Source organism: Hakea prostrata, chromosome 8 (assembly GCF_041222555.1).
Source record: "Hakea prostrata isolate BN-2017 chromosome 8, UWA_Hpros_2, whole genome shotgun sequence".
NCBI classification, from domain to species: Eukaryota; Viridiplantae; Streptophyta; class Magnoliopsida; order Proteales; family Proteaceae; genus Hakea; species Hakea prostrata.
The window spans coordinates 54623251-54694367 of record NC_142607.1 but is presented as its reverse complement, the minus strand read 5'-3'; the positions used below and the strand labels follow the sequence as shown (position 1 = coordinate 54694367).

Sequence of the window (71117 nt, the reverse complement as noted above, 5' to 3'; positions counted from 1 at the left end):
CTTGCATGATGATGAGAACATTGTAGATGATTTTGGTTTGAGGTCTACCTCTTTGGAGCAACAACAAGTTCGAGAAGATCTCCCACTTGCTACCAATTTAATTGATGATGATTATGACTAGCTGACTTATACTTTTCTATTGGGAATTTTGGATATGAATTGTGGATTTTTATTGGGAATTTTGGATATGGGTGTGTTGGTATATTTGGGCTTTGGATTTTAGATTTTAGATATAAGTGGGACTGTTTGCTTAAATATTTAAAACTTTCTATTTAGATATAATATGCTTTGTTTCATTTTCTTCTTTTACTTGTGAGGATATTTGGCTACAGCTCAACAATGTAGAAGAGGTGGAGTTGTAGGTGATGGTGAAGTGGAGCCATGGAGTTGTAGGTGGTGCTAGTGTTGGTGACATTTAATGAAGGTATGTTGTCTAGTGTTTATTTGTTTTGTTCATGCATCTTTGTGTTTACTATTTAGTATTTAGTTACATTTTATCGTATCTTAATTCTTGTTAATGATAGTATGATGCTTGAAATTTATTTAGGACCTACTATGTGTTGTTTGTAGTATGTTGGATGACTTAAGGTAGGCTAAATGGTTAATATTAGTTTTTTTATTATATATAAGATATGTTTACAATGAATTAGTGTATGAGATGTACACTAAAACGCCTCGACCGCCTCAAAAGCGCCTCGGAGGGCGCCTCATCGACTCATCGCCCCAACTAGCTAAAAACCCCCCCCCCCCCCCCCCCCCCCCCCCCCCCGACACAAAAAAAAAACAAAAAAAAAGAAATAGATAAAGAGGAAGCCACCATTTTGGGCCCCCCCCCCCCCAAAAAAAAATTTTTTTTTAAACCCGTTTGGGGTTGGCTTTTTTTTTTTCCCCCTTTATGTTTTTTGAAACTATCCCACCCCCCCCCCCCCCCCCGGCCGTAAGTTATTTAGACTGCATTGTGGGTTGTAATTTTTAAATTCAAAATTTCTTCTTGTTATAGATCTCAATCTGTGTTGGGCTTCCTCTTTGAGTTAATGCAATTTTTAGTTTTTCATATTTAGAGAGCTTATAATTCTCATCTTAATCTTGGCATTTTGCTGTACCGTATTTATTAGACTTCTACCAAAGTATGCTGTAAATTCTTGTGTCTGCCGCTCTTGGTCCAATAATAATGGGGATTTGACCTTTTCTTTTTCCTTTTTTTGTCAGATTTTTTTATTTTTCAGAGGGCTCAAAAATATCACTAGAGAGGCTGTGCCAATTCTTGGAAAAGCATGGTATTACTGTGATGCCAACAGGTTCCTCCATGTTGCTTTTCTGGGTTTCCAATTTTGTAGGCTGTCGTCTCATATACTGTTATGTGTACTAGAGGTTTTTTGTCCATTTTTCCTTGGCCTGTTATATACAACTTGCCCCCCAGTTTTGAAGAATTGAAATCAGATGGGTATTGCGAACTTGTGTTGCTGCCACTACTCCGTGTTCTAGCTGCTATCTCGATCGTGTTTCTTCGGATTGAAACATCCCTATGAGTACCCACTAGTGCCCTATCCAACTGCTGATATTGTAATTTAAATCCTTGTGTTGCTGCAGCAACTCATGCTTCAGCATGCATGCATGCATGAATACAAATGCCAATCTATTGAAGATTTCTTATTCTTTTTGCATACATTGAATAGTATTACCGGTAAACAACATGCATCCTAGGCTATGAACTCAAACATATTTACATAATTTATATTTGGTTAAAGAAATAAATATAGGTTTAGAGCTCATTTTTTATGTAATCTAACTGTAAATAAGAAATCATGCCTTACCTCCATTGTTTTCAAACACTAGTCACTTCTGATTGTTAATCTTGAAATTCCAATCCGTAGTAAGTTCCGGTTTTGTTAATTTTATGTTTAGAGCTGATCTTCAATGTTGTGGGATTTTTGTTTTGCTGAAATGGTTCGTGTTTCTTGACTATTTTAGTGGGCGTATGTGGGGAAATCGCTTGTGTATTTATTACATTGAATTCTTACACAATAAAAACAACCCAATGCAGAATTCTGAAGTGAAATTACTTCCTTTAACCGGTTGACAGCATGGAGACCTTACCTAGAATAGGGAAAATCAATGGTTTGCTTCAACCAACCAATGAATTTACCTAGTCCAATTTCATTATTTGAAGCTAGGAAGAGATACCGAGCAAGAAGCGTGGCAGAGGGGAAAACAACAGAAAACAAATGAAGAAGTAGCTGTAGGAGGCACTCTTATATTAGGAGCTGGGTGGTGTACAGATTCTTCTCAGCTCATAAGGGTAACAAATAATCTATATTGGGGGCCTAGTCCAACTGTCCAAATGAGGTCTTCTCAATTAAATACAACCTTGGCTTAGGATCATTTTCCTTGTTCATTACCAGAACATATTAAAGCTGAATTCTTTTGGAATCAAAATCTTAATTCTGCTTTTTAGATTATGGCCTACAATAGGATATGTACATGGAGAATAAAAAATTGGAAAAGAAAACAAATCCTTAATATAATGCAACAAGGAGCATCTACAAACATCTCCCAATACACCTTTAATGATATGACACACAATGCCTTTGCTTGCTACTTATAAGATGCCTGTGAGATGCATAAGTTTAATGTTATCTTTCCTAGTTTGTGAAGTCTCATATTTTTTTTGGTTTCCTTGCAGATGCATTAACTTGAGAACGTGAAGATAAAGAGTTCGAAATTGAAGATTTGGTTGGATAAAATAGTTTGAGAGCAAGGGAGATTTTCTCTATTTGAAACTTTTTGTTTTTTTATGTCTTTTCAATGATGTCATGGAGACTAATAAACTTTGTAGTATTTGAATGTGTGACTTTCAAAATCTTCAATTTCGCTACAGCAATCAATGTGGTCTCAGACTTTGTCTATAGTGAAATATGCGTTTGTTGGTGGTGTAACATGTGTTTTTGTAAGTGAGAATCCTTAGTTCAAATGTGGTCTCAGACTTTGTCTATCCTGATCTTTGGCTTCGAGGACTAGATGGAGACTTTCACCGTCGATGTACATAGAGCAGAAGGAAGGCCATTGAACGTACCCCTGAAATCTCCCTTTACGATTGCCAATTCGAGGATCGACAAAGTGGAGAATGTAGCCATCAGGATCGAATTCAATAATGGGTCTGCGGGTTGGGGCGAGACCCCAGTCCTTCCTTTTCTTACAGCCGAGGATCAGCATACGGCACTTACAAAGGCCGGCGAGGTCTGTGAGTTCCTTGCTCGGAGTCGTTCGATGACTCTGAGTTTGGTACTCTGCGAGATTACTGCTCTTCTTCCTGGACACGAATTTGCTTCTGTGAGTAAACTTATAATTTCATACCGTAAGTGATATTCCAGCACTGTCAGATATTTTTCTAAGTGATCATTAGTTTTCTTTTTCAGATTTTAGCTCATCGTTTTCATGTTCGTCACTTAATTATTGTTGGCTAAGTTGTGGCTTCTTAATTTTTCGTGTTTTAGATGTCAAAGACTCTGTTTTTGAAGCTACTGGTTTTCAACTTCTAACTAATATTCATGTTCTGTTGATTGGTTAACTCCAGTTACTTTTACTCCACCTAGATTCCCTTGTCATTATATTCAATAAATTATACATTTGAGGAAGATTAATTTATCCTACCATGTAGTATCTGTTGTTATGTGGATTCATTCACTCCTCTTACTTTTAGTACCCCTAGCCTTCCCTTTTAATAATATTTGATTCGTCATACATTTGAGGTAGATTACTTGCCCTTACCCTAGTATATCTGTGATTAAAGGTTAGAGCAGGATTTGAGATGGCACTGATTCATGCAACGGTTAATAGCATCGGTGTACCCCTTTGGAGGTTGTTTGCCGGGGCATCAAATACCCTAACTACTGATATAACGGTTCAATTCCAATCTTTCACACTGCTTGTTCACTAAAAATAACTTTTTCTTCAGTGGATCTTCATGGTGTCAGTACTAAATTTGATTGCCTTGTTCCAATATGCAGATTCCAATTGTTTCCCCAACTGAAGCTTCAAGATTGGCTTCAAATTATCAGAAACGAGGTTTCTGCACCTTAAAACTTAAGGTTGGGAAAAACCTTAATGCAGACATTGAAGCTCTTAAAGCAATTCGGTTAGTCCACCCCAATTGCTTGTTTATCCTGGATGCCAATGAGGGTTACACATCCAAGGAAGCTATTGAAGTTCTTGACAAATTACATGGTAAGAATCTCTGTATACCATAGACCTGTTGTAAAACCTAGTCCTTTCTTCTACTCAATACTCCCACCTTAATTATGAAGGAACCAAAAATCTACGTCTTTGAAACCCTAGTTCCAATGGTGATACTCACAAAGAAGGGAAAAGTATTGTCTCTTCAAGCTTTTCAAGCATCTGGAAAGTGTTGACTTTTCAAGCTTTCCAACCATCAAACTCACCTAAAACCCATGCCCCCTGCCCCTCAAAAAAAAAGAAAAGAAAAAAAAAAAGAAAGGAAAAACCAACCCCACACAAAAAACAGAAAAGAGAGAAACACACACGTCTGTTTTAGTATGTTGCGGTATCTATATGTCCATGACAGTGAACAATTCCTTTAACTATTACTTTCTGGCAGAGATGGGGGTGACTCCTGTTCTCTTCGAACAACCAGTTCATAGGGACGATTGGGAAGGTCTTACTCTAGTCAACCGTGTTGCAAAGGAAAAATATGGGATATCCGTAGTTGCGGATGAAAGCTGCCGGAGTTTGTTAGATGCTCAGAAAATTATTGAAGGAAATCTTGCTGATGTCATCAACATTAAACTTGCAAAATTTGGGGTTATGGGAGCCCTTGAAATCGTTGAGGTAGTGAGAAGATCAGGCTTGAGTTTGATGATTGGAGGCATGGTTGAGACTACACTTGCTATGGGTTTTGCTGTTCATCTTGCTGCCTGGCTTGGCTGTTTCAGGTAAGTATCACACTCCCTTTTTAGTCATCCCTTCTATTTATTTTTTATTTTAAAAGGTCAATGCATGTACTGTGTCTCCCTGGAGTGCTGTCTGTGTCTTATGTATTTATTTGCATGCTTGCTATGTCTTTGGTGCATAAATATGTGGTAGTCCCCTGAATTTTTGTGGTAGTTTATTCATCTTATGCTCTTTCTCCCCCCCCCCCCCCCTTTTGAATTGTAGATTCGTTGATCTAGATACACCTTTGCTGTTGTCGGAGGATCCAGTTTTTGGAGGGTACGAAGGTATATTCATCTTCATGCTTTTTGTTGCTTTGTTCTCAAAGTTCATGTTTTTATTCAATCCACACTGCAACTTTTTATTTACTTTACAGATCTCTACACCATGCAGTAGAACTGACAGCACTTTCTAATGATATGGCTTCCTGTTGATATTGTCTTTGCCAGTTTGTGGTGCTGTTTATAACTTCTCAAATGCTAGAGGTCATGGCGGTTTCCTTCATTGGGACAATACTGCATGGTGAGTACTTTATGCTAGTATCTTCCACCGACTAGTACTTAGGGTGTTTAATGTCTAGATGACTGTTAAAATAGCAACATAACAAAATATTGTATGCCAATCAAGATCTTTTCCTCTTCTAGGAAGTAGAAATAACCACTTTATGACTTCAAGTAGCAACCTATCTTTCCAAAATTGAGAATAAAGAAAGAGAAGGAATTGCAAATTTATCTTTTGGTGAAGGATACTGGTGGTCCACATCTTCAGTGCCATTCCAGTAGATTTATGCAATTGGAGTTGGTAGGGAGGTGATGGTGAATGAGAAATGATTGAGTAGGAAGGCAATGCAGGGATCATCAAACTGTGAGGAAAATGACGGGGTATGTGACCTGGGACCAACTGACTACTTTGAAGGGGAGGAAAGGTTCCTGCCATAGGGGGAGAAAACCTTTGACCGGAGAAAGGAGCTAGAGGGTGCAGTCCTGCAGTTTTTTTTTGGTGGGGAGGGGGGGTGTTGACAGGGAGGACCAAATCTATGTGAGACCCGGGGAGAGGGGGAGGGAGGGGACCAAGTAACGTTAGAGATGAACAAAGAGAGCATCCTGGCCTTGGAAATATGGGAACCGTAGAGCTGGCGACAACCTAGGATGTTGTAGAGCACGCCCAAATGGTGCCAAGGATCAAGCAAGAGACAGTTATGTTTGTATCTATTTAACTCACTAGTGTAATAATGGCCTTGGAAATAAGGGAACCATAGAGCTGGCGAGGACCTAGGATGTTGTAGAGCACGCCCAAATGGTGCCAAGGATCAACCAAGAGACTGTTATGTTTGTATCTATTTAACTCACTGGTGTGATTATGGAATTCCAATGAAGAGTTTCTAGAGATCTGATCCTATAACCCTTGTGTCCAGCACTTGAACCGGTAGATGAACAAGAGATAACAGCGGCAATATGTTGGATCAGTGGCATACTGGCATTGACTGTTGGCAATGATACTAAAGGTCCAATAGCCAAACAGGATTTGTTTGTTGATTGTTCGGCTTGGGTTGGTTGCAGGGTAGGCCATTTAAGTACGTGAATAGGTTTCAGGCTAGCATGGGTTGCGGTTTGTTTGGATACTGGGTTGAAGACATATGCGCCAACTCAAAGCCAATATACATATAAATAGGGTTGGTTGAAAGAATCTCTGATTTAGATAATCTTTTTGTATCCCAACTAAAGTTGGTCCTGTGAATCATGTAACATGCTGTGGAATATTTTAGGCAAAGGACTCGAAACTCAGACATACTAGAGAACACCGTCTAGCAGTGCCTAATGTTGATATCATTTACAAGGGCCTTAAGGGGAGACTAGAATTACAGAAGCAAGGGCAATGTTGTGATTCAGGAAAACCATATTCTGTTTCACCATACTTTTTCCTTCTTTTATCACTTGCTTACTATTATGGGTAAATATCACTTACCTTCCCTCTTAACTGGACAAATACCACTTACACCCCCTCTTAGCTGGATAATATCACTTACCTCCCCTCTTACCTAACATTTCACTTAGTTAGAAGCATGGCAGAGGGGAAAAGAACAGAAAACAAATGAAGAAGTAGCTGTAGGAGGCACTCTTATGTTAGGAGCTGGGTGTTGTAAAGATTCTTCTCAGCTCATAAGGGTAACAAATAATCTATATTGGGGGCCTAGTCCAACTGTCCAAATGAGGTCTTCTCAATTAAATACACCCTTGGCTTAGGATCATTTTCCTTGTTCATTACCAGAACATATTAAAGCTGAATTCTTTTGGAATCAAAATCTTAATTATGCTTTTTAGATTATGGCCTACAATAGGATATGTACATGGAGAATACAAAATTGGAAAACAAAACAAATCCTAAATATAATGCGACAAGGAGCATCTACAAACATCTCCCAATACACCTTTAATGATATGACACACAATGCCTTTGCTTGCTACTTATAGATGCCTGTGAGATGCATAAGTTTAATGTTATCTTTCCTAGTTTGTGGAGTCTCCTATTTTTTTTGGTTTCCTTGCAGATGCATTAACTTGAGAACGTGAAGATAAAGAGTTCGAAATTGAAGATTTGGTTGGATAAAATAGTTTGACAGCAAGGGAGATTTTCTATATTTGAAACTTCTTGTTCTTTTATGTCTTTTCAATGATGTCGTGGAGAATAATAAACTTTGTAGTATTTGAATGTGTGACTTTCAAAATCTTCAATTTCGCTACAGCAATCAATGTGGTCTCAGACTTTGTCTATAGTGAAATATGCGTTTGTTGGTGGTGTAACATGTGTTTTTGTAAGTGAGAATCCTTAGTTCAAATGGAAGAGCAGCTAGAAAGTTTCTAGGGTATGATGGTTCAATTCCATCAGGATTCATGCTAATTTTCTTATTGATAAATAATGAAAACCATTTTTTCTATAAATAGATGAAGTCTTTGGTGATTTCTCTTTTGTTTTTTATGTTCTTCAGTAGTATTTGTATTTAGTTTAGTTTTTTGTTCATTGGTGGCAGGCTGAAAGGACAAACCTTCATGTAGAAGGCTGCCTTCTGCATGGTAACAGGTGAACCATTGAAGCCTCATTACATATATGATGCGTTACTGAAAGTTAGCAAACATGTAGTCAGCAAAGGTCATAAGAAAACTTACAACAATGAGGAGACACGATATATTCCTGTTTACCTATCTGTGAAGTAACTCACCAGCTGCTGCTTTGTTTTTTTTCTTTTGGGTTGTTGTCTTTTCTAACTGAGTACATGCTTTTGTTTCCAAACGAGTTTAACCCCTACTGTAAGTCCTATTCTCAGTTATGTTACTCTATTGTTAGGTATTTTCAATTCCTTTCTAGTTTCATATTTTCCTTCCATGAAACTGACATGTGATTTTCTTACTAGCTGAATTGTGTCCCTGCTGGATTGGAAAGTTACAGTGGATGCCTTTATGTTGCTTCACAAACAGCATCCATTATTTATTACATAGGCAATACTGACATCATTTCAGCATCTATACCATAATTTGGATACAGCATATCAGGTTGTCATTTAGCCGACCCCATTTAGTTGGGGCAACGCTTTTTGTTGTATACCAGGTTGTCATTCATAGGCTTTATGCATCTCGTGCATCCATTCCTTGGCTATTACTGATGTGAAGCAAATGGTATGCTGTCAAATGATGGGAAGCATATTGTATCTACTGTTGTGAGTTAAAATCAAAATTTTTGGTCCTTGGTGTTGAGCTTCATCTTCCCTTTTGTTTTCGGTCTTCTTTCATTGTTTTTACTATGGGGCATATTCCTACTAGAAAGAGCATGATAAAGTACATCATGAAATATGTCTCTGGATACAAAAATTAAATAAAATATATAAAAATAAGGGTGGTGGAGGGGTTGGAGGAGTGGAGGAAAACCATAAATTGCAAATGGTTCCAGACTGTTGGTGCCATGCTTTCGCGGATTCGGTTTTAAAACCAACATTGTAGGATTCTTTATTATTGAATAATATCATCATATGAAATTGTAGGGGGGTCCTCTGGAAATTTGGATCTCTTAGCAAACATTGGAGATTCCATTTTAATCCCACATGAGAAACTCTCTTATTTTGAATGAAATTTTTACGTGTAACCTTCAACCACCAAACGTGCATCTCCACTCTACTTGATTTTCTTACCCTTCACTGGACCTCTGGGGATCTTGTTAAGAACTTCTGAGTCAAATTTCTTGTACAATTTTTTCATGTCCTGACTGCTTTTGCTTGCAAGAAAATCCACTTCTTCCTCATAGCGCTCATATAGAGCTGGCAATACCATCATGCAGAGGAAACCTTGATACATGCTCAAAAGGTCAGTTAACAAGAACTGAAGTTGGAGAAATTCAAAGAAAACCTACTATTTGCTTACCGAGATATAGAAGATTCAGAGTGCTGAAACAGGAAGCAATGATTGATAGTATCCAGAGGGAAGCAATGACCTGACAACATTGATAGTTGGAATCATGTAAGTGATAATGGTGATTCAAAATTGGGGGAAAAAAAAGTGAACAGGACAGGAGGTAAATTAAGATACCATAATGAAGAGGCTCAAATCCTTTCCACATGCAATGTCATAGAGAGTTAATATGAATCGATTGAGTTTCTTCTAGAAATTTATAGCTACTTCTTGGAATGCCGAATCTGATGACACAATTTCAGGTAGAGTTGGAGGATTCCTGAAGACAAAACGTGAATTACGAAAGCTAAACTGTGAACCAAACAAGAGGTCTAATTCCAATGGTTTCCATAATCAAAAGCAGCAGATTAAGGGATTAGGATTCCTTTTTATTGTTATAGGAGTCCTTCGGCTAACTGAGAAGTCTCTTGTGAGAATCTTGCTGCACCATGTAGATGTATTGGTACTTGAGTACATATACTTTATGCTGGTGCTTTGTGTCACCATACTCATGGCCAATGTTCTTATTATAGAAGAATCAGAAAGAATGAAACTTGGAAAAGGAGGTCACCGTTTGAAGAATGGGGCGCCGTTGGACCATATGAAGAGGATGAGCATCGCAGTGATGAAGATATGACAGAGAAGTGTCAGAAACTGATACTCAACAACCTCAAAAATAAACCATATCAGTGTGAACCCAATAACAACTGCAGCTGATAAGTTCCTGTTTCTCCATAACAACACATTTGCAAATGCAAAAATACAACCATCATTTTAATAGCAGAACAAAGTAAGGTGTTTGCTTTTATTTATTTCCAGCTCATGCGCTGTGAATTATGGTTCCGTTTATGCTAACGTAAGAACTGATAGATATAGAATTCGAAATTTAAGCATCTTAGGGGGTAGAGTAGTTTTTTGCAAAGGAAGAATACCTGTTCCTCCACCGAAGATTGCATCTAATGATCGTTCTTGACCAAAGAGTGGAGTTCTGGACGAAGAAGGCAATTCATCATCTAAAATGAGAGACATATTGATAGGAATGTCTGAGAACAGTTAAGACTGGAATTTGAAATTCAGGTCTTCTTTTTTGCCTTTTCTGTTTCTATTTTTTGGTAATGGATTGCAGGTCTTAAGATGGTAGACATTATATAAGAAGATGGATTCTAGTCTTAGTAGCAAAGAAAGGAAAGTTACAAAAAGTAGGAAAGAAAGGAATGGCTTTGGCATGGATTCCAAGCTTACTTCAAATGCCCGCCAGTGCATAAGATGGTTTAGAATTTATATCCTCCCATCTGACTCTTCCTCTCTCTCTCTCTCTCTCTCTCTCTCTCTCTCTCTCTCTCTCTCTCTCTCTCTCTCTCTCTCTCTCTCTCTCTCTCTCTCTCTCTCTCTCCCTATATATATATATATATATATATATATATATATATATATATATATACTTTCCTCCTTTTAGTCGCCTTTTTCTTGGAATCCAAATAGCCAATCACCAAATTAGCCGAGGAGAGAGAAACCAAAATCATGGGTTGTAGCCGTTAAAAGTATGGTTGCCTAGTTCATAATCAACACAAATGATTCGTGGTACTTGTTTATGTCAAAATAGCGGTAACAAACGATCTTTGGATAGCTGCGCGGGAGACAAACATTCAGTAAAACGAACTAAGTTCCCAAGTAAAACAAAAAGGATGATAACCCCTCTATTCTCGTCGATTTGAAACTCACAAATCTTCCCAAGATTAGATTTGGGATGAGATCAATGTCTAAGATCGTTACTTAATCCATGAAAAAAATCTTTACTTAAAAATATCCTTCGATAGGGTTTAGATCTTACTTCCAAAATAACCTTAAAAAAAATTTAATAAATAAAAATAAAAAATAACTTCAATAGGACTGATTTGAAGAAAATGATGTAGTTGACCCATTTAGTTGAGATAAAACTGAATTATTAATCAAATCATCTGTTGCATCTTTCTTTTTTTCTTATTTTTGGGGTAGTAATTCATTGTTCTCGAGTCAATGAGAATATCAATTTCTCTTGTATTTTCCATTTTTATAGGTATCTTTTGGGTTTTTGCGGGTGAAACCTCTCATCCTTTGTTTGGGAGGAAAAGAGTGCTTTATTGGATTACGTTTCTCCAAAATCTTTTCGACAATGTAAGTGAACCAACCTGAAAAATCATGCTCGACTAGTTTCATTGAGTAATTATCGACCATCAAGTCAATGAAGCTCACAATTTTAGAATACAAAAAAAAAATTATAGATCTCAATGTTAAACGGAGTAACTCAATAATGCGTACCTGATAATGTTGAAGGTGTGGATATTTATAACATAGGAAGTTACTTGTGTTGTATGGTGATGGAGTTCAACTTAAATTCTATGATGGTTGATAACTTCACAGAGGAGAGAGTATTACTTGGGTTGGTTGTAATCAACCAGTCTCATCTAAACTCTATTATTACCAAAAAAAAAATCTAAACTCTACTACCAATTCAAACTATTTCACTTGATCAGAATCATTATCTCTATCATAAAACCGAAGATTATAATTCATATTGTATATATATTGCTTAGTGCCTTCGTTTCATATATTTATTTATGATGTGATTTGGTCATTCTAGTCCTCATTTGGTCGTTTATTGTGTATAGTGATGGCAAATTCTAACAAATTAAAGAAAATAAGTGACTAATGTCCATAAGATCACCGAAGATAGCTGTTTTAAAATTCTAATACATATGATGAACTGTTAACTTGAGTGAAGTCCATGATCTCATATTTAAACCATATAATTGTATTTATAGTAAGTCAATTACATAATACATATGAAACTATGAGACTATACGCCACCTCATACCCTAAACGCCACCTCATACCCTAACACCACCTCATACCCTAAACGCCACCTCATACCCTCCGGCACCCCAACCCCCCCGCCCGAACCCCAGCCCTAACCCACCTCCCTCGCACCCCAACCCCCCTCGCGGAACCCAATACCCTCCCGCACCCCACCCCGCCGCCGGAACCCAATGCCACCTCCGGCACCCCATACCCTCGGCAAAGACACCCCTACCCAGCCCGGCGGCACCACATACCTTCGGGCGGCACCCCTACCCCGCCGCCGGCACCCCTTAACCGCCGGAACCCCAACACCGCCGGCAGCCGGAAACCCCAAAAACCGAATCCGGACGCCTGAAACCCCAAAAACCAACACCCAAGACCACCTTCAATGCAGTAGAGTAGGTGTTCGCATCCACCGAAACCCATTATCAACATAGCCTTCATTGCAGTTGCTGCCACAACTCCCATTGCAGTTGCTACCAGAACTCTCATTGTTCTCCATAGTAGGTGGAGTCAAGAGACCCATCTTCACCGTATCATCAACAAAATAACTCCGATTGATTGTGCTCGGATTCCGGGTGGAATTAAGAAGTGAGTATCCAACAACGAAGTTTTGGACATGAGGCGAATTCTGATCGGGAACTGGGTTTTGGTATCAGTTACGTCTTGGTTGAGTTGGTCGGATTCATTGCTAGTATTTAGTAGAGAAGGGTAGTATCAGGAAAGTTTTGCAGATCAATGAAATTTGGATGGAACAGGTCAGATTCCTTGCTAAAATTAAAATTAATGGCTCACAAGAAGATGTCCGGCCTGCAGTTTTGGTCCAACAGCCATTGGTCATTATGGTCAGTTTTCAACACATAATCTTATTGTTATTTATAGTTATGTTTGAGCATTGACTAAATCTTTTGTTAATGTTTTCTTCTTGAAATAAGTCCACTGATATAACTGCATTGATACTAGTCCTTATTTTCTACATAACTACTTTGCTTTTTATTATTTTGTTGAATAATTGTTAACCCATGTCCTTCAAGTCAACTGGAAGCGATGCCTTTATTCTTGCAGAAAGTTGTTGGTCGAGAGACAACCTTTGGTAATTGGATCTTTAATAGGTCCTGCTCAATCTGCTTGTCTCAGTATGGAAATTGAAAACCTTCTGCATAAATACCAGTGGCCCATGGACTATTAACATGGTAAGTCACTGAGCACAAAGCTTTCGGAATACTTGGCAACCTCATTATTGGCTTGATTTAAATTTAATGTCACCAAATATCGATGCCTAGTTCTTGAAAAAATTGATCTTAAAATTATATCTGGCCCAATTGATGAGAAGATTATTTGTTATTGAGGTCTAAATAGTTCAGGGCTAATAGTTGAATAACAAATCAACCCAAAAGAAAATGGTAGTAATTGAAAATGAATTAGGAAATTAGAGTTTTGTGAGGTTTGAGATTGTCAAGTTCTCATGTCTCCAAGCTCCTACAATTCTTACAAGAAATTTGTATATGTCTCCCGAAATCACTTCCTCCAGTAGCAATTGACGAAGCCTCTAGCTTTCTACATTGGGCACTACAGAACAAAATAATTGTGTCAACTATAGAAGAGAAAGAATCAAAGTTAAACCAGATAATGATGTATTGAACTATCCCCACCAAACCATAGTTCCATCTTTCTCATTATTAACCCTGCTCTCGTTGTTCCTCAACTTCTGAACCAACCACTCCCTGTTTTGGCTCTTCCAAAGCTTTGTCCTTGGGTTGTCCTCAATCTGATACTGTCATGGTACAAGAAACGGAGTCCGGATCAGCGAACCGACGTGGAGCACAAAGTGCTCCCCTGACGCTTCCTGACCACAAACATTAGTGGGGCCCATGGTGAAAAATACTTTTTGAAGAAAATACAAAAAAAAAAAAAAAATTCACCAGTGTGACCCATTGATTTTTGTGGTCAGGAAACCATGGTCTGTGGTCCCCCGATGGGGAGAAGACCCAAATTCCAAGAAACAGTTCAGTGCTTCATTTCCTTTGATTTTATAAATACTGGCTAGTTCTCTCTAGTACCTGCCAACTGACCATAAAAGAGTGAGCAACTCAATCCTTCAGGGTAAAAACGTATTTTGTATGCTTTATTTCCTTTGGTCTTATAAATACTGTGTTTGAACATGTCTGGAATTCTAAAACATATAAGAATTTCAGAAAGGGAGAAAAGAGAGCAAAGCGGAGGAAATACAAGGGGTTTGGGACGAGAAGTGCCCTGGGACAATGTCGGAGAAGGGCTTTCAGATGATCTGTTCTTCCTTCTAATAATTACAATTACGTTGGCTCGTCTTATTCTATCATTGTGATTCTTAGCATGATTCTCAAATGCCTGAACTCAGCCTCCAATTGCTTGACGTCTCTTTGGTCCACAATATTTAGCGCGTCACAAATCTAAGGGTTCGACGGAACATACTCCTTTACTTTGTAGGTTGCTAATTGATTTACTCTTCTAACACGATCCACATATGTTGGTAGCGGGTATCCTAGCAGTGGGAAATCCCTTACAACCTCCACCTTCCATTCGAACTGATTTTCATTTTATTTTCTTCGTAAGCGTGTGAAGTGATTTTCATTTTCATTTTGTGGTAAGCATGAGAATTGATTTTCACCCACCAAATGAAGACTACTACGTGCTCTACTCTTACCCTGCCACAACCAAACTTCCTCTAATTGATCATGCATGCACTATTAAGACCTCTGTTTTACAAATTATACAAATATAAGATCCATGCCTTCAATTTTTTTTAAGGTTCAACATTAGATCTAATTAATTCCTAATAAAAAGTATCAAACATGCTCAATCATATCGCGATACTCCACAAGTGACAATAAACCGATATTTCCAATGAGCATTTAACTTCATGGAATATTATGCATAAATCATCTTTTATTCTAATGATATTTTACTTTTTTTCTAAAATTGAGGTTCGCATAAGCTAGCTAACAGGCATGCATCCTAAGTACACCCTCCGGAGATAGGTTTTACATCTAATTTAAATATAATATGGGATTGCACCTTGCCCCAAGGGATTTCGGACTCTAATAATCATATTTTTAATATGGATGTGAGTGGAATGATTAACTAATAAATATTGCTTTTGAATTTTACATTCATGGTCAAATATTAGCATATTTGAGATAAGTATGGTATTTTTTTACATTCTCTCCTAAATATGCATATTAGTACATTTGAACTTTCTAAATTATTTAAGTATTTTTTTCACAACAAATGAGAGATAGATAGGTTTTAACCTTAAGATCCAATTCGATCTAACATGAACATCCTGATAAGTTTGCTTGGTCAATTTATATATAATATCAAGATACATCTCCTTAAATAACTTGCATTGTGATGAGGAGTGAATACATACATTCATACAACTTCATGTATTCAACTTAGGATCCTAGTATTTACCAATTTTTTTAATGAAAAAATAAAGGTAATTTTTTCCAAACTCAATTGGCTATAAAAAACTATCATATAAGGACAATGATTGATCAAATTTAATTGACTTAAAGATGACTTTGAATTTGGGGAAAGTTGCAATCACGCATTCTGAAAACCTAACTTGATAATGAAAGAAAACAACAGCCATGGTTCATTTCCCAACCATTAGGATCTCACTGGAAAAGGTTATGAAGTTCATAGTACTTTTGCAAAGGATTTAATGAATAACTAGGTACCAAATCGCCAACCTACACATATAGCTAAGCTTTCTTATATCATTCACCTAACTCTAACAATAATAGTTGAATGCTTTTAGACTTGCTTCAACACAGATTACAAATAAATATTCTATATACCAAATCCTGATGGAATCGAACCATCATCCCCTAGATAATATCTAGGTGCTCTCCCAGTTGAGCTAAGGATCCACCTAAAAAATCAAATATGTGAGAACCTCTTAAGTTTTATAATGGAATTTCAATTTTAACACCGCTGTTCACCCATGTACTCAGAAAATTTACCAAAAGTCTTTACCTCAAATGATGAACTGTGTTAACTTGAGTGAAGTCCATGATCTCAAATTCAAACCATATAATTGTATTTATAGTAAGTCAATTACATAATACATATGAGAACCTCTTTAGTTTTAGAATGGAATTTCAATTTTAACACCACTGTTCACCCACGTACTCAGAAAATTTACCAAAGTCTTTACCTCAAATGATGAACTGTTAACATGAGTGAAGTCCATGATCTCATATTCAAACTATATAATTGTATTTATAGTAAGTCAATTACATAATACATATGAAACTATGAGACCCACGTACTCAGAAAATTTACCAAAAGTCTTTACCTCAAATGATGAACTGTTAACATGAGTGAAGTCCATGATCTCATATTCAAACCATATAATTGTATGTATAGTAAGTCAATTACATAATATGAAACTATGAGACTATAAGCCACCTCATACCCGCCGGCACCCCATACCCTCCGGTGGCACCCCTACCCCGCCGCCGGAACCCCAACACCGCCGGCAGCCGGAAACCCCAAAAACCAAATCCGGCCGCTGGAAACCCAAAAACCAAATCCGGCCGCCTGAAACCCAAAAAACCAACACCCAAGACCACCTTCAACGTAGTAGAGTAGGTGTTTGCATCCACCAGAAACCCATTATCAAGATAGCCTTCATTGCAGTTGCTGCCAGAACTCCCATTGCAGTTGCTACCAGAACTCCCATTGTTCTCCATAGCAGGTGGAGTCAAGAGACCCATCTTCACCGTATCATCAAGAAAGTAACTCTGATTGAGCTCAGATTCCTGGGAGGAATTAAGAAGTGAGGGGGGAGTATCCAACAACGAGTTTTGGACATCAGGCGAATCCTGATCAGGTAACTGGGTTTTGGTATCACTTACGTCTTGGTTGAGTTGGTCGGAATTCATTGCTAGTATTTAGTAGAGAAGGGGTAGTATCAGGAAAGTTTTGCAGATCAATGAAATTTGGATGGAACAGGTCAGATTCCTTGCTAAAATTAAAATGGGAGGGGATTGGGTCAGCCAACTGTGCTTGGGTATCAGTGACTTTGAGCTGATTAGATTCTTGATTAGAATTAAGTAGACAAGGGGCATCATCAGGCGACAGGATTTGGACATAAATGGAAATATCACATTCCTGGAGAAAGTTGAGAATGGAGGAGTTGAGATCTGGATCATTTATATTTTGGTTGAGCTCATGACTTGGTTCCTGGATAGAACTATGTAGTGAGGGAGCAGTATCAGGCGAACAGTTTGGGATATCAGTGGAATTCTGATTGACCTGATAAGTTTCCTGGCTAAAATTGAGAAGGCTGGGGTTAGGAAGAGGCCTCTGGGTTTGAGTATCGGTGAAATTTTGATTGACCTGATTGGGTTCCTGTGTAGAATTAAGTGGCCAAAGGGTATAATCATGAAGCTGGGTTTGGCTATCTGTGAAGTGTTGATTGATCTGATAAGCTTGCTGGCCAGAATGAAGTAGTGAGAGATTAGGAGTGATCTCTTGGGTTATCACTAAAATTTTGGTGAAACTGCTGAGGATTCTCTTGGGGTTGTGGGGCTGGTGAAGGCTGAGGCTGTTCAAACGTTGGCATCGAAGAGCTGCCATGCAAATCAGTTGGGTCAAAAGCAATCGTTTCATTTCCATCTCCAGTTGCCTCGGTCACTTCAGACTCCTTCACACGCTTGGACCTTCAATTTTCTGAAGCAGTTTCTTCACTTTCTGCTTGCATCCATCACAATCTATGTTCACCTTGAAAAATACCCAAACACAAACAAGAAGCAAATTTTCAGTCAGGATAAAACCACCGCCCACCTTTGTGGTCTTAAAAAAACAGAGAGCTTCAAAAGTCAGGCAGAAGAGAGAGAGAAACCTGGATCTTGAGAAGCTTAAAGTCTTCATCTTTAGTCATTTCTCCAAGGCTGCTAATGTAATGCTGGTTAAAGAAGCCAAAACAGTACTAGAACATAAATGAAGCCCAGATTTAAGAGAAAAGCATTTGATCAGGATTGAGCTAATTGAAAGGCCTGAAAAGAAAGTCGAGTTCTAAGTCTCATGGGAAGGAATCTTTGCTGAAAGTTTCAGATCGATTGAATTGGTGGATCTGAGTGTGCCGTCAAATCCCAGGGCTCAACCCTGGACAGGCGGTGGAAACTACCAAGCTGGAGTACGGTAGGGGCAGAGGGAATTGGAGGTGGAGCGGTGAAATGCGTAGCTCTCTTCCGACCATGCCCCTCTTCTCATCCATTTTTAAGCTTCTCAGTTTAAAAGGGTAGTTTAAAATTGTTGAAAATGTGGCTGTCTCACGATCCATTTTTATATATGGTTAAACAATCATCCCACTAAGAACTGAACCTAGTAACACCAACAGAAGAGCACACTAACGGAATCTCAATCATAGATACAATTAAATAGAAGATTCAGGACTCCAGAAACAAACACAAATACAGGGAGGCACAGATGAATACACAAACTAATTATTGAACACTTCAAAGAAATCAACTCGGATAAAAAAGACCATAGAATGCTCTTAGATTCCCCAAAATTTGTTGGCAAACTCAGGGAAACGGAGGTATAGAAAATGGTAGGTACCTTCAATTTTTTGAAGCAAACTTTCTGCTTGCATTGTGATAAAACGTCACTGTGTTCTCTCCCATTTTCTCCCTTCCTGCCCCTAAACCCCAAAACCCATGTTGGCATCAACCCCTCGAAAGTCACCATCACAAAGCTCAAGCTAGACAAGGAGAGATTTAAACCCATGTTGCACAAAGCTCAACCTACACAACGATCGCAAATCTCTCCTTGATCGGTGGATCCATTAACCTTCTCACGGGTGATGCGCTCTACATGGATGACCCATTTGCGACGGTAAACCTGAACTACCTTACCTTCTCTGCCCCTATAAGTTCCTCTCACCACCTGCACTTCGTCGCCCTTCCTCACAGAAATCGACCTCACTTTGTACTTGTTCCTCAAATCTAAAGATAGAGGACGAACACTCGACAGAGAGGTGAAGAATGCTACCCGAGACGATAACGGCAACGTTCTATTCCTCAGAATGGGTTTTGAATCGACCTCACGTTGTACTTGTTCCTCAGATCTGAAGATAGAGGAGCACTCATACACCAAGCTTAGCATTCTCGATACGAGTTAGGCCAACAACCTTTAACAACCTCTGTGTCATCAACAGTACCGCCGAGCTTCTTCACGATCTTGACGTCACGGAGGTTGGGTTTTGCAGGGTCCACGATGGAGAGAACAGCGTGAGCTCCACAGGCACGGCCATGGCAGAAGAGGAGATAGAAGAGTTGTGACAAGCAAATCGCGATCGGTGAGCTCCACAGGCACGGCCATGGCAGTGAGCACATCGACGGCCATGGCAGTGAGCAACAGCGATAACAACACCAGTTGTGCCGTCGCGACAATTATTCAACTAAAACCCTAACCCTATAAATGCAAGTGATGCTGAGGATGTGAAACCCTAAAACCCAACTGACGGTCCAGATTTCACCATATTTATAAAATCAGATCTAACGGTTAGTATAAAAGATGCGTGGTTATGAATGTAAATTTAGCTTTATTTAGAGCTAATCAGATGAAGTTTATAATAAAATAATAATAATAATAATAATAATAATAATAATAATAATAAATAATGAGTAAATATCACTTACCTATTGTCGAATTCGCAAAGTCCAGAAGACATTGATGAAACCAAGTTTTTTCTTAGCTTCAAGTGCCATTATCATGGCTCGATGTCAAGTGGTGGTTCTGTAAAGACAAAATTGAGAGAGTAGTCGGTGAGTTTGATTAATTGAATGGGTGAGATATCCACTTCAATGTGCTGTTTATTGGGTGAATGGTCCTAATCAAAATCCAGAATCTTCAAAAAAAAATTTTATCAATTAATGGAATAGTATTAATAAGGAGTATCACAGAAGACAGCATGGACTAGATTTTGACTCCCAGATCAGAATTAAGCATGTATGTTTATCATCACAAGAGACAATTAACGTATTTGACCCTAAAATCCCTAAACCCTAATGACCAAATTGCCCTTTATGACTAAAAACGCCAAAATACCTTGTAAGACCAAATCGCTTAAAATGTCCTTTATGTCCAAAATACCCTTTATCATACTATACTGTATAAAAAGAAAACCCCAATTCTGTCATTGTATGTTTTTTCATCAGACCCAAATACCCTTTTTATGCCCGTATATATTTCTCTGTACAACATGAGGAGATGCCTATTGCCAACCAATGGTGGCGTCCTTGCCCAAGGAAACTAACCCAACGCTGCAACGCCCAAACGACACCCTTAACAAACGATCCCTCAGTGCTTGACCGATAAAAACAAATGTACGGCTGCCAAACACAAATAGAGGGTTTCTCCATCGTTCCACAATGCAACACGTTTGAGTTTGTGATCCGATGCCTCCTTCTCGGTAGATTGATCTTCGAATTGTTGTTTGTTGTTTTCTAAAACAACTTTGTGTGTTTATCTTCTGCATGCCTGCCAAATGGCTCTAAACCCTAACTACATCGTGACGATGCTCTCAGGAGCCTCTGTGGCTCTGTGTACACCATCAATAACTCAAAAGTACGAGGTTGTTCTTGTTTCCGATCCCAGTAGCCTCAAAGCCCTCGCTCTGGTTTGCTTTCGTCAAGAGGATGCCTATGCCATTCTCTGCCTCCTAAAGGTCTGGTGTTTCCAGTTTCGTCAAGAGGATGCCTATGCCGTTCTCTGCCTCCTAAAGGTCTGGTGTTTTCCACATAGATCTTATAAACACAAAACTCTTATCAATCACGATATATTTTAAGCGGTTTAGATGAATCCCATGTTGATACACAACTTTAAAGAAAAAGTCAATTGAATGATATACAAACTTTAAATATGCACGAGGGATCGAGTTTAAGTAGTGGAATCATTTTTTTTTATATATTTTAAGGTTAATCAAATTCATTTTTCCATCCATCCAACTAGGAAAGAAATTTCGGCGAATTTGTGAAATATCGGCGAAATTGCTTGCGGGATATCGCCGATTTTCGGCGGCGATTTCTAACCGAAACGGCGAGATACCGATTTCTCGACGGAGGATTTAGCCGGGTCGATGATGGGTGGTGGCGATGGTAACGGCGACATCGGGTTCGGCGAGGTGTTGGATGAGACCGTCAAGGTAAGGGCTGTCGCGAGAGGAGATCGGAGGAGGAAGAGCTGCGGCGCACCGATGGCTTATGGGATACGAGGTGTCATCGCCCGGTTCGCTACCACCACTAGCCCATCTTCTTCAACTTCTCTCAACGGGCTCCTTCAAGCGTCACCAAGGAGCGAGCTTCAAAAATCCTCTGAGTCTATCGATTTCGCTGGCCTTCCGTTTACAAGATCATTGGAAGAACAGAAACAGAAGAAGTATGTGATATCTCCAAGGAAGGCTTTGTTGTTCGCATGTCAACCTCTGCCGGAGCGACCGCAGCAACCGACTCTTCCACTTCTACTTCTGCTGGTGTAGTTGCAGAAGAATGGAAGAATGGAAGACGGAAGACTCAAACCAGCTTTGCTTTTAAAATATTAAAAGAAAAAAGAAAAAGGAAAACACAAGACAACCACGTGGTACCTGTGTAAAGATATTAAATGAAGAGAGATGATAAAGCATTAAATGAAGAGAGATAAAGTTTAAATGTAAAGCAAACTGTAGCTTTAGTGCGCAGACCAGACACCAGAGTATTCATTTTTTAAAGAAAATTTTCACCTGAATCGGCGAAATCTCGCCGAGATTTCGCCGATTCGCTGGTTTCGGTAACCAGCGAATCATATGTGCGTCCCATAAAATGACAAGAAATTAAATAAATGAATAAAAATTCTAACAAGTCATATTTACGTCTACTCTGTAAACCCATAATTTTCTAAAATTCACCAATAACTTGAACATGGAACGAAAAAAATTTCCCCAAACAAATACTAGCACATATCCCCTTACTAGAAAAGGCTGCAGCACCAACACTAAGTACCAAAACATCATCATACTCCTCTTTCTCTTCAACCTTCTTATCCTTCCTTGGATCTTTAATAGCAGCTACAACACCAACACAAGCACCACCACCATCACCGCTAGCAGAAAATGAAGTCAACTTCTCATTTCATATGCAATAAGCTCTGTAATGTCTTGTCCCTAAGCTTGAGAGGAAGTGCCCACTTTCTAAGTGAATTCTCCACATGTTGAAGCAGTGAATGAGCAATCTAAATCAGGAGCACAAGGTCTCTACATCTTGTCTCTCTAGTAGTGGAATAAGAAATGTTCAACTTCAAAATTTTATAAAAGAGCCACTAGAGTATGTGTGTTTTAAGAGCCACTACAAAAACAGATGAAAGTGATTTTCATAGGAAAATAAAAAACAAGTTCAACCCTATTTTTAACTTTTGATTTTTTCCCCAATCCATTTTAAATAGAAATGAGCTACATAAACAGTACCAAAAGCTACTGTTTTTATTTATGTAGATAAGACTTAAAAAAAAAAAAAAAGAAGCCAGAGACTGCCTCAAGCATAATTGAATTTCATTAATAATATAAGTTTTACATAAGTTGAAGCGTGACTCACGCTTTACAAGTCAAAATAAGTAGGGAATGAACAAGTGGTGGTTTAAAAGAAAAAAATAACAATCTAAAATCTGATTGTCCCCAGATCATGTATTTTAGATCACTGTTGACCGTTGTGTTTTGGAACTCAGGTGAATTGCAAACTAGAATGGAAATATCCTTCTTGGGATAATATTACATTTGTAAAGTACATGAGAAGAGTATGGGGAAGATTATCCCAACTGATAACACATAATTATCGTTGATATGTTTTAATTAAAAAAAAATGCGCCATTTTCTGTTTAAGTTTACAAACTTAGCCGTATCCCATGAACACAATGAATTTGACATACTGTAGCAAGACTCTGAACTCCAAGATTCTGGTTAGGTTCAAGCTGGTATTACCCAGTTGGGTAAGATGCCTACCAAGCTGTACATGAATTAGGATATTAAGTAGTGGGAAAGGTGAAAACAGATACTAAATCTCCCTATATATGTGTCTAATACATGACCAATGCAGCAAGATGGTGTTATGTTAATCAGAACAATGTAAATGGAGATTCTGACCAACCCACATGCAGCCACATGCCAGCAACAATAGTTTTTTCATGCCCCTTCCCTTTGTACAAAAGAAATCTTCTCACCTGATGAGTCCATTCGATGACCCTGTGATAACCCGATCTTCATCAAGCTGACAAATGAAAAGCACACTACTAGTTAGTTTCTTGCAGCACATTAGTGAGCTTAAAATGCAACAAAAGAAAAGAAGGGACAATCCCAATCACCTTCAGCAGTACATCAACAGAATTTGGACAAAGTTTGGTGAATCAGTCACTACAAATTCACAAATGGAAGAGATTTGAGCATTTATTCAGAAGATAGCTGAATGTGAAAAATGCCTTCTAAACAACCACTTCTATGGAGGTGCAACATATTTTTTGTTAATAAATTTCAGTTAAAGCATATCAACCCAGTTCACAAGTGGCATACCTGCAATCCTTGAAATGGCCCCAAGAATAGAGTAATAAAGATCCAGATTGAGTTCCACATATAACTTTGCGACCATCCTATTCACAGAGACAACCCCCAATCCTCTGAGGCACAGATGACGAATTTGGCAGATGTGGTAGCTTGGGAAATGGGTTTTTATTTTGTAACTCATGGTTTCTTGTACTTCGGACAGCAACAAAAATTTTTACTTCTGTTATTAGTGAACATCTCCTTCGAAAATGCTCATATTCAACCTAATAAACAAAACAGAGCCACAAAGTATACAGCAGCTAAGTCCAGTCTGTCCAGATGGTTTCGCTAACCAGTATGATCTTTACATTTAACAAGGACATGCCAGAATACCCCATTCCAGCAACATATTAAGATTACCTCAACAAGGAACAGGCAGAGAGATATTCAGTAACCCTTTAATTCAGTTCTCCCATCATCAAGGGGAAAACAGTTCTGTTTTTAATTAGTTCTAGGATACTACTTTTATTTTCTCATAAAATACTGTCTTTTCTCAGCAGTTTGACCAACTCATTATTAGCCTTCTAGAGTTCTAGTGTTATTTTTAACACCTCCAATTTAAATGAACCCGACCTCACACCAGAGGGTTGCAATTTCACATGGCCAAACTGTCTTAATGAATTATCCCAAACCTTTGTCATCCTCATCTTGTCACCTATTGGTGCTTTTCTTAAGTTCCACTGCATGCATTTACTTTTGCTAACATTTGCATCTCATATGACCATGAATAAACCAATAACTCTCTAAGCAAAAGTAGGAAATTGCATACTAATCAAACCCCCCCCCCCCTTCAATTCCCAATGAACAGCATGATCTTGACCATACCACTTGCTCAATTTTGCCAACCTGAAACTCAGTTAACTATTTAACTAGCTTATCTTTATGTTCCCTCGAAATAAAATAAAAACCCACAGTAGAAGGAAAATACAGATACGAAATAAAAAGGTACCTTAATACTATATCCACAAGAAAGGAAAATTTGTGATATAATTAACTGCAAGGCACCTTAATACAATCATCATCATCTCCTGAGGCAATAGTAGTCTCCGTCAGGTTGACCAAGCAGTTCACAAAGCAGCATTGTTCATGAGCAAACACATCGAGTCAATTTTCAAGCAGTTGAGAAGACAAAAGACCAAATGGAAAGGCCTGAAGAAAGACGAAATTGATTGGGATTTGGTGGGATATAGAAAAACCATACCCATGGGCATCTTTCAGCGTGCAATGGTGGAACCGGTTTCCACATCCGTGGCCGAGAATGGAACAATCTGGAGATCCGGTCAAAATAGCTGAATGTATATATCCCATCCAAACCAAATTTAAGTTAAGTTACAGATGAAGAAAAAAATTGTTTTAAAATTTGACCGTTGAGTAAAAATGGAAAGACAAATAGCAATACCACAGCCTACATTGATGAATCGAACAGCCCTACCTGATTCACATGAATTTCCAACAACCTGAAAGAAAGGGAATAAGGAGCATAAGAAAAATGAAGATGATGTAGAGATGCAATCGAAACTCACCAAATCCAACGATTCTTGAAGACGATGAATCGCCGAGAACTGCTGACCTTCGAATAGGTGGGAGAATCGTTGGATCGAACTCCGTAAAGGATAAATAAAGATTGTGAAGAACCGAGATTTGACAGACGGGATACCTCGAACTCAAAAAAAACCGAATGAAGTTCTTGGCTTCTTGCAAATATGGCTTCAACGGGCACCGGAGTGCCCTGGTTTCTCGGAATCGTGTTCCCAGCAGCGTCGGTGTGAGAAGAAAAAATAAAAGGGAAAGGGTTTTGGGTATCGGGTGAATGAGGGACTTGATATTGTAAATTAATAAAAGTTAATCCCTTCAAGTGTGAAAAAAAATATCAATATTTACACGCAACCCCTCGTTGTTTAAATCTCCAAGGTTCATTCAAATGTCGATGAGGTGGCGAAATAATGGCCGTCGGCAACAGCAGGCAGCTTCTGCCGCAAATAAAAATCCTGCTTTTTTTGGGTTTTTATTTGCGATTTTGGTTCAGTCTTGCACATTAAATGCGCCACCACAAAATCAGCATGAATGATATTTCCACCACTGTATAATATTTAAGGCTCCAGAGCATAGAATTATGACCAGTTTGCACCTTACTCAACAACCTAAGACTTGTGCAGATATGCATTTAGCCCCATATTCAATACGATCATGGAAAGTAAGCGTTCTGCTCAACAAGATCTTTCTACCCACACCCTCAAATAAGTGTACCGAGAACGAGAAACCTATTAGTAAGCATACCTCCAAAGCTAAAGGTAGCTTCATTACAGGTTACAGCGTGCTTGATAGCGTCCTCTGCCATTTCATCCAAAGACATGAAACCAAACAAGAACTCAATCACTTTCTGCTCTTTATTTTTTCTTTTATGAAAAATGAGTTTTGAGCAAGAGAACTCCGTCTGACATGTTGATCAGAATCGCTGAATATCCATCAGTTGCTTAGTGCTAGTAGATGCATCCACAAGGATTTGTTCGATTAAGCTGCTCCAACACCTATCAAATTAACAGGAAGAAACGAAATCCGACTTAAAACGACAGATCTACGATCTAGCGAGTACACAAATGAAGAGTGAGGCATTAGAAAACATTAGCGGCTTTGGTGAGACGATATCCACTTTCTCACACAAGCTTCTGCAAGTTCATCTCCCCCGTATGGTTGGAGAGCTTCTTCTCTGAGGCCATAGCTTGCGGTAATCGAGTTTGCACAACAAAAAAAAGGTGAAAAGCGGAGGTGGTGGATATTAGAAATAATCCTTCTCTTGCATTAGATCATTAGACGATTTTAACTTGTCCTCTTTGGTGTTTGGTGTATGCTTCTTTCTTTTTTTTTGGGTAAGGTTTGGTATATACTTCCTTGTTGCCTATCATTGTAAATTTCAATCAATTAATTAAATTTAGTTTTACTATAATGTTGGAATTCAAGGAACGTTTCTCTTCCAATGCCCTTTGGTGTTGTTTTATCCATTATTTGATTGACTTTATTGGTTATTATAAATTAATAATAATTTTTAGAATTCCAGTAACGTTTCTTCTTCCACTGTCTTGGGTGTTGTTTTACTCATTACTTGATTGATTTTATTAGTTATTAGGTAATTAATGATTTCTTGAAAAAAATAAAAAAAAATGAGAGAAATTGAGAATTAAAATTAATTTAAATAATATAAATTTACAATTAAAATAATATGAAATTCAAGGAAACTTTCTATTCCAATGTCCTTGGTTGTTATTTTACCCATTACTTATTGATTTGATTAACTATTAGGTAATTAATGATTTTTTTTGGAATTCAATGAACGTTTCTTCTTCCAATGTCTTGGCTATTGTTTTATCCATTACTTGATTGATTTTATTAGTTATTAGATAATTAATTTTTTTGGTAATTGTTATTAGATAATTAATGATTTCTTGAAAAAAATGAAAAGGTACAAAATTGAGAATTAAAATTAATTCAGTAATATGAATTTACAATTCTGGACATTATTTATTATTGATTCAAAAGTCTAATTGATTAAATACAAAAGGGCATTTGTGAAAAATGAAATGTAACCGTGTCCCTTGAGTTCATACTTTTATAATAGTAGTATGATAGTGATAGTATGATATGATAGTATGATTGTTGAGGAGGTGCACTACGTAGTTTGAGATCTACATAGTAGTAGTTTGCATTCTTAAAACATGATTTAACTGTTGCAATGATTTAATCGTCTTTTCCCCGTCGATTTCCTCTATCGTTTTTCTCCAGATTTTTAGATAGATTGTGATAACATATCTGAGCCACTGCAACTAAAAGGAAAGCTAAAGGGCCTACTGATTAGTGACACCCAACTTGCATGCAACGAGTACATATGGGAAACACCGCAAGCACCTCCTTGAAAAACTGAGGAGCGGGGTGGGATTCATGAATCCAAAAGGCATGAGTTGAAAGATAATATCTCTAGACACTTAAATTGAATCACTGGTTCAACCTGCTTAAATTGGTTCAATTTAAAATGCAAAAGAAAAACCAATTTCGGGGATCTACTGTCCATAGATGTTCCTAATTACTTATTACTTCGAGACTTGGGTGATGACTTTTTGTAGGACTTAAGTTCTGTGTCGCCTCTACCTAGGACCAGTGGGGAGAATAGTCCTTTGACCTAGTAACAAAGAAACTGGTTGAGGGCCAGTTAGGAGAAGGCAAAAGCCTGGAAGAAAATCAGAGTTGCAGGGAAGGAGAATGAGTGGGGGGATTGAGGTTGGGTGAGAAGAGTGCCTATACTCAATTATTCTGTTCTACTCAATCTACTTCGATCATTGGTTACACATCTACTTTCTACACACAGCCCTCAGGCTAGCCAAACTGTAACTCAATTATTCTGTTCTACTCAATCTACTTCGATCATTGGTTACACATCTACTTATAAACCCAACAAAGAGACTCATAATTGCTTTTTAAAACATAGACTGATAAAGTAGAAATTCAATAAAACTCTAATTAAGTATTTCCCTACATATCTAATGATTATCTGGAGATTTGTGAGCAATGTTTTGGAATATTTAAGGCTGGGTATCTTTCGGCTGGACATGCCCAGTGCAATATGCAAGAAGTTTTAAATTTGGATATGGTGGAATAACTTTGTAGACTCCTTTATTCCCAACTTTAATTGATTCTCCAAAAGCCCTATCAGGTTTGGATTCTCAATGTTATTTATGTTCTCATTATTTCTGCTTCTTCTATACAGTAAGTGAATATAGGGTTTAGTGGGAGAAAGGTGTTGATTGCTCATGAGTACATTAGATCAAACCGTGCACGTTCTTGACCTGTCTCCCAAAGTGACCCTTAGTGAGCTTTACACTTTCTTCTCCTACTGTGGAATGATAGACAAAGTTCGGCTGGTGAGGTAAACTATTCTTGTTCTCCATTCTTACTAACTCTGTTTCCCGCTCTCTTTTTTGTATCCCCTTCCTTTTTGGTTTCTATCATCTTCAACATTCCATTGAATTTTTAAACGATAATGATTTTGGACAGAAACAGAGACCAATCACAGATGGCTTTTGTAACATTCAGGCAGCCTTATGCCCTCCAAACTGCTCTTCTCTTAAGCGTAAGTGATGGTACATATCTATTGAACAAGATAGAGTTCATTTTGTTCAAAGAATGTCATGATTGAGCCCTGAGCTGTTGTCCACTGTTTTCTTGATTTGTTTATTGTTTTCTTCCTAATGGCTAGTTGCACTGAGCTTGTTATTTATGGTCAAGCAATATTCCATTTGATTGAATTGCAAGCTTGATTTGCAACCACCTATCTTCCTATACAGTCTCTTTGTTATTTGAATTTATTTGGCCGAGATTTGTTTGCAAAAGATTGTGTAAAGTGGCTGCGAGATAGTTATGAAAAGTACATACACAAGCGCATGCCACACGCAAATTCATTTTTAAAATCTTTGATATACATGGGCTGGAGTTAGGAGATTCTGCGTGATATGAAGGAATGGTTAATATTTTTTTCTTCTCCCCTTCGTGGTTGAAAACAATGTTTCTTTGGTGCCCTTTCAAAAGTTCTATTTTTTTTTAATCCATGTTTTATTTATTTTGTTTTGATACGTAATCCTTTTTTTGATTGACAATTAGTTCAATATTGTGCTGTTTGGTTTTCTATTTATAAACAGTTAATGTTGTTTACACATGATCCCAAAGAGCAAGGTGAGTAATATGATTATTTACCAAAGGAAGAGCTCTCTTATGCAAAAGGTATCACTGCATTTCATGGGATAGAAATTCTTTTTTTAGACATATTTCCTTCCAAGGTCTCTACTGGATTCTAGCTGTTCTTTTCTTAATTTCCCCTATGTGCAGGGTGCCACAATCGTGGATTGTGCGATTCGCGTATTCCGTTTGCAGAACTTGGTGGATATTCCCGTTTTGGAGGAAACGATTGAAGGATCCCAGGTATAGTCTCTTGTATGTACGGCCTGACTTTGGTCTGAGTCTACAGGCTTATTATGTTATCAATTTAATAGCTGCTCCCACTAGGTGGATCAGATACTTTGATTTTGGCATCAACAACAGCAAATAGATTTTTTGCAAGTCAGGCCTTAATCATCCTGTGATATTACTGTAAGGGGTTGGCTCAGTTGGTAAAGACCAACAACATATCATGGTATGAGATCAATCTCTTGAGGGCTGAGATGAAGCATTGTCTATATAAAATAGTTTAAGCTAGATTAGTTTCTTGCTGATGAGCATTTTTACCCCTAATTATGGAACAAATTCCAAAAGAACCCCAATTTCGACTTGGTTTAAAGATTCTTCTGTTGAATATTTTCGTCATCAACCCTTCTTTTCTGCAACAACTTAATTTGCAAAAAGATGAACACCAAACGTTTAGCCAGTCCCAGTCCTAGTCCCAGTCCCAAATGTGAACTATTTTCGTTTTTATGGTTGGGGTTGGTGGATGGTTTGGACTTTGGACTTTGTAATACGTTATTATCTCCAAAGGTGTGAAATCGGGCTCCAACTATGGGGCAGCCACATATTCTGCACAATTTTGGTACTATGGCATTATTTTTAGATAAATTTATTTAGACTTAACAAATCGGTATTATTCTAGCAAACCGTCTCTATCAGATAATTCTAATATATATGTATATATATCTATCTTCTTTGTTTATCTATCATTGCATGTATCACCACCAGCAAGTTTCTTGTTTTCTTCTGGAAGGAAGCATCAAGCTAGCTTTCACAACAGAGAAATTCGTAGCGCGTGCCTTGATTTGTTTTTGATCCATCATTGGACGTGCTTTGCCTTTTAAACCGTCTGGTCTATATCCAAAGATGTCATGTGGCAGTCGCAAAGAATTCCAACTTGATGAAAGGCATGGTGGAGGAATAATTAAGGCTCTTTTTTTTAATCAATTCTCATTTTCTATTATACTTATTTAAAAGAAATGAGTACAAGAATTCATTGTTGGTCATGAATGAAAAATGGTTGGTGACTTTTGTCGAGTATAAATTATCAAATCTAAAATAAGTTTGGTAAGTTAAAATAAAAATTATTAGAAAATTATAATGAAAAATTAATAATAAAAAAACTCATATTAATCAAAATATTAACACTTAGTTATATTAATTGAAAAAAAAAAAGTGTTCAGTCAAGATCATCAAGACCAAGCAACATCTGACTTCCTCATTTTTTATAAAAGCCAATTGCAAGCATCCATCAAAACCCCCACAGTAGTTCAGGAATTACCAAAGCAATGTCGGCCAATTTACAGATCTTCCTCTTCTCTCTCTGTTTCATGCCCAAGGTCGAACATGTGGGCTTGTCTACAATAACCTTACAGCATCCTCTCCAGTTGCTTATGACTTCTTCCACCCAAATAGCCAAAACCCCAAACAGTATTGCGCACAGCCCTTGTGTCAAATCAGACTGTGTTGCCGCACCTATGCCTCTATCAACATTCTCTTCTGCTTCAGTTGTTGCAGAGTCGATTGAAGCACACAAAAGCAACAACTTGAACACCAAGACTACAACTACAAATCGAGTGGGAGCTGGTGGGTTTGTTGTTCAGTAAATTTTTTTTAGGGATATCAAGAGTGGAGAGTTGACAATCAATACTCCATCTATAACTTTATAGATCTAAAAGCCATCTCTGTTAACATTACATTCAACAACGACGAAGAGCTGAACCCCTTGAATATGAATCTCAAAGAAAAATCTAATTCAAAAGAAGTTGAACGAAAATCTACTGACAGACGATCTTCAGAGGTCTTGAGCCACCGGGATCATCCTTTGGGTTTCAGAGTGAGAAAAGAAGAGAAAAAAAAATGAAGTTTTCATAAAAATATGTGTATTGTCCACTTTACCCTCGCCTTAACTTAAAATTTTTAAGTAAATCCGCAAAAATGAGGAGAATGAATTCTCACCCATAATCCTAATGGACAAAAAGTCCATTATGAGTTTTGGAGGTTTTTTTTATTATTTTAAATAAAAATAAAAATAAAAACGATACTAGATGTCAAACAATTTAAAATAATGAAAAAAACCTCATAATAGAGAATGAGAATTGATACAGAAAAGATCCTAAGACCTGGAATGTAATGTGTCATTATGTTTAGTTTTCTTCCCCCACGCCCCACGCCGGGCCAAAAAAAAAAAAAAAAAAAAGCCGATTAAGACCAGGAATGAACCTAGGGACCTCCACAACACAGCATGTAAGTGCAATTACTTTTGTTGCTTTAAGGTTTGGAAAAAATGTAATTTGGGTTATTTGTTTGTGATTTAGGGAATTGCTTTACAGCCTATCAAGTTAATTAAAGTAACCTGTGCCTACATGGGATTGTTGACAATCTAAGAGCAAGTGCTTTTTGTTATCTTATTATTTACGATGCGAGAATTGTATTGTTTTTCGGGGGTGAGATGTGCTATACATATGTAAAATCAATTTTAATCAGTAATTTTATATTAGCGGTGGAGATTATTACACATAATATTGGAAATAGTCAAACCTGTTATCTCTTTATTGAAGATGTGTTGGTCATTACGACTTGAGCCAATGATTAGATTATATTCCTTCCAATTCCTTAATTAATTGGGTTTCTTTTAACTTTCCAATTTTAGATTTTCGGTTCCTTATTCATCCAATTTAATTTGGGGGAATTTCTCATATGGTTAGATTTTTAAAAAATTTACTCAATAAGATTTTTACTCAAATGGATTCTATTTTTAAAAAGAATTATTACAACTTAAATTTTGTGATTTTTTTTTTATTTTGCTTAATTTATATTCTGCTATGAATTTTTCAAATTACCCTCAGGTCTATTATAGTAAACAATAAAACTAATGAATGATAGGAAGACTGAGAACTATAAATGAAAAGACATTGTCGGTCCTAGTAACTGCCAAACACTTTTTACATGTTTTATATAAAAGACTTAAAAGTAATTTGAATAACTCATGATAAAATATTAACTTAATAGAAAAATTATCACAAATTTTGTTATATAATAATTATTTTGAAAAATAGAATCTAAATTTTTTTTTAAATAAAATTGGCCATGGGGAAATTTTCTCTTTAATTTATTTCTTCGATCAACAGAGATGGAATGCTCTTGAAGCAGATGATCTCTATGGTTAAAGCCAAATCGTAGAAACAAGACAAGCACCATCAAGATTCGGTTCGTCATCTTGTCTATTCATGTTGAAGAACAAGAAAGTGTTATTGTCATCCATTACTGATCACAAGCTTCACGTCCTAGCCGATCAGACTGAGGAGGAGGAGGATGAGGATGAGGACCTCCACAAGAAGATCATCATGATGAGGAAATTCGAATTCGAAGGCGGCGACCAAAATGGTAGCTGCAGCAGCAGCAATCATGCGTACCATTGTGCTCTTCCAGGATTCTATGGCCAACGAGTCGCATTCCAAGCCACCGAGTCTCACGGAGATGACAAACGAGGGGGAGGAGGAGTACCCAGTTTGATTTGACCCACTCGTTGCTCGAGAAGAGTCGGAAGCGGATGATGAGTTGGATTTATTGGGTGAGCCGGGGGCCAACGGTCATTGATCTCGATCTCGATGGTCAGGAACTTCCAATTCAAGCTAGAAGACGAAATGCAAAGAAACTGGATTCCTTTATTAGGAAATTCCACATGCAGGCTGCAGGCAGATCAAAATGCAGAAACCAATTTACCTAAATATTTATTTAAATCGTCCATTCACATGGAATCTGGATAGTTGAGTCCGCCTTACAAAATTAGTGGAGGCCCATGATGGACAAGCACCAATCCAATGGCCCGGATAGCAGCCATGGATCATGATATGTGTAAAAGCCAAACACCATGTTTAGACTTTAGGGAAAGCAACAAGTGCACCATTGATTCCCTATCTGGGTTGTCTACCTTGGAAAACCCTCTCTTTGTCGAGTGAGTGACGTTGTTTGGACAAATTCTTCTCTCTCGCTCCTCTCTTTGCTGGAACAAGATTGTTCTTCGACTGTAGCTCGTTTTCAATTACACCTATGATCTATTCTATGAAGAAGAGGAAGAGAAAAAAGACTGAATGAACCAACTTAAAACTAAGGGCATTAATCCTCATTCGTTCCATCTTTGCTCGGGATTAAAAGCTTTTCAACCTTAACCCACCTCTAGGGTTACTATTTTACTACTACTTACGCCCTCATCATGCGCTTAATAATCTTAAAATGAAAACCCTAGCCAAGATTGTACATATAATATTCTCATCTCAATTTCCTGCCTTTGTACCAAAAATAATAAATAAATAATTGAGACGTTTTATTAAAGGAAATCTGATGATGATTGACAACATTTTCTCACCAATACTTTCTTTAATAAATGCAAACAAAACAGTTAAAAAAAAAAAAACAACAAAACAGGGCTAATTTTGTTTCTACGATGGCCCAAGAACACGCCGTAGAGAGACTTTTGAATTGCAAGCCCATGAACTATTTGTGTCAAGGGATTGGTTCGATCCAAAACTTGAGATAGGGGGTGTAGGCTGAAAAAAGATTCATAAGTGGTTGTTAATGGAGTTGAAGTTACCAAATTCTGAGGACTATGCACAAGTTTTCTCAATTCTTTCTAATTCACAAGAATAGAAGCCTTTCTTTTCTTGATTTGCAGAAACAAGACTACGACTACAATACAAGTCATGAGCGATAGCGAAGCCAAGCCGGATAGGCTGAAGCCTTTTTTTATGTCGAAAGCCTCCCAACTAGCTATCTTATAGCAGACAACTAACGCACAATCAAAAAAATTGATCTTATTGAGAAATCGATGTCTTACTCTATGAATTCGAGAGAATAAGAGAACAATAGCCTGACAAATATTCGGTTCGGCACGATTCAGGTGCCAATTTCAGCGCCAAATAAAACTGGCATTGATTTTTATATTTATATTATTTTTATATTTATTTATATTATAGTATCATTTATATTATTATATTATTTATATTTATGCTTTGTTGGTACTACACCTGCACCTGAAGGACAGTTTGAGAGCGAAGCGGACACAACTAAACATTCAAAAGCCTTATCTTGACGCGTCGTGCACCATCTTTTCTGGCTATGAGGTTGCTTGGTGGATCAGTCTTGCTTATTAGTTAAAGCGACCTCTACTCCACAATTAGACTATTCGTAAAGGCTTCTGTAAGGGCTTTCATTAGCAAGCGAGTGGAAAGTCAGGTGGATAAGTGAAAAAATAAAAATGAAAAAAAGACCATGTAGAGTAGAGACAGCGCGGCAGACTAAGCACGCAGAACGGAATATGTGGCTATTAGTAATTGGTTAGCGTGTCACGTGGCATGTGATATTATTGGTCGAAACAACTCGATGCCGTCGTTGTGTTCGAACGGTCCGCTTCTCTCCTCCCTTAAAATCTAGAAATAGATAGTGCCGATCGTGAGATATACCAAACTGTGAAGTTGTAACGGGGGGGGGGGGGGGGGGGGGGGGGGGGGGGGGGGGGGGGGGGGGGGGGGGGGGGGGGGGGGGGGGGGGGGGGGGGGGGGGGGGGGGGGGGGGGGGGGGGGGGGGGGGGGGGGGGGGGGGGGGGGGGGGGGGGGGGGGGGGGGGGGGGGGGGGGGGGGGGGGGGGGGGGGGGGGGGGGGGGGGGGGGGGGGGGGGGGGGGGGGGGGGGGGGGGGGGGGGGGGGGGGGGGGGGGGGGGGGGGGGGGGGGGGGGGGGGGGGGGGGGGGGGGGGGGGGGGGTTTGGGGAGAACAAAGTTGGTTGCTCGGTTAGCATTATTTGAGATGGTCTTGCCTCTGCTTCTTCTATTTATTAAAAAATTTTTGAAGTCAAACAAAAGAATTATAGAACTGATAAGCATCCTATTGAGTTGTTGTCTGTAGAAATCCAATATGAAAGGAATTACAAATATCTAGGACAAGAAGATGTCATCTAATGGAATCATTAAAAGATAATTCCAAAAATCCAAAATCGAATGATATCAAAGGCAAATATTTCATCATACTAGAGCGTCACAAATAAAAGCCTTAATTAATTTTTCCACCCAAAACAGAGATTGTGGGATCTCGCTGAAATTGCCGAAATTTCACAAAGAGAGGGGAGGGTGGGGATCAGGAACTCTAATTTAAAACACATATATCACCAAACCTAATTTCCTGCCAAGAGGAACCATCAACGACCGGAGGACGAACACCGAGAGGAACCATCCGCGCCCAAAGGAACCATCAACGAACTTTGTTGTGTTAACAAACGAAGAAGAACCTTGATCCGAATGGGGTGAGGGTTTTGGGTCTCAGCTAAACGAAGGACTCGACTTTGTAAATTAACAAAATTTAAACCCTTCAAATGTAAAAGCAAATATTAATATTTACAAACATACACCCGCTATTTGATTGTCAACCGTTCGATCGCATCTTGATGACGTGGTGTGATCTGAACCGTCAACGGCAGCAGACAGCTGCTGCCACCAATAAAAATCCATTTAGGGCATAAGTCATAAATCGAAGGTGAGATGCAAATGAAATGAAAAAGAGTGAAGAATCCATTTCCACTCATTTCCACGCATTTTTATTTGTGGTCCAGATTTTATAGAACTTAAAAAGAACGGCTAGGATTAAGAATTTGGGGTCCATATTTTACATGGGTGCTCAAGAAGGAGATGCTTTGAAGGTCGTAGAGAGTTTAGATGGCCCCATCATGCAAGGATACGGTGCTCTTGCTAGGTCAATATCCAGTAACTTTTAATCTACACTTGAGGTTTTCAAGTTCTGTTTTGCTCGCAAGCGATTGTAGTGTCATTCGTTTGCAATTGATTGTGTCTCTAATTCGCTTGTCAAAAGCTCGAATAAACGGAGTTAAAAATCAGGGATTATCGACGGTGAGGCAGTCCGGCGGATAGAAAGGAATAGGGTTTGATTTTGTAAATTTTTAAACTAGAAAACCCTTCAAGTTTAAAAAATAAAATTGTATTTACATTGATGCCCCGTACTTCTTAATTTCAACCACTCGTTTCACAGTTAAGCTTTACCGGAAAAAAATTACTTATGCAAAATGAAGCAAAACCCTAAAATTTCGTGCATTCCTAGGGTGGGAAATCTGAAAACGTTAACCACCTAATTATGTCTAATTTGAACTTTGAAAAGTGATTATTATTAAGTATTTATATTATTTTAGGAGTATGCCTAGTGATGTTATGTTTTTTGTTTTTTTTCTTGGTCAAAAGACGTGACTAATAATTGACTCACCCATGTGAGGTGTTTCTTGGACTTTCAGAATTTAATGCTATACACGATAAATATTTTTATCTTTTACGGATCCAAAGTGAAGTCAACATAGTATCTTTTCCCAAACTTTTATTGACTATTTTTGTAAGTTCACAATTTAGAGATGGTGCTTTCATATGTAAAAATAAAAGTAGCCAATTGGGAAACTTCCTCTTTATATTTTTCAACACGTTGATTTATGTGATTTGATAGATTTAATAAAAAAAATGTGATGGATAAAAACGTGGTTGACAAAAGGTGATGTGAATTCTAAGATTAGAATTTTTTGTGAGTTTTTAAAGTTTGTACAATGATATGTTAGATCTCTACATTTCAAACGCTGCTCACCACTCACAACATGCTCACCACTTGGTGTCATGCTGAATTGCAGATGATGGGTAGATCTTCACCGTCCAAGTGAGTAATTTTTCTCGCGTGAAAATGAATAGGTGAAGTCAATACCATATTATTTTTCCACCAAATTAAAAACTTAAGAAATAAGAATACATCTACTAGTGCACAGAATGATCAAAGTAAATTGTGTTCAGACATTTTAGCGAGTTTCTCAAATTTTCCTAGAGAAACCCACTTATGTTTCTACTAAAAAATAAAAAATAAAAAATCACTTATGTCTTTGTAACCTTTCTTCAGATCTAGCGCAACTTGTTCACAAGGATGCCAACGGAAGCGTTATCAATGCATGTAATTTCTATTATTTATTCTCAGTTTACATCACAGTACCTTTTCATAAAAAAAAAATAATAATAACAATCAAAGTAAGATACAGTACACAGCGCTAAGGGTGGTTCCAACAGCACTTACCGAATGCAGCTTTGGCTAAATGGATGTATCTGCTATAACGAACCCCTATGTTTGATTCGTGGAGTTGAGTGAGTAACCATAAGGTGTAAAGCTGCCATGCGAATGCTATGGATAAACATACATTCCCCCAAACCGTGCAACAACCCAGGTCGAAATCATTGATGGTCACAATCTCATTAACACATTTATATATATTCAATGTAATACGTTAATTGTGATTGGATCAAATCACTTTCCAAGAAAAGTAAGACGTTTCTAATAGATTAAAGGACTTGACTTAACGTTTTCCATAAGTATTTATGAAAAAAAATCTAAAATTGAAAGAGAATGATTAGAAAAGTCACATACATCCGTGAAAAATAAAGAGAAATAATTAAAAATGGCAGATCTTCAAGGTCCTTCCACAAAGATAGATCTTGAGGGGAAGAGAGACATACCAGCCAAGGAAAGTGAAAGCAAGGGGAAGAGAGAGTGCTTGAAATCCAATTCCAGAGTTAAGAGAATGGAATACTGAGTAGAAGGTGTTGCCATTTCTTGACTCTGTAATAGGCAGCCAATCTTCTGGACTGTCTCCGCCACCACCATGGGGTGCCGTCCCACCCTTCATCAGCTGGTTATTGTTGTCATGGCTGATGATCACTTGCTGCTTAGTGGTGACAACCACCACCTCCATCATGGGTACAGGACTTCCAAGTCAAGGCGGCAGCAGCGGGGGTGGTGGTGGTGGGGCAATGGAACTATGGAAGTGTTCAGCTGTGCTGCCACACAACTCTCACCTCCCCCATGTATATATGGCGAGAATCCTAGTGAGCGGTGGTGATCGATGTATTTGTTTCTGCTATTAATAAATGATAAATATGGTACCTGCACTGCCCTTCTTGGAAGTTGCAGTGAAGAAAAGAAGCTCGGTTTTCCAAGATTTTCCAAGAAGCTTCGTTCAAAGTAAGCAACGGAGTTTGGAGAATTGAAGGTCACTTTGCACTATACAGAGAAAGGTTCTTCCCCAAGCATCCATACATAAATAAAGCACTTCTTCATTGAGAATTTAAAAGAAAGCAAGAAAGATAGAAAGTCACAGATTGAGCGCTCTCCCAACAACTTTGTTATCATAAGACGGTGTGACGTCTTCATGTTGACGTCATCATATGATATTTTGAATCTTCGTGGGCCTCACTCTTGGGCTTACAACACTTTGCCACATCGGTTTTAGGGAAAAAGAAGTTAAAATGGAAATATATTAATTAGAATTTGAAAAGTATAATAGAAGAAGAAAAAGAAAGCCGCCTATGGTGGAGATTAGCGTGGAAAGAGAAACTAGTTCCTGAACATGGATGACCTCTTCGTCACTGATGTTTTTATCCCACTTTGTGTAGGACCAATGTGGGAGTGGGACTCATGGATGTTTTCACTAGACTATGTTTGTTTGAAAATGGTGGGGTGGGAAAAAAGTGAAGGAAAAAAAAAAGTGAAGGAAAAAAAATGTGGGTCTTAAATGTAGTGGAGTGAGGGAGAAAGAAATAAAAAAAAAAAAAAAAAAAAGAATTTGTGGAAAAACGTTAATTGTAGATTTTACTTTTTGTTTTTTCATATTTTTTCACAAATTCTCATACATTTTATGAGGATTTAAAAAGACTAGAGTTGATAAAGTTTGTTTGTCACCTCACCAAGCAAATTTTCTTAATTTTATTGTTGATGTCTTTGCTAAAATAACCGCTAAATCACAGGATAGGTTCTATTATGTTAATTCTCCTCCAACCCCCCCCCCCCCCCATTTTCCTTTCTTGGGCCTTGCTTTTTGATAATCTCAGATGTAAAATACCTAGAAAATTAAATATTATTAAATAAATTAATATTATTTCTGACAGAAAAAATACAACTTCAAAGACAAGCAACTGTCCTTAGAAAATGGAATAAAAAATACAGTTTTAAGACAAAACGTACTAATGTTCAAACTCCTAAAATCTATCTAAAATAGAAAAATTATGAAAATAGAAATTAGCACTAAAATAGAAACTATCATCCAAACCAAAAGTAAAGTGAATGACAATTGTTGCCAAGTACATGGATTTTCTATACAATTCAACTAGCATCCATTAACATTGCCATGTCAATCATGTATTGAAGCTATTATGAAACCAATTCCATTATGTTTCATACTTTATCACTTTAGTCATGTTCTTTGTCCATCTCAACAGCCTCATCATCATTATATGTACTATAGTCAATCATGACTATTCTAAAAAATTCTTCTTTTGAAGTTTTAAATGATTAAACCAATCAGCAACTTAATACACAAAAGTCCAAACACATCTATGCAGACTTCCATCTCATTTTAATTTTGTTACCCAATAAATAATAAACCTCATCTTATAATTGTGAAACATCATTTTCCAATTATTCTATAAAAATGTTCTTTTAAGTTTTAAATGAATAAAAACCTATCGGATTATTACACAAAACTCTGAACACATCTCATTTTTAATTCTGTTACCTTTTTTTTTTTTGGTAGGATTAATTATGTTACCTAATAAGTAATAAATCTTATCTTATAATCGTGACACATCATTTTCGGAAGAAACCAAAGTTTACCGAATAAATTTTGATGAACAACTAAAATATTAATGCAGCTTGCATATCTCTGTGAAATCATAGTTTTCACCTATATTAGTAATATTCCCCCCACCCTATATATAAACTCTTCGGATTCAAAAAAAAAAAAAAAAAAAGTTGTTGTCGAGCTCAAAACTATAAAGGCCAAAACCTCACCTGCCGTAGCTGCAATCACTCCCAGCACTACAGCGTTCTTTTCAGGGATTTTTATTTGCGGCAGCCGCAGTCGGCTACCGCCAATGGTCCAGATTTTATCATCTTAACAAAACAAGATCCAATGGTTAGGATTAAAGGCGCAGGGGTTTGATTGTAAATACAATTTTTTTCTCTTTACCTTCAAAGGTTTTCAATTTAAAAAATTTACAAATCAAACCCTTCACACCGGTAGATCATTCGCATCTCAAGGGAGAGCGAGAGCGAGACTAAGAGAGATAAGCTTGCGATTAACGTCACCGACACCGCCTCACCTCCAACATCACCGGCGTTGCCCAGCTCTGCTCCCTACTTTGGATTGGTGTCACCGGCTTCTGTACTACATGGAGCATGTCTCCTGCTTCTCTGGTTCCTCAGTTCCGATCTTTGACATCTCGTCGATGGATTCATCAAGGAAAGTTTGTAGTTTGTCGGGCCATGGGTTTTCACCTGATGCAAGGCAAAGGGATTTGAAGGGGGTTTCTAGGACAAAACTAAAGCGAGCCAAGGAAGAGAGGATACTGGTGAGCAGTACATAACAAGTTCCATCTCTCTTGAAACGAAGAAGAAAATAATTGAGGTAAGAGAGGAATGGAGAGGGTACTTACAATTGAAGAAGGTTGGTGTCGAAGAGATCATTCCAACCGCAATCGACGAGGAAGTTAGACCCATCAATGGAAAGCAAATAACAGAGAGGATTTTTGCTGTATACTCCACATCGCTTGCCAATTGCTATTAAAAACTGGCTAACTTAGAAGTGTGGAGATCGGAGAAAAAACCATTTGTTGAGGATTTCCACAGAGCGGTGTTCTAACAATCGAGAAAAAATTAAAATAAATAAAACAAACCTTACTGCAAAGCAGCGACCGTAACCTAAATCCCCTGAAATATCCCCATCTACCAATCTTTAAAGAAAACCTTACTGTCTCTTCCTGGAATTACCCATCTCCAGAAGCTTCAGGTATTTCGCCAATCGTATGATCTTTCTAGGATTTGTCTTCAACCAATCAAGCAGAAAACACTTGGAACGGTCTGAGTAAAATACTCATCTCTTGGTGATTATAGATCTTGAGGTAAGAAAGATTTTCCCTAGTGAGATCCTCATCGATTCTCATCTTCGACGGTGAAGCAGTCCCGTAGAAGGAGAGAAGGGCAGTCCGGCAAGGGGAGAGAAGGGTTTGTTTTGTAAATTTTTAAAATTAAAAACCTTTGAAGGTAAAGAAGAAAAAAAAAATTGTATTTACAATCAAACCCCACGCCTTTAATCTTAACCATTGGAACTTATTTTGTTAAATTGATGAAATCTGGACCCTTGGCGACAGCCAACCATGGCTGCCGCAAATAAAAATCCCTGCTCAAGGCAATATATACTGCATTTTTATTTGCTGCAGCTGCCAGCAACAGCGGCTGCGATCGCGCCACGTGCGCAAATGTAAATCTGACGGTTATAAATACAAGTGTGGATGTAAATATGAATTGTTTTTATTTTACAAAATCTCTACTAAATTTTTTATATTTACAAATACAGATCCTGTGTTCACCGTCTCCGACTGAGATGATTTTTTTTTTTTTTTTTGTAGAGACTGAGATGAATTCGATTTGGGTTTTTAGATTCTCCCCTTTTTCTTCCTCTCTTCTTTTCCACTTGATGGATGAGGCAGCAGTCAAATAGTTGAGGGCATTCCTCAATGTCTATTTTTCTCTCTTCAATCTCATAGCAGTGTCTTCCAACTCCAAGCGAGCTTGTTGCTCCATGGGATCACCTTCAAAAGTACTGCCAACAAAGGAGAACGGCGTGGGAAACATATTCCGCCTCAAATCTTTGGTGTTAGCCTCTAGTTTACCATTCACTCGGTTAGAATAACGGATAATATTAACATTCTTCATGTAGGTCTCGACATCATTGGCTAGGGTTTCGAGATTATTGTCGCCGTCCGGCGAGGGTCTATCTTCCATCCAACTGACCTTGCCGACCAAGTAAGGCCCATTACGAACGATTGTGAAACACGGAATCTCTCCTGCCCTTTGCATGTTATATAGAATCGGTCATCGAGGAGGCGTTCGTGCTTGATAACCTTGCCGACGCAGCAACATCGAATCGGATATCGGTCTGGAGAAGGGTGTGCATCATGATGCGATGTCGGAATTCAAAGATCTGCAAGGCAAGGATGGATTCAGGGAAGAGCACCAGCGGGAAAGGGAAGAGAGGAAGAAGAAAGTAGGAGAATCAAAAAGCCCTAAATCGAATTCATCCTCCTGTGTTCCGTCGGTGTGTTCAGGAGTTTATTTGTAAATTTTAAAAAATTAGTTCAGATTTTATAAAATTAAAAAAATTATATTTACACTTATATTTCTGTCCTTTAATTCATAACCATTAGATTTGCATCTGCACACGTGGCGCGGGCGCGATCGCAGCTAGCGCAGCAGCGGCTGCCACCGCAAATAAAAATCCATATATACCTGTGTTCGTTCTATTCTTTGGCGAAATTTCTCTCCACATGCAGGAGGAGTAGGTAGGAGTAGGACAGACCCACATAGCGCATTTGCTGAGGCGTGTTCGTTGCACTTGTACAGAGGTGGTGTGAAATTAAGCACAAAGGGAACCGTTTTTGGGGGGAAAAGCCCGCCCATTGCCCGACCACTTACGATAAATACGACAATGACATGTTGATATGAATTATATCCATATTGGATACCAGCTAGTTAGCTGACCTCCAATATGTCCATTTACGATAAATACGACAATGATATGTTAGCTAGAGGTGCTCGTCATTTGGGTATGTCTAAAGTTTGGTGGATGCAGCCACCACGATGTCTTGATCCTTTGTACTCTGTTCCTACTGGGAGGATTTCCCCAGACTTGTTTCTGTGAATGAATTTCTTTTTCTGTGTTTGGCCAAAAAAAAAAAAAAAATATGTCCCTTTATTATCTTATCGGAGACTACCTACTCCCATTTGACTTGTGTCCTCCACATAAAATCAACTTTGCTTTCCCACTTACTTCGTTGCGCGTTTTTCTTTATTCTTTTTTCTGTGTTTGTGAGAACGAGACATCTTTATAGTTTGTGCACTCAACAATATTCCCTTTTTGTTTATTGCTCCAGCTGGTTTCCAATAGTTACAATAGTTCTAATGTTTCAACTAATCATATATAAAATGGATGGGCTCTGCTTTAATTAATCCGAGGATGTATGGCATTGGCCGATACATGCACTATCACCCACAGTATTTCATCTTCTTTGAAAAATAATGCATTCATGATTCCTATGGTCACTAGGCAGCCACTACTCACCAAGCTATGTTCACGGCTGATTACAACAAGTCTTGGCCCATAGTGCTTCTAATGAACCGTCTTCCCCATTTCCACTCTTCTACTCTGATCATCTTTATTCTTATTTTCCAGCTACAAATGAGAATCAAACAGCATGCCTTCCCTAGTGTTGAGGGATTACCATGTCAGAAAACATCTAAATTAATCCTTGTCGCAATTGATCAATCTACAATAACCATTATCATTGGAGGGAGAACCTTTACCTCGTAAATAAAATAAAGGATTAAATGCCTAAATATATTTAATTATAGGAGAATATATAGCCTCTACACCTAAAAGACTTTTAAGTTTAGAAATTGTCATTCACGGGGGCCTTATGACAATTACATATATAGTAATTATAACCACGTTCAATCCCATGTATTTATTAGATAATGACTATAAGCAATCTAATCGTAAAATAGAAGATATCCACTTTACAGCAAGATTGATCAGACCATACCAATTGTTCGTTTAGATGGAAAGGAAGAAATAATGGACCACTATCTATAGCCTCTTCATTCTTTTTTTTTGTAATTATTATATTGATCCTTTGTTAAACATTGATATAATTAACAACCTTAGTTTTTTAGTGGAATGAAACTTTACACATCGCAATCATGCGTTCCGTCTTCACTAATGTAGAATATTGTGTTGACTCTTACTCTTGAGTATTATATATATATATATATATATATATATATATATATCCATTAATCTTATTATTTACTGCCTGGAATTGGATCCTCGATTTTCCTTTCTTTATATATTGTCTCCCTCATTTTCTGTTTGATTTTCACTTCTCTTATACATTACTTAGGGGACAACCCTTGCTTTAGTACGAATCTTGCTGCGGTCTCTGAATCATGCATAAACTTGGCAATCGATCAAGGATGATTCTTCCTCATTTTCTTCTTATGCTTATAGTGGTTATTAATGCAGTAGCATTAAGTGAATATAGATATGGCAGCGTGGATGGTTTACGCATGGATTACTATATACTCAGTTGCCCATTTGTAGACACTATAGTAAGGAACACAGTTAACAGAGCTTTGCAAACAGATCCAACTCTAGCAGCGGGGCTTCTACGGATGCACTTCCATGATTGCTGGATATATAGAGGTACTGAATCAATGAAACATGCATTTTATAGTTTTCAATTTTCTCTACTCACTGCTGTTACTCTCTTTTTTTTTTTTAATCATCAAAGCTGGGACTTTTGTTTTTGCCATGTAGGGATGTGATGGATCAATCCTGATTGACTCTACAAAGGACAACACGGCAGAAAAAGACTCCCCTGCGAATTTAAGCTTGCGTGGCTACGAGATCATTGACGATGCGAAGAAGCAGATCGAGAATCAATGCCCCGGAGTTGTTTCTTGTTCTGACATTCTAGCAATGGCTGCTAGGGATGCAGTGTTTTGGGTAATGATCTTTTCTTTTTCCTCCCTTTCCCTTTTCTATTTCTGTCGACGGTAGATCCAAATGGTACGTAGTAGAAGATGAAACAATATAATGATATATACTAAGAATGATGAGTACATACATCTTATGGATGCAGACAGGGGGTCCATTTTATGACATTCCCAAGGGAAGAAAGGATGGAAGAAGGTCTAGAATCGAAGACACAGTTAAGCTGCCCGCACCCATTCTGAATAGCTCCCAGCTCATCACTGCATTCGGACAACGGGGTTTTAGTGCTCAAGAAATGGTTTCATTATCAGGTAAATGTTGCTTTTAATTAATTATCAAAAAGATACATGTATCTGGTAAACGTTGTTGAATTATTAATCATCAATAATTAATATGAATACTGCTGATATTAAGTGCATATTAACTGCATGTAGGGGGACACACATTAGGCGTGGCAAGGTGCTCCTCTTTTAAAAAAAGACTGAGCAAGTTTGATGCAACCCATGATGTGGATCCAAGCCTAGCTAGATTCCAGCGTGGCGATGTCATTATCCAAAATATGCAGCGCAGGTGATAATGCAGAAGCACCATTAGATCAGACGAGAAACATGTTCGATAGTTCGTATTTCAATCAACTACAGATGAAAGCCGGTGTGCTAACCTCAGACCAGACCCTGTTCACAAGCCCAAGCACCAGAGGCTTCGTAAACGGATATGCCATGAACCAGGCCATGTTTTTCTTTAATTTCCAGCAAGCGATTGCGAAAATGGGGATGCTCGATGTAAAAGAAGGCGTCGCGGGAGAGGTACGCGGACGCGGAGACTGTCGTAGAATCAACTAGCCACAGCAGGCAGCTACTACCACTACTTTTACATTTATACTACTACAACTACTACTACTAGTAGCTAGCGAACGTACGACTAGTACAAATCCACATGCAATTTGCCGCGCTTTTGTATATGTTCTAGGATCAATTGTTTAAATAATTAATTACCATTATGATCTCATCACTTGATCGAGCAAGATGTGTTTATTTTTATGTACATTGTAACTTTGTCGCAAATAGTATAAACGTAAATGTATGACTTGATCAAATACTGTCTCTTTTGTAATGGTTGAAAATTAATTTTCACCCTTTATCCATGAAATATTAATAACTCTATTTATGTTTGATCATTGTGAAACTAAAGAAATTTCGAGGAAAATCATACATTTTTTTTTATTTTTTTATGAATAAATAAATTCATTACAAAAAAAAAACCAAACGCTCAAACAACAAGCACAGAATGGAAAAACAAAAAAATCAAGCGCACACACCAAGCACAAGCTTCAAGCGATGGCACTGAATTAAATAGAACAAAGCAATAAAGGAAAATTGCATAAAAGAAGAAAAACTAGAGACCCTATTATTTGCCTTTTTCCTTTTTTTTCTTCTTCCCAGAGGTTCTAAGATAAACCAAGAAATCATCGCCGAATGGATTATGCCCCTTAATGGCACGATTGCTTCTTCTGCAACCATACCCTTTCTTCTTTGTAGGTGATGATGATCTTATGACTTGGCTGTAACATTTGCAAAATAGAGTTTCTACTTATCTCAAAATAGCCAGTAGATAGAGTTTTAAAAGGTCAAAGTTACATTTGAGATTTGAAATAAGTCAAATCGTGTTTTACATTGTACGACAACAACTTCTAACACCCCCCTCAAATGAAAGATGGTTCAAAGTGTAGATATAGAAAAATGCCATAAATGACACAAGATATTTCTTAAGTACGACGAGATCCTATTACTAAAGGCCGGCTCTATAGGAGCACGAAGCCTTGTGCGCTTCCACTTCTTCTTCAATTATTCCTTCCAAATAGCCTCCCTACGACGAGTCCTCCATTTGAGAGAGGTCCTTATAACCTGAAGAGAAATCTAAAGAACACATACATATAAATGAATGTGTCACATCCACCCAGCCGGTACACTATCTGGAATACCCAAGTGTGTAATTCACAGCCCTGAAGATCAAGTTTAGGAACCATCATATCCACTTGGCACAATAACATAATCAAAAGCAAGAACAAATCATTGTATTCAGGACTCTAGATAGAATCCAATCCACTATGATTGTAGAAATTACAGATAACAAGGGAAAAAATGAAAGGTACAAAAGTAACCATGTATGGCAACCATTTGAGCTCAAATCAACATCAGTCTCCCTCTTCATGTGATGAACAAAAGCCCTTTAGAATCTCCTCAAAGAACAGATTACAGAAGGAGATCCAAACAACCAGAAATAATCCAATCTTCACCGAATCACCCTCAAGAAAGCCATCGAGTGTTCCCCTTCCTTCGTTGAGCACCTTCCCTTTAGAGTGCCTCAAAGATCATCCAAGAATGAAGATCAAAGATGAAGAACAAGGAGGAACCATCGCCATAGCCAGAATCGCCAGAGCTCAAAAACCCCAAATCGCAGAAACCCTCAATTCATATTTGCATAAGAATGAAAATGAACCAGCCCAAACATATTATACAAACAAGTGAACTAGCCGGTTCAATAGCAAACCAACTTAACACGTGAAATATCCAGATTACCCCTTACAGATATCATAGATTCATAGGTTGCGTCCAACAATACCAAGACAAATGTTAGGTGTAAAGACAATGAGATCCCAAGGTAAATTAGTTTGTATATGTGCACTTTGTGCTAATGTATGTTTACCTGCTCTAGATGAATGCAACCTTGCAAAAAATTCCAGGAGAACCAGAAAATTGTGCAGTATTTAAGGATTTATGTATTCAATCATAAATATTAGTGAAGATAATGTAAGGCTGTACGACTAGGAGTAGATCAAAATCTTGAAATAACCATCTTAATGATCTTTGCATACATATGATGGTTCAGTGGTAGAATGATACGAATGTTAGTTGGACTACAGGATCTATTTATCCTTACAAAGTAACTTAATGCATAAAAAAGAGGATCCCTATCTCTCCTGAATTCGTCATCCACTTCATGGGGGTGTCGCAGAAGGATCAAAAGTACTTCAAGCAACTTAGAAATGCACTGAAATCGGAAGTTGGTGAATTCAATTGTTGCTCAGATAGTTGTTTGGCATCATAGGATTGACAAGTTGGTAAAAACTTTTTGAGATTCTTGGTGAATTTTGAAGTAAATTTAATCAAGGCAATACTTTAATTCTATACCATGAGCATGAATCACCTCCTTCAGATCTGTTTTTTTCATATTGGTGTATGAAGTTAAGATACAACCATCATCAGTCCATTGTTGCATGCACGTTGCCTATTGTAGCCAAGAAAATACTCATGTTAGACCCAAGAATCTCTATGTTTAAGGGCAAAAGCAAGCAAATTGAAAGGGGGGAACCAAACGTGAACATGCAATTGCAAGACTTTAAGATGACAACCAAATGATCATCATACACTTCTACTTGGACACGGAAAATTTCGACCCCTCTTTTCCCCTGAGACTTGAACCAATGTTTTGAGACATTTACAAAACCTTGGTTTTCTCCATCCAGCTTTTCATAACCAACATATGTTCAATGTACTTGTTGGGCTCGTAGAACATTGAACTCCAACTACTACTTAAACCTAATTCATTAGATATTGATTTTGAATTCCTCTACTTTTACATAAATAAATCAGATTCTTTTCATACAATCACTATTAAGAATGTACACATATCTTTTTTTTTTTTTTTATTCTTGACATAAGTTATAGGAAATGTGATATCTTTTTTCTTGTTTGCATTTTCAATGTAACTTTCTATCTCCCTCGATCTCTCAGTTTCTATTTCTATCAAATTTGGGTTTTGTTGTTGAAGGAGGGGTTCAGTTGGTTCATACTTGTAGGCCAACAATGTACAATATATGGAAAAGGAAGGCTTCCAACTTGATTCGTCCCTTACAAGTGTAATGAACAACATGTTGTGATTTTCTTATGGGCTTCCATTGTGCATCCCCAAAGCTTGTTCATCATCACCATTAATGGAGTTAGTTTCTATATTGAGATGGACTAACAAAACAAGAGTATGTAATCCAAACATAAAGCCTAAACCTAAAACCGGGGGAGAAGGTGCGAGTGGTCTTTTCCGGTGTATGAGAAAATGAGAGATGAAGAATCTTTCACCTACCTAGGAATTGGGTAAGAGAGGCATTATAGTCATTACACCTTATTAAGATTCGACTTTCAAAATTTAAAATCACGAGAGAATCACTAATAATTTTTCCCACTAATTTTACCCCACTTAAGGTGGCTACAATAAAAATAATTCTAATCTGTTTAATATTGTTAAGGTTTCTTTTCTTGTAGAAACTTCTACGGTACCTATTCTATTCAATATTAAAAATTTAATAATAATTAAATAAATGTGTTTTTTGGTTTTTGTAGGTGAACTTTCTTTTGATTCGATTGGTTCCTTTTTTTCGATTTTGCATGCGACGGTTCTTTGGGTATGGGTGTGTTTGGTTATGGAGAAGCAGGCACCAAGCTATATTGGTGTTAACAAGAGAGGGGAATGGTCTCATTTTGCTTTGGTTACCAAATTAAAAAGGTCGTTTTGCTTCTGCCCTGTCTTGGATTACCCGGTGGCCCCGGGGAGCTCAAGGTTTTATTTGTGGCGCCGCCGGGTCCATTTCATCATTTAACAAAATAAGATCCAATGGTTAAGATTAGGCGCGGTTTGTTGTAAATACAACTTTTTTCTTCTTTACCTTCAGGTTTTCAATTTAAAAATTTACAAACAACCCTTCTCTCCCTGCCGGACTGCCCTTCTCTCCTTCTACGGGACTGCTTCACCGTCGAAGATGAGAATCGATGAGGATCTCACTAAGGAAAATCTTTCTTACCTCAAGATCTATAATCACCAAGTGATGAGTATTTTACTCAGACCGTTCCAAGTGTTTTCTGCCTGATGGGTTGAAGACAAACCCTAGAAAGATCATACGATTGCAGGAAATACTGAAGCTTCTGGAGATGGGTAATTCCAGGAAGAGACAGCAAATGAGAGATGGTTAATGTTTTTGCATTAATTAGTAGATTTAGTTTAAATTCAGTTTTGTTGAATTCAATCTTAGTAACTTAGCCTTTTAGTTCCCCATAGTTCGACCCCGTACTTTCTGCTTGCTAGATTAGTATAGGATTTTATTTTTTATTGGTTAGCGACATGATCAGAAATGGAATGTCAGATCAACTCAAATTCACTTGGGCTTTCTCCTACAACTCAATCAACAAGTCTAGGTCAAAGTATTACCTTCGAATCAAGTCCGGAAGTGCATTAGGTACATCAACTAATCTCCCCCTCTTCAAGGTGCAGCTTCTCACCAAACACTAACAGTGCATCCAAGTAAGGGGCACCATCATCAATGTCCATGGGTTCAGAATCAAACACCATGTCTTCTACTGAGAGGACCCACAACTATCTTCTTCCTCCACTCCGGGTCTTCAGACCTACAAACATCAAGGATTCCGGGTCAGGGTCAGGGTTAGGCTAGGGCTGGATTTCTTAGTTGATCATGCAATGGTAGGGTTGCACATGTTAGGGTTGGGTTCATGGACGTCCAAGGAGCGGACCGAGAGTTGTGAGGAGTCATGAGAGCTTTCCGCCCCAACAATATGTGGATGACCATAGGATTAGGGAGTGGAGTCCAATAGCGGTAGCCAGTCCGTGAGGGTTCTCATTCCTAGGTTGCGAAGAATACTTAACGGAGTTAATTGGTGCCATGGGGGACGCATCTGGACTTCATGTAGTGTGTTACCATTATGACTTGCATTGGATTAGAAACCCCGACATGCTCCAGTACTCATGCCAATGGTCGTGGTGAGAGAGTGTTGACTAAAACCCCAGCCATGGTTTGTAAGCTAGGTGTGGACTTACTCCTTTACCCGAGATCCCAACAGAGGTATCTAGTCCGTGAAGAATCAGAGTGACTAGACCTACCTAAAGGAGGGTTGTTGTATATCTTAAAGCATGTCAACTGTTAGAGACTTGCACAGCTATATCTTAGTAGCATTCATACTTTTGCATTTCATACATATCATATATGCATTGCTGATGGTGTTGAAATATGGATGAGATTTATGTTGTTCTTACTGGAGTTCGTCGAACTCATTCCTTTATTTCCATGTTATATTAGTTTGTACAGATGGAGGCCATGCGACGGACATTGGATTGGTACCCCATGAAGGAGCCTTCTCGTATGAAGAAGATGTGGCACCGTCAATGGGAGGTGGAGATAGCTTGTGCAGGAGCTCCTGCGAATGCATGGAGTGCCCTTATAGCACCCATCAAAAGTACTATGTGAAATCTTCGGTTTTTTCCTCTTCCTCTATCCTATCCCTTGATGGACAAAGGAGACAAGTGACCAGACATTTTGCTAACCGTCTGAAGAAGAATTGGAGAACCCCCTTCCTTACTAAGTTAGAAGACCAGTTCTTAGCTTTAGAGAAAGAAACTGGAAAGAATATTATTTAATTTATTTTAATTGCTTCCGCTGAACTCTTTATTCTTTTTTATCACTGAATCTTTCCTTTATTATTTTATTGGAGTATTTGGACTCCTGTAATCTCTTTATTAATTATTACATTTATTATTGTTCATGATTATCTATTACTTGCATTTATTATTATTGATAGTAAGACCGTGGATCCTGTGACGGTTCACTCCCACAGGTTGTCGGGCGGGTAACCGAGACCGGCGGGTGGGGTGTGACACATCATCTGTCTCATTTCATTTTGCATCATGTTATGTTGTATCATCATGCTTTATTGAGTTGCTACGGATATAACTTGCCATGATGAGTTATTTTGAACTCACTTCTTTTTGCAAACATCTTTGTTAGATTATTCTACAGGTATTGACGAGTATGAAGGCCAGTACTATGAAGTGCAAGCCGATGATACATACTACTCTCAAAGTGCTAGCGGTTACGAAGATTACAGTGAAAGTCTCTCGTGTGATCATGTTGCATACCAGGATTAACCATATATTGGGGTGGAAGTGGTCGTGTTTAGTTTCTCTAGTTTATGTTTATAAAGACGTCATTTATAAGACGAAAGAGACCTTAGTTTAGTTTGATTATTTTTTTTCCTTCTTTTCTTTTGGGAATCGATTGTAATATTTTCCTTTTAGTTTCAAGCTACAATTATGCTGTAGTTGTAGAGTGATTTTCCACACACTTTACATTTTGATTATTATATTGGTATCATTCTTCTTATTTTGATCTCTTTGTTTATGTAATATTACATTGATTTTATCTTGTTTATGATTATGTTATTGTGTATGTGGGAGGATGATTTCCTCGATATGGACTTCGAGACTGTGGATCACATACTCGGATATGCCAGGTAAGGTACCGGCTGGGTGGATGTGACAAAGACCATCCATGTTTTTCATTTAGAACAATGAAATTTTCAACTACAGAGGTGAAAAAAACACCACTAAAGACTCCAAGTAGGAATATAAAATTGTGTTCCTCATCCGCTTTATCTTTTTTTGTTAATTTTCATTGTATATACTCCAAGTAGGAATATAAAATTTTGTTCCTCATCTGCTTTATCTTTTTTTGTTAATTTCCATTGTATATAGTACAGTTATATGCTACGTTAAATTACCATAGTATATAGTATAGTTATATTCTACGGTAAAATTTCCGTAGTATATAGTTAAACTATATGCTATACTAACTACCATTGGTATGCATCGCTTTCCTAAAAAAATAATTTTGGTTTACATCTCATACCAAAGAAAATTTTGGCTTGCATCTAACATTTTAGGATTGAAATCATGTGTGTGTGTATATATATATATATATATATATATTTTTTTTTTTATTTTTTTTTTTTTTTTTTTATTGTTGCTTTAATTTTACCTATATTTTGTTGAAAAAAATATCATTATCAATAATTTACCTTTTTTTTTTTTCTTTCAAATATGTGAGTCTATTCTTTAATATAATAAAATAATTTAGAGGTGATACTACAAATGGGTCTTATAAGGACCCACACAATATGTGTGCTAAAAAAACATTAGTGCTTTCCCAACGGAAAGGTTATTTGGTTTTCATTTTTCGGCCCCCAATATTGCATCCTTGGTCCGCCCCTGGGTAAAATACAGTAACATATAATATAGTTATATGCTACGGTAAATTACCGTAGAATATAGTCTAACTGCATTTTATCCTTAAATTGGACAATTTGGAATCATATCAACAAGTAGTTATGATATACAACGAATAAACTGGAGTTGAAGAATCCAGTTCTTCACATTCTTGGAACTAACCCATGACTCTTCTGATCTATCAAAGTAAAAAAACATGCCTCAAACTAAAAGGAAACAAAAAAAGAGTAAAATAAGATAATTACTACGGTCAATCTCAGGCTTGTAACTCAGTTGCTCGTTAACCGAAAAAAACAACTCAGTTGCTCAACCAAAAGGATGATGCATGCCCAACTCTTCTTGAACTGATCTCCAATCGGGTTTAAGAGACAATTAATCTCTCCAATAACAACTTTTCTGCTCAATTGCTAATTGAAACGCTTGTTCAATTGAAAAGCTCGAAGAAACTTGTTCTTTCTGACAATAATATTATTGATAATTTGCCCTAAATCGATTTGGAACATAGCTAGATCGATTGTGATTCAACAAAAAGAATAGCTTCTTCTATTTCTTTCTTCTATGATTACATCTGCTTCCTTCGTTTTTTTCCTTATTATTTTTTTTTTTTTTGTAAGGTAATTTCTGCCGGGGTGATTTTTAATAAAGTGAGAAAAGATGGATATGAAAGATCGATCACCCACTTTGGATGGTATACAAATTTGCTCTATAATTTTTGATGGTATAGGTAAACGTTAACTGTAATTTCAAATTTTTTTTACTTGGAGGCATAATGGTCATCTCACCTTAGCCATTAATACCCTTGAAACGGTGTTGAACTTTTCTGGACCCATCTATAGTTTTTAACCGACAAGGGACAGAACTTTCACGGCAAAAAAAAAAACAAAAAACTCCCTACGTAATTATTTCAAGCTGAAGTCCAGAAACATTCTTTCTCAGGGTGCAACACTTTTTGCCCAAGAAATACAAAAGAAACACAACCACCGAAACTTACCATTTTTGACTCAATGAGTGCCCAGCTGGTATGGTGCAGAATGAGACTGATACATAAAGGAAGAGCTACTAATATACTGAAAACATATTACAGCTAACGGAAGAACGCCAGCAAGCATTCTCAGTAACTATCTATATCCAATCATGTGCAGGTAGTACACTACTTGATCGTGGAAAATCCAATACTAAGGTTCCATGTAGGTCTTCACACCAAGGGACCAGTGTATATTTGGGACTTCATCACCTGGTAAAGTTAGTGAAGCTGACAAATGACCGAGAGCAACCAAATATCAAGAGTTAAGGAAATTGGTTCCTGTAAATACCAACAGTAAGTGCATTCATCAGTAGCCAAAGAGAAAATAATAATGCCGGCAGAATGCAAGTATTGTCCAATCAACAAACAACTAGGTTGTTTTGCCACTCCAAACTATGCTGTGTAAATGGCTCAGTCAAAGGAAGGGTGCAGCTTTCAATCATAAGAGAACAGCTATATCTTCAAAAGTGATGTCCATGTGAGTCACATGACAATTAAATAATCAATCATTTGAAAGACTAGGACTATGGTGCCAATTAATGAATACCCATCCTGAAACTATTTTTGAGAGTCAAACAGAAGGCCACATCATTGCCAAGCCATAATTAAATAATCATTGTGCCTTAATCATGTAATCCTATGTTAAAAAGATTATAGGAAACTCAGTAGTAATTTATTTACTAAATTACCAAGACCCCGCAGTGTGATATGAACCTTCCACTAAATCTAGGAAGTATTGAATCAATTAAACAGTCTGGATTAATACATATGAGACACAGCTTTCAATCAGCTTAAAAGGAGAATATCAAGTTTTGTTCTCGCCAAGGCCTAGTGCTGTCTCCAACACCAACACAATAGCCATGTGCCCATGGATATAAATTCACATGGTCTATGTGTGTGTGTGTGAGTGTGTGCGAGTGTGTGCAAGTGCCTAAAGAGCCCAGCCCCTTCCCCACCCAACCCCCCCCCCTTTTTTATAATAATAATAATATATATTGTGGGATTTGGGGGAGGGGGTTTGCTAACATGCATAAGACAAGTTTTGTAATGCCAAATGCATGCTACTTGGAGAAACTAGCACAAGATATTTACAGTTAATGTTGCAGGGCCTGTCCAGGTTCGATTAGACTTAACTCCATATCTTGCGAGGTTGTCCACCCAGATTCATATTCTTTAAAGAAACCGAGCTTTGCCTTGTTGGATAAATCATGGGGATGAACAAAAGGCACTCCTAATGGCCACGGGGGAGGACCTATATGAATTGTCCCATATTAGCAAACCACCCTAAATGACCAAAATGCTCTTCGACAAAAGACCAAACTTATTTAAATAACCACCTCTATTTGCGTATTGATCATTGTGAAACTAAAGAAATAGCGGAGGAAAACCTTTTCTTCGTAGGTGACGAAACCATGTACGGAAACTTCGCTGAAAAGTTGGGAATAATTTATTTTTTTTCAAAGTTGATAAAAAAAAATTCTCAGGATTATTTTTCTCTTGCTACCTTCATTTTTCAGTACACTTGGAACTTGCTACCTTCAAATTTGCTCAGGATCATTTTTCTCTTGCTGCCTTCATTTTTTAGTATACTTAGAAGGCGAGAAATGATAGAATTTTTAGGAAATGCTATTGAACACCGAAGGACGTAGTCAAGGTCGCAGGAAAAACCAGGAAGAGTTCTAGTCTGCTAGGAAGAATTCTGTTTGGACTCATTATATTCAAGAGAATATTCAACCATTAATTCATAGTGAAGACTTAAGTCGGGCTAACCTGTCAAAACTCAAAAGGAGTTTTGGGATTAAATTATGATTCAGCTCGGAAGGAAACAAAGGACAGAGCTTGCAGCAACATGTAGATGCCATGCGAGCAAGCCTACCGCTGCGTTCTCACTTCTCATGTCACAACAAATTCGCCTTTTTTTTCTTCTTTTGGGTAATCACAATAAATTCGTTGTTGGGAGTATTCTTGGCGATCAGATCTGGCTTACTTCTTGCTCTCACATCGGGTTATGATTCTACAGAATTTTTATGCTCAAAAAATACAGCAATCCACAGATAGAGCTTTATATTGTTCTACAAAATATTCAACATTTCAAGATTGTTTGGCAGCGTGTGATTTCCAGTATATTTCAAGGTTTTCCAACCATGTTATGGATTCCTCGGCCGAGGTAGCCTTATGGATTTTGCGATTATTCGCATTGTACCGTTCCTTGGATCCTTCAATTATGCTCGGAGGATTCCAATATCTCAATAAATTTCTTTTTCACACAAACCAATCCAAATCTTGGAAAAGGCAGAGTCATGTTTCAAAAATGCACAACGATAGATTAGATAACCGATTATCACAAGAAGAAAATCCCTATTGTCCTTCATATAATAACAAAGTCGCACGTTATTAGGAGGCTGACCATCAGGAACGCTTCGATGAACTTAAATTCACGTGACAAGGAATTTCCAGATACACAGGCATTGTTTAAGGGCCTGTTTGGTTACATAAATCTAGAGATTTCAAATCTTTGGATTCATGAATCTGAGAATTATACCCGTTTGGTTGCAAAAATCTCTAGATTCATAAATTCTATAGATTCGCCTTTTTACACTAAAAATGTGAATCTGTAGATTTATGAGTAAGGGGTGAAATCCAGAGATTTCAAAAAAGCTATACATTTGCACATTCGCAAAAATCAACGTCGATCAAATATTTTTTTAGGATGAATCCACAGATTTCATTCCACAACCAAACACTTAATTTTATAAATTATGACTCCATAGATTTGAAATCTATAGATTTGAAATCTCTAGATATTTGAAATCTTTAGACTCATATAACCAAACAGGCCCTAAGAAAAGTTCAAAATCTGCATCCATTTAAACAAGCAAAATCATCAAACAGAGTAGTCATATATAGTATTAGGCAACCGTTCATCCACACATTGCCCATCAAGCATATTCACACGCCCCAGGGCTATAATAGCAACTATAACAATTGACTTAAATGCATATAAAAGTTAAAAAGGGCATTCCCAAGATTAAGCACAACACCAGGGCTTCACCTTTAAGCAAAATAAAATTAGAAAGCTAGACTCTTCTGAAGCAGTGTCATTATGCAAGTAGAGCAGTAGGCATGCATCATAAAACTAGACAGTTCAAGAACTAAATTGAAATGTCAGTGCATGCATCTGCCGAGTAATCATGGCCTCTTCAACAACCAAGTTGCCAGAAAAACCAAATGCATTCTTTATACCATCATCTCCTACATCCAAGAGGGCACCTTGGCATGTCCAATAATTCCATCCAGCTGTACCACCAAATCACCTACAAAATCACTCAGAATATCACTGAAGGGGAAAGAAAAACAATAGCAAAGCTACGAGATGAAAGGAAGGTTCATAGGAAGCAAATCCTCCATTTGGAAACCATGCAACTCGTAAGCACCACTGAGGATAGAGAGACGTATGAGTAAGAACTGCACACAGACGATTGGAGTAAAGCAGCAAACCTTCACAAAGCCTCTCATAATACCCAGAGGAGCAGCAGCAGCAGCAGCAGCAGCAGGCACATGACGTGCTGACCCAGTGCAGGACCTTTTACACAACCCTACTGCACTGGTCTTTGAATTCAGTTTGATTGATTGCTAGTCAGAATCCTCATATACTTCTCCATCATCAGAAACTTCATCAAAGGACCTGATATCAAGCTGGTAACGGAGTATGCCACCAATACCACCAAACCCCCTGCAGAACTGAGAGCCTTCTTGGGACTTATTAGTGACAAACTCAAGGGTGCAGCCAAAGTTTCTGTACTCATTAGCAAACCACTCAAGTAGAGACAACTTCTCCTGAACCTCCAATTCTGCCCCCGTGTCTGAATCTCGGAAGTTGCTCTGATCAGCTTCCTGATCCTTGTTCAAGTGCTTTATGACAATTTCACCCGTAGTGCTATTCTTCAGTGTATACCTATTGATATCAAGATTTTCCCACACAATAAGTGTCTCAACAGCACCCATCTCCAGAGCCTTAAGAGTATCATCCACACCAAATACATATTTCCCAGTGTCCTGGCTTATCTCCTCAAAATATTTTCCAATCAATTTTTTCTCTTGTATGAATTTAACATTTGACAGAATCTCCGCAGAAAGTTCAATAGCTTGATTAAAACCATTCTCTCCTCCATAAGAAACATCAACGACATTCAAAATCTTGGCCTGGAGTCGGGGATCAAACATATCAGACTGGCTCAGTTCTGTCTTAAAGTCAGCAGACCCAGCCAGTATTAGACCAGATACATTAGGTTGACTTGTAGCAGGATTGATAAAGAACTGGGTAGCAAGCTCAGCTGTCTTTCTCACATAATTGTGACGTTTCTCCATCCGAAGACGGGCAAATCGAAGAGCAGATTGCCCTCCTCTCCCATGTTTCTTTGGAAGATCAACTGTGAATTTGTGAAGCACCTCCCGGGTGTTTCCACTTAGAGTCCCAAACAGGGTCCCGTTACCATCCATGACAATAAAGCCAAACTTATCATCAGATTCCAGAAGTTCATTTAACGCTTCTGTATGGAACTTGTTATCACATAGGTACAATGATGCATTGATAGGCTTGAAAGGTTCAAAGTCGATAGTTACTTTTTTTTCCTTTCCATCTTCTGTCACGATAGTTCCAGTATAAAGCACCAAACCATTGGGAGGAACCTTATTGTAAAGCTTCAGCCTCTGCTGCGCGGATGTTATAGCACCCAAAACTGACTGACGGTTGACCCTACTTTTGATGTTTGAAGCAGTTCCAAATTCATCGCCTAACATCTTCGTGACACGAGAAATCTGATCACGTGGAGGCATGATCAGAGAGATCATGCTGGTTCCATTGCCTCTTGCAGATTCAAGTGCCTTAATCAATTTCTTGACCTTCCATATCTCGATGTTTTTGTCAGTTTCATGTGCATCAGCCATTTCAGCGGTTATGAGAGCAACAAAAGGAATCAGCAACCTGCAAACACAGCTAATAATCAACATAAATAATGAATTAAATTTCAGAATTAAAATCAGCAGTTTCGTTATGCTTAAAATGGTTCAATATGCTTTTCTTTTTTACTATTCCAGTCAATCAAGAGAATTTTTACACCGTCAGGGTTATTAGGTAAGAAAGGAGGGGGAAATCCAACATTTACACAAAAAACGGAAATTTTAAGAGATATACCCACTTTGAAGTCTCTTTCAAAATGTGCTTCTCTTTTGCAAAGATTTTCAAGCCATCATATATGATAGAGCAAATTGCATTGGCACCCCAAAATGAAGGCATTAAAACACTGACACCCCACTTTATGTTTAAAAAGCACAAACACCCCAATTCATTAAACACATTAGTCCATTCTGTTAGTATAACAGTTAACCCACTGTTTATTTTTATTTAATTCCAAAAATGCCCTCTCAATAGAACTGCTCTTTCTTTCTTTTTTTCTTTTTTTCAACTGAACTGCTCTTCTTCATTGAATTGAAACCCACTTTTGACGAGGAATGGCGGAAGTGGATCTTTGAATTGAAACATGCTGCATTTGGTTTTCTTTGGTAGGCGCAATTTTTCAGTGAGAGAAAACTCCTTATGAACAGGATTCTTGTCTTCAAAATTGTTAGGGTCGAGAAAGAGATTATGTAGAAATCTAAACCGTTCTGCCCATCTTCATCTTAAGCTAATTTGGAAAAGGAAAAAAACAGTTCAAAACTCCTAATCTCTGCAGCCATGGGAAACCGCTCTTACTCTTTGGCCGATTTTTTCCTTTTCTGGTCCTCCTCTTGTCCAATGATTCAAGCACCGGAAGCTCACACCCTTTTCTCTCCGGTTTATCTCTCGGATTTGGGGTTTTGGCTTTGCAGAAAATGAGTGGTTCTTTTCTCGCCGTGGCTCAATAGAACTGCTCTTCTTTTTGGAGAGGAGTTCAATTTCTCAGAGAGAAGATTTGCTTGATTTTGTTTATCAACACAACGGCTGGAAATTGGATGATTATGGAGCCTCTGACCACGATTTCCCCAAACTTATTGAGAAGAATGAAGAGAGATCAAGCCAATGTTGTTAGTTCATTTGATGGAGTAGGCGCTGGTTAGGGCACAACACTCTGTGGTAATGGATCCGATATTTATGCTTCATCAGTTGTTCGCAATCGTTCCAACGATTCAGGCGTCGGAAGCTTTGTTTACAGGCTACAGTTCTTCGTGCGCTGCTTTTCTGGTGGTTATACATGCTAGCGCCGATGATTCTATCGAATCTGTTCATGAAAAAATTCGCAGGATACCGGAATTCCGGTAATAGAGCAACTCGCGTGGCACAGTTCTTGGGAGTCAGAGGACGATTACCAGTTGGCATATGCAGATTGTCAAGTCTGCCGGTGCACCAACTGCTCTTGTCATGCTATTCTTTTCCCCCATTGATGGAAACACACAGTGTATTGAGGGTGCAATTCTGCATTTTCTCACTCTTAACGATGAGTTACTCCCAAAAAAGGTCCCTTTTTTGGTTTTTCATTTTTAATAGTAAATGTGAATAAGGTTTCTTGGAAGGGTAAAATAGTCTTTGTAAAAATTTAACCAACCATTCTAACAGAATAGGACTTATGTGTTTTTTAAACATAAAGTGGGGTGTCAGTGTTTTAAAGCCTCCATTTTGGGGTGCCAGTGCAATTTGCTCTATATGATAATGGTTAAATACAGCAGAAAAAATTGAAATACTTTGCACGAAATAATCACATCAAGGACACTAATCCATAGAAATTATCAATATTGTAATGATTTCTAAGATGCCTTTCACTAAATCCAATTCTAAATCTGATTTCTTGAAAATTTCTATCATCTTCTAATGGAATACATCAATCACATAACTACAATCAATGCAGTTCACAGGTAGTTGATGTAACCAGCGTTGGACCCCCTCTAAGGCCCAAAAACCAAACCCAACAAGGCATTCAAAGCTGGCCGAATACCTCAAGGGTATTTTGGTTGAAGCCCCCCCCCCCTTTGGGGCTGAATATGAGTCTTGATAAAATCCTCTCGATTCAAGGGTCAGGGATCTATCTTTATTTGTCTGTTTGAGTGAGTAGTTTAAAAGTTACAGTCCATTTAAGTCAATGTTGAGTTGTTAGGATAGGGTTCCCTAATTTTAAAAACCTTATCTTAAAGTAGTTCTATTTTTAGTAAAGTCCTATTGTGGTTTAAAAGTTGTTTGTTGAGTTACAAATAAGTCTGTAAATTACAATCTAAGGGAAGAAATCTTGTAGTAATTTGATTCATTTTTAAATGTTAATAGAGTCCAGTTTGAGTTATAATTGGATCTTATCAGCAAGGAAATCCAGCTTGAGTCAAAGTCTTTAATTTTAGGCTATAAATAGCCTCTTCCTATGTTGTAATTTTCAGTTTTAAGTTACTGAAATTATAAATTGAAGAAAGATTTGAAGAAAATCGTGGGATCACTGGGAGGGTGACTCGCGGCTGGGTTTTGAGCTATTGTTTTTGCAAATTTCAAGTTGTTTCTTCTTCTTCTAGCACTCAAGCAACAATTACAGCAATCCTTCTAAACATACAAGTACAGCCCCTTCCCCCATCATTCCCAGCCCCTTCCCCACAATCCCCTGCAGTCTCAGCCCTTTCCCCTAGCACCCGAGAGCATTTCCCTTTCTTCTTCTTCCCACGTTTTCAGGTCCTAACCCAAATAGGATTCCCTCTTTCCTTGCTCAGCTATAACCCATTAAACCCCGTTAGAGTCACAATACTTATAGAACCAAGTCCTAACCTCAGTTTCCATTAAAAAGTCCTATTTTTTGAGTTTTGAAATTTCTGCACTTCATCTTCTCTAAGAGAAATGTGCATAATTTGAGAAATTCCAAAATTTCCCAGACGCTTGAACCTCAACCCTGCTTCTCTGAATCAGGTTTTGAGTTGTAGAATTGTACACTATCAGTGTTAAACTGCAGAACAGTAGCCATTCCCCAAACCCTGGACCCATCCCAAACCCTAGCCAAATTCCAGCTGACCTAGGACTTCAATTTCCAAAGTTGAATTTTGAAATCCTATTAAATTTCAGACCTGAATTTGCATTCCCAGCAGCTTTATTGGCTCTTAAACCCCTTGGCTGAAGCATCTAAAGCCCCTAACTGTGTGCTGGTTCCACTTCAGAAGATCCTGAAATCTAACGCCTAACCCTGGGTTGCATCAGTAGTAGACCAGCAGCTTCATATTTTAGCTGAATTCATAATAACCTATAAAGTAAAATAAAATAAGGCCAGCAGCTAACTATGCCATGAAACTGGAATAAGAATGCACTACTATGTTCTTGTGTCCAATGGATTATGTGAGCCACGTGATTAATATTTTTTTTGCTTTATTGTAACTAAGCCAAATCTATTTGTACAAATAATACAGATCTAAATCCCACATGGGATTGGTGTTAGTTTCTATCAGTGATTTGTATTTTTCATTCTTGCAATAGTTTTGGAAGGCTGGGCAGGTATTTCAAACATTCCAGCCACAGAAGAAAAAAAAGTCGGCCGAAACTGCATTCTAGACATGGAAAGAAATTAGTCTAAACTAGATGAGGATGGATCAAGGCCATTAGCAACAATTTGAACGATTTATTGGAAGTTTACGTTTGCTATTTTTTTTATATTCAGACTCCTCTTTTTTTTTTTCAAACTCAGTTCATTGCTTCTTCCTTTTATCTATCTTCTTCCATCTCTTCCTCCACTTTTCCCCATCAATTCCTATAATTGGTAACCATACTCGATAATTTTACACTCTCTGAAAGCACTATTTGTTGCCTTGTTATTAGTACTCCTTTTGGTTCCATTCTTAATCTAGTTTCTAGTTTTATTCAGCTCCTAACTACTAATTATATTCTAAAGCTGTCATATTCTAGATTCACTTCCCATGTTGATTCCTCAGAAACTGAACCCACTAACCTACTTATGTAGCCTCAGGTAACTGAGTGATTTGAACTTAGGGAACCCCGTCCGAAATCCTAAGTGGGGCCCCCAGGATGGATCCAAGAAGGGTCCATAGGATGGCCAAACCCTCTATGAGAGGTATTTTGGGCATTTTTGTCCTTATTATCCTACATTATTTCTGAAATTATTATTAGAATTTTAGTTGAGTCCAATCTGGTAGTTTGTCTGTTTAGCATTTGTTTTGAATCTTCTATTGTGAGTTGAAGTGTCATTTGAAAGAGTCCAAGCTAATGTTAAGCTGATTGCTTTTGTCTTAAGCCATCTAAGCATGTGCTTAAATAGATAACTTAAAATGTCACTGAAATTCCAATTTAAGGGTTGAAATCTCGTAGTAATTTGATTCCTTTTCTTAAATGTTGATAAGAATCCAGTTTGAGTTGTAATTGGATCTCATCAGTTAAGGACATACTAATCTAAGTCTTAATCTTTAATTTTAGGCTATAAATAGCCTCTTTCTGCATTGTAAATTTCAGTCTTGGATAAATCAATGAATTGAGTGTTTGAGGTTCAGGGTCTCCAATATGCGTAGGCCCTAGCGAGTGAAAAAACTCCAAGTTCTTCTTGTTTTCTTCAATTCAGCAACTTTGCAAAGATGTTCAAGCATCCAAGCAACCCTTCCAGCCAGCATTCCCAAATCCCAAGTAAGTTCAGCAGCCTTCCCACCATTCCCCCTTGCACAAAACCCTAGAAGCCTTCTCCATCAACGATAGCCTTCCCTATCCCCCTCCCCTCCTTGTCCGCAACCTCCCCTGCCCCTTCCCCACTTGTTACAGCTTCAAACACGTCCCAATCCCATCACCTATACCCCCTGCCCCTGCCCCTCTGTTTCCATTCAAGCCCTAGCCCCTATACTAGCACCCCAAGGCTTCCCATATACCCTCACTCTTCCCACAGCAGCAGATCCTAACCCAACTAGGAAATCCCCATTCCCAGCTCTTAAACCCACCCCTCTTCCTCCATTAAAGTTGCAATTTCTCTAGGACTAAAATCCCTCTGCTAGTTCCACCATTACAGCCCTCTTTCTCTGAGTTTCAAAATTCAGAACTTTACCTTCTTCCTTGAGAAGAGTTGCACAATTTTAAATTCCAGAGAACCCTAAACACTTGCAAGGTCAATCCCCCTTTGAGACAGTTTCACACTTGCAGAATAGTAACATAATTGGTTAAAAACTGCAGGACAGCAGCCCATTCCCCAAACCCTAGCTGAAACCTCTCTAAACCCTAGTTCTGAGTTTGAGATCAAAGTTCAAATCTGATCTTCAGTCTTCATAAGAGTTCAGATCTGAAACTCATCTTCAGCAGGCTTGGATTGTAGGAAAACACTAGAAAAGCCACTCTACCTACTGCTGGAATTTCCTGGGCAGCCAACCTTCTATGGAAATTACAGTTTTACCCCTAAACCTAGATCTGTGGTTCCATTAGAGAGCAAGTTAACAAAGATCTAGATCAGAACTAGCTTAAAAGCAACATTTGAATAGATTAGGGTAATTTTAGTTAGGATATGGTGAAAGATTTTCTAATAGTTTCAGATGGCATAGTGTTTTTTTTTTTTGGGGGGGGGGGGGGTGTAATACAGATTAAATAGGTTAGGTTAGGGTTACAGTTAACAGAAGATTTCTGATTTAAGACAACTCAAAGTAATGGATTTGAAGGACTTGAGGATCTCAGGTTCAGTCGACACCTGGATCAGGTAGAGATTACATTTGGGGGTTGGGGGGATAAAATTAGGTTAAATCTGATGAAGAAGTTACAAGGACAAGAAACTGGGGTTTCAATCAAGTAAAGGTGGGTTCTAGGGTAAGGGTTGTCAGAATGTGTGAAAGTTGGACCAAATGTAGGTATGATATAAGGAATATCATACTCCAAGTTTGGTTGGATTTGAATGGCTAAATTGGAAGATATGGGAATTCTCATTTTTGAGGTTTTATAGACGTCCAAAATTTTAGGGGAAAAAACGCAATAAAGGGGGAGATGTGGATCAGTTCTTCTTACCTCAAGAGTGAGATTAAGACAAAACTCATACAGAATGATTCACAGTTAATGGCAGGTGTTAGAGTTTCTACTAAGATCCTTGGTTAACCTTTCTGAATTTTAAACCACTAGGGAAGCAAGACAACTTGATTCCACCAAGGAGAGAACTTACTTAAGTCCTTCAGTTTGCAATGCAAAGTTTAATTAAGATAAACTGCTGTTCATTCTCTCCCTATAGGGAGTTTAAATAGGTTCTGCGCCATTCAATTAAATAGAATACTTGAAGTCCTAAACAAGAGGGTATTAGAGTAACTTGAAAATGAATGGGAAATTACTTCCTATTAAAAAGGGGATTTAAAATAGTTTCCTAAAATATAGGGGGATTGGAACTAGTTTTCAAATTGTTGGGAGGCGGCTAATTACAATTGAAGACTTTAAAATTAACCCCAAAAAAAAAGGAAAAGACATACTTGACCTCCATGTAAAGTGGACCAACTAATTAGAATCTTTATTAAGCCAAGTGACTTTTAAGAGGTCATATGCACATGTTTTGGGCCCCCAAGGGAGAGGCTCATTGCCAAGGATCCAAATCTATATAAGTAACAATTAGCCCTAAACACTAACTCCCTTCGAGACTCTATTCTTCAAACTATTCTGCCGCAACGGAAAAACACTGGAAGAAGTAAGCCCAATAAACAATTTTATTTTCCTTGTAGTGTAAAATGAGCATCTTTACTTTTATAATTAGTCATATTCAATACAAAACATTTGTGAGTAAGTATCCTAAAACTTTGAGAGACAAAAATACAAAGAATTCATTACCTAACAACTTTTCGTTTTGACGTTTAATGTACCATGACAACATCTTCTAGCCACTTCAGCCTGATCCACATTAAAATTTGCTATTGGAACCCTTTCTATGGAAGTTATGGGTAGTGGTAACAAAGTAACCCTATCTATTCACTTTTAGGACAGAGGATAACAAAGCCCCCAATTGATCCATGAAAGTCACACTACACACGTATGGACATAATTATGCTTCATCTCCCCCCCCCCACACTGACCACATCTCCTCAGCTTAGGAATGCTATAAAAATTGGAATTCTAACATGGACTTCTTTTGAGAAATTTGAATCTTTATTTCTTGAGTCCCTGACTAGAAAAAGAGAAATTTGCAAGTTAAAAGAATATGGATTTGGGGGAGGGGGTGTTTGAAAATGGAAAGTAGAAAATGGGGGACAATACAAGCTCAACAGGGCAAGAACACTACATTCAGAGTCAAGGACCTGTATCCCGTGGGTCCCACTACTACAATCTCAAATTTGCTTTTTGCTGATTGAATTTTGTTATTTGCTGAAGCTAGCCTATAGGAAGTGCACAATCTTAGTTGTTACCTTGATCTATACTATAAAGCTGGTTGGCAACAAATAAGCCTCCACAAATCTACGATATTATACCACCGACACAATTCATCACTTTCATAGTGGTTTCAAGATCCCAAACGTAATACCCAAGTTAACCTTAGGCTCCCTTCTGAATTTAGAAGTCTCCAAGGCGGATCTTTTCAAAGATATTCCACACAAAAGCATTCGAAGGCTTTAGGGCTGGAAACAGCATTTGCTGTCGAAGGCAAGGAAGGAAATGATGTTAAAGTCAGTGGCCTCACAATGAACAATTTCACGGCAAGCCACTTCATGTTCCGTAAGTCCCACCACTTCTCTCAGCAGGAGATTCATTCAGCATCTCCAATTTAGTTTTTTTGAGGAAAATGATCATCTCGGTCATGACATACGGAACCACTGTGTCAGGACTCGGATAAGAGGATCAAAATTTAGAAAACTGTTGATTTGTGGATTCAAAACCACAAACCTCTATTGACCTGGGGTGAATAATGTAAATGACACACTGCCAATCAGCTTCCCCTTGGAAATTGACCAAAATAAATTAATCAAAATCAATATCTCATAATAGAGAAAGGTTCGCTAAGCAAAGTCCATCATTGTCATTCATATACAAGCATCTTACATTCTCGGAAGAATGCAATAAAAACAATCACTTGTCAAGTTTAGATCCTAGATGCTCAGCAGCCAACAACCAACCCATTGCCTTACCTATCCGGTTTCAAATTCAAACAACCCCACAACACCTCTGAAGATCAAGCACTATGGAAACGTCACCCGTACCGAATCATTGAACAGAAGATCAAAAGAAAGGGAAAAAGAAACCAACCAAGATGAATCGATCGAAAACGAATAAGAAGAGAAGAGAGATCGATTACCTGATCTTCAAAGGTCAGGTGCTCCAACTAGCACTGGTTTGAACAGAAGCTGGAACGCAGGTCTCTCCTTCGCTGGCTGGATTGCTACGGGAGCAGAGAGGAAACCCTAAACCTAACTCGTGATATATATTAATGGACAGTGTGGGTTCCTCTAAAATTAATCTGGAACGTTCGTTTCAGACGCTCTTCAACGCGATCTTCAATTTGCTCAAACTTGGACAGACCGGAGTCAACCAGGCACTTTTTCTTAGATCAGCCAGCCCGGTCCGTATGCTGACTCTAGGAATCATCCACCAAAGTGTAGATCATGGAATCAAGATTCCAATCGGCCAGGTAAAGATTCATGAAATCTAGAGATTCATCTTTTTACACTAAAAAGATATTTGGAATCACAAAAATCACTGACTCCATATATTTGAAGTCTTTAGACTCATGTAAAGTCTTTAGACTCGTGTAACCAAACACGCCCTTAGATCAACACATGAATCGGTGTTTTTTTGTGAGTTTCTTATATACTGGATGGGAATGAGAATATTAGTGCCGCCAAATGGGTGCGAACCCAAGAACTCCCCGTGGGAGGTTAGGCCTTTAACCGCTTTACTTTCCAAATTGAAAATTACTTGAATATTCCATGCGGAAAAGAATGCATGGGTGAGGGGTGAATCTGGCACTTGAGTTCCCAAGTCAAAGTACCGCGGTCACTCTTCCAATGATTGTGTGAAGAATGACATTGGGGGCGGGGGGGATTCCTTCTATTCATAGATTCTCTTATTCCTTTCAATCGAAAGAGTCTAAATAGAAGTGACAAGGCTAAAGTGGCAAATATTAGCGGCTATGTTGTCGCCAGTGAAATGGTTATATAACAATGTAGCTAATCTAACCAATGTAAAATCGTTTGCTTGTGATAACCATGAAGGTAAAGAATATGCCCCCAAACTTCAAAATAGTAAGAAAACTTAAAAAATAAATGTCCATCAGATTCATTCTCCATCTTATAGAGGGGACATATGGGATATGCCGAAAAACCCCAAGAGATGATATGGTCTTGTAGGAAATGGAGGTAGGCCAACCAAGCAAAGAAAGAGTATTGTCGGTGGTTGGGAACTAGATAAGTCGATGCCAGGGTACTTATAGGGTGATGCTCATGAACCACGTCATATTTATTACACAACAATGGATTTTTTATTTATTTTTTATATGAGGTTCATCCGGGCCAGCTTGCACGCACCACGATTACATCATCAATGGAGCTTTTATATAATTAATGCCCCCGAATGGGTGCAAACCCAAGACCTCCCCTAGGGAGGTTGGGCCTTTAACCGCTTTACTAACCCATCATTGGCAATGGATTTTTTTTTTTTGTTGATCTATAATTTATCATAGGTGAGGATGTCTTTCACTCTTGCACAAGTGTTATTGCCAACAAGGAGTAGATTGAAGTTGAAACTTTGATAGAGAGGGCCATCATTTAACCAATGATCAAACCAAATCGATATGCCTTCCCCATTATGAATGCTATAGTGTATGAATTTGCAGGCAACACTTTCGGTTTTTTAAATAGCAGAGTAAGAGGATGAGCATCTTGTGGGAATAGGTAAAGACCAGAGAGTATGATGCCAAAGTCGATGTTGCTATACAAATTCTTCCAATAAGACGGTATGTTACTGCAGAGGATACAAAGTTGTTTGATGAGTGCAGCTTGGTTCCATTCATGTAAGCTTCGTAAACCTAAGCCACTTTCATCAAGAGGACGACATACCTTTCTCCACAAAACCTTATGAGAGCCATGATCATTTGAGCCCCACCAAAGAAACCTTGATGTAGTTCTTTCAAGATAATGACCAGTGAACACTTGGTAGTTCATCAACCCACCTTCCTTTTAATTGGTCGAGCATTTTCTTCAATCCATCAAGCATAGTATGATTGGCGACTTTGACCTGTCCATTAGTGTGAGGGTAAGCTACCGAAGATAAACAGTGCTTGATCCCCTAGTCTTTGCATAATCTTTCAAATGTTGGGTTCTCAAAATACTTTCCGTGGTCAGACACGATTATCTTTGGAACTCCATACATATATTGTATTGTGTGTGATGAAGCGTTTCATATGGTATGTATTTATTAATGCCAGAGGTTCCGCTTTCACCCACTTTGTGAAATAGTCCATTGCGACCACTAGATACTCTTTTCCTCTTGAGGCTTTTGGTAGTTTCCCTACCAAGTCTATCCCCCCATCTTGCGGAAGAAATGGGTGATAAGATTGATGTTAATGGACTGATGTTAATGCTGACTTCATATGTACTTATTTAGTTTTATCTTGTAAAACTTTTCTAATCAATTAATGAAGTTTAGATGTTTTTGTTTCACTTTATTGTACATTATGAATTTATTTTTTTGAAATATAATGCATGTTTATTTCACCATGTTTATTATATATTATTCATACTTAATGTATTATGCTTATTTAGTTCAAGTATATAGTTTACTGTTACCTATTATTCACTCTAGGAGACTTGGGTCACTTTTGGATCTATGACCTGAGGATGCTCGATTATTGTGCTTTCGTGGTTAGGATTGTGTAAAACCTTGGGCTCTGATACCAATCTTCACATCCCCCCCAGTTGATACCAAATTATCTGAAAACCCGAAGGTGTGATCCATAGCCTGGAAGATCAAGTCTCAAACAATCATACAACAATTCAACACAATAATCTAATTATGAACAAGAATAAATCAATGTCTTAATATGATTAAAGAATTAAATCAAAAGTAAGGGATTTCAGAAGGATCTCAAAACCAATATCAATGTGGAAGTGATGTCAAATAATCAGAGTGCGGAAGTAATAGTAAATCTAATGTGTACAACTGAAAAGGAATAAAGTAAATGATCAAAACTATTCTAAGTGTTACATAAAGTATGTATCTTTAAGCAAAATGTAGTTTCTAAATTTGAAAATCTTTATATTGAGGACGAAGTAGATCAACTTATAAGTCGAGCTAATCCTGGTACGTGCAGTTGAGGCACAAACATTCTTCACCATGAATGTCATAGTCGCCAAAACCTTGTACACCGTACGCATTAATCATCGGTGTCTCGTATTCCTAGATCTCGATAACATCTATATCTCAGGTAAAGTATTATCTCCGAAGGGTGAGCTCAAAAGAACTCAACGAGTAGCTCACAAACAAATAATGAATTACAATCCAAATCAATACATTGCATGATGTGATATGATATGAGACAATATGCAATAATGCAACTATACTCTAACAGATGCTAGTCTCTAATGGCG

General features: G+C 37.9%; 5 protein-coding genes, 1 long non-coding RNA gene and 2 pseudogenes across 10 annotated transcripts in view; 4 read left to right on the top strand and 4 right to left on the bottom strand.

The window, feature by feature from the left end:
- LOC149008677 (uncharacterized) overlaps positions 1-121 on the top strand; it is a 1480-nt gene extending 1359 nt beyond the window's left edge. The window contains exon 3 of the mRNA XM_089167260.1: positions 1-121. This exon is cut by the window's left edge and continues 419 nt beyond it. Within this exon, the coding sequence (XP_089023386.1) occupies positions 1-121 (121 nt within the window).
- Positions 122-2829: 2708 nt separating this feature from the next.
- On the top strand, positions 2830-8778 carry LOC149008676 (L-Ala-D/L-amino acid epimerase-like). Of its 2 annotated transcripts, none has more exons than XM_089166011.1 (7): positions 2830-3330; positions 3791-3901; positions 4008-4224; positions 4616-4949; positions 5173-5234; positions 5397-5469; positions 7976-8778. In XM_089166011.1, the coding sequence occupies exons 1-7, from the start codon at positions 3019-3021 to the stop codon at positions 7998-8000; spliced, it is 1134 nt and encodes a 377-aa protein (XP_089022137.1). In that variant the 5' UTR covers positions 2830-3018; the 3' UTR covers positions 8001-8778. The 2 variants fall into 2 exon arrangements, with proteins under 2 accessions (XP_089022137.1, XP_089022138.1); XM_089166012.1 differs by lacking the exon at positions 7976-8778 and adding an exon at positions 7496-7782.
- Positions 8779-8904: 126 nt separating this feature from the next.
- Positions 8905-12713, bottom strand: LOC149008675 (reticulon-like protein B9). The gene is made up of 6 exons (XM_089167259.1): positions 12476-12713; positions 10316-10396; positions 9954-10159; positions 9522-9593; positions 9357-9426; positions 8905-9280 (listed from the first exon to the last, which is right to left on the bottom strand). Exons 1-6 carry the CDS (start codon positions 12711-12713, stop codon positions 9111-9113), a joined length of 837 nt encoding a protein of 278 aa, XP_089023385.1. The 3' UTR covers positions 8905-9110.
- A 5194-nt stretch (positions 12714-17907) lies between these two features.
- On the bottom strand, positions 17908-19674 carry LOC149008674 (uncharacterized). The gene is made up of 2 exons (XR_016175169.1): positions 18115-19674; positions 17908-17993 (listed from the first exon to the last, which is right to left on the bottom strand). It is a non-coding gene; the product is annotated as an uncharacterized LOC149008674 (long non-coding RNA).
- Positions 19675-28610: 8936 nt separating this feature from the next.
- LOC149008673 (uncharacterized) lies at positions 28611-30838 on the top strand. Its single transcript, XM_089166604.1, has 4 exons — positions 28611-28753; positions 28882-28957; positions 29710-29802; positions 30550-30838. The coding sequence occupies exons 1-4, from the start codon at positions 28638-28640 to the stop codon at positions 30634-30636; spliced, it is 372 nt and encodes a 123-aa protein (XP_089022730.1). The 5' UTR covers positions 28611-28637; the 3' UTR covers positions 30637-30838.
- An 11168-nt stretch (positions 30839-42006) lies between these two features.
- On the bottom strand, positions 42007-42952 carry LOC149008672 (uncharacterized; annotated as a pseudogene).
- Positions 42953-44851: 1899 nt separating this feature from the next.
- On the top strand, positions 44852-46423 carry LOC149008671 (peroxidase 47-like; annotated as a pseudogene). The gene is made up of 4 exons (XR_016175164.1): positions 44852-45153; positions 45272-45460; positions 45597-45759; positions 45883-46423. The product of XR_016175164.1 is annotated as a peroxidase 47-like (transcript).
- Positions 46424-57561: 11138 nt separating this feature from the next.
- On the bottom strand, positions 57562-67937 carry LOC149008670 (eukaryotic peptide chain release factor subunit 1-3). Of its 3 annotated transcripts, none has more exons than XR_016174992.1 (3): positions 67829-67937; positions 58095-59592; positions 57562-57910 (listed from the first exon to the last, which is right to left on the bottom strand). XR_016174992.1 is itself a non-coding variant. In XM_089164977.1 (2 exons), the coding sequence occupies exon 2, from the start codon at positions 59541-59543 to the stop codon at positions 58230-58232; it is 1314 nt and encodes a 437-aa protein (XP_089021103.1). In that variant the 5' UTR covers positions 59544-59580; positions 67829-67936; the 3' UTR covers positions 57562-58229. The 3 variants fall into 3 exon arrangements, 1 of the variants encoding a protein (XP_089021103.1); XR_016174991.1 differs by having other exon boundaries at positions 58095-59580; positions 67829-67936; XM_089164977.1 differs by having other exon boundaries at positions 57562-59580; positions 67829-67936.
- Between the last annotated feature and the right edge of the window lie 3180 nt (positions 67938-71117).

Excerpts from the sequence above, each read along its gene's own strand:
- LOC149008676 (XM_089166011.1), top strand. The coding sequence starts at position 3,019 with ATGGAGACTTTCACCGTCGATGTACATAGAGCAGAAGGAAGGCCATTG. Across the intron at positions 4,950-5,172 it reads GCCTGGCTTGGCTGTTTCAG|ATTCGTTGATCTAGATACAC; the intron begins GTAAGTATCACA and ends TTTGAATTGTAG. Across the intron at positions 5,235-5,396 it reads AGTTTTTGGAGGGTACGAAG|TTTGTGGTGCTGTTTATAAC; the intron begins GTATATTCATCT and ends TGTCTTTGCCAG.
- LOC149008675 (XM_089167259.1), bottom strand. The coding sequence starts at position 12,713 with ATGAGAGTTCTGGTAGCAACTGCAATGGGAGTTGTGGCAGCAACTGCA. Across the intron at positions 10,397-12,475 it reads GGTAGGGGTGCCGCCCGAAG|ATGATGAATTGCCTTCTTCG; the intron begins GTATGTGGTGCC and ends CTCTCATTTTAG. Across the intron at positions 9,427-9,521 it reads ATTTGAGCCTCTTCATTATG|GTCATTGCTTCCCTCTGGAT; the intron begins GTATCTTAATTT and ends CAATGTTGTCAG.
- LOC149008673 (XM_089166604.1), top strand. The coding sequence starts at position 28,638 with ATGAGTACATTAGATCAAACCGTGCACGTTCTTGACCTGTCTCCCAAA. Across the intron at positions 28,754-28,881 it reads GACAAAGTTCGGCTGGTGAG|AAACAGAGACCAATCACAGA; the intron begins GTAAACTATTCT and ends GATTTTGGACAG. Across the intron at positions 28,958-29,709 it reads AAACTGCTCTTCTCTTAAGC|GGTGCCACAATCGTGGATTG; the intron begins GTAAGTGATGGT and ends CCCTATGTGCAG.
- LOC149008670 (XM_089164977.1), bottom strand. The coding sequence starts at position 59,543 with ATGGCTGATGCACATGAAACTGACAAAAACATCGAGATATGGAAGGTC.